The sequence below is a fragment of the Thermobia domestica genome, chromosome 17 (genome assembly GCF_964235325.1).
Source record: "Thermobia domestica chromosome 17, izTheDome1.hap1.1, whole genome shotgun sequence".
Lineage (NCBI taxonomy): Eukaryota > Metazoa > Arthropoda > Insecta > Zygentoma > Lepismatidae > Thermobia > Thermobia domestica.
In genome coordinates this window covers 1175314-1247402 of record NC_137470.1, presented here as the reverse complement: position 1 = coordinate 1247402, position 72089 = coordinate 1175314, and the positions used below count along the sequence as shown (strand labels likewise).

General features: G+C 35.7%; 2 protein-coding genes across 3 annotated transcripts; one reads left to right on the top strand and one right to left on the bottom strand.

The window, feature by feature from the left end:
• The first annotated feature begins 50443 nt into the window (after positions 1–50443).
• LOC145673841 (uncharacterized) lies at positions 50444–55935 on the top strand. The gene is made up of 3 exons (XM_081743611.1): positions 50444–50569; positions 53501–53697; positions 54992–55935. The coding sequence occupies exons 1-3, from the start codon at positions 50523–50525 to the stop codon at positions 55909–55911; spliced, it is 1164 nt and encodes a 387-aa protein (XP_081599737.1). The 5' UTR covers positions 50444–50522; the 3' UTR covers positions 55912–55935.
• A 7694-nt stretch (positions 55936–63629) lies between these two features.
• Positions 63630–71484, bottom strand: LOC145673811 (uncharacterized). 2 transcript variants are annotated; one of them, XM_081743577.1, is made up of 3 exons: positions 71120–71484; positions 68693–68912; positions 63630–66426 (listed from the first exon to the last, which is right to left on the bottom strand). In XM_081743577.1, exons 2-3 carry the CDS (start codon positions 68898–68900, stop codon positions 65165–65167), a joined length of 1470 nt encoding a protein of 489 aa, XP_081599703.1. In that variant the 5' UTR covers positions 68901–68912; positions 71120–71484; the 3' UTR covers positions 63630–65164. The 2 variants fall into 2 exon arrangements, with proteins under 2 accessions (XP_081599703.1, XP_081599701.1); XM_081743575.1 differs by lacking the exon at positions 71120–71484 and having other exon boundaries at positions 68693–69335.
• Positions 71485–72089: the final 605 nt, after the last annotated feature.

Sequence of the window (72089 nt, the reverse complement as noted above, 5' to 3'; positions counted from 1 at the left end):
GTAGTACCTCGTGTTTGACCCATTTCTGGGCCTGTCTGTACTGTATATTGACTCTAAACAAATTTCTTATTTGATGCATAGTTCTCTGGATATTGGCTTGTAACACTCAGTTGGAACACTGCGCTTTGTATCTGAATGGGGAACCATTTTCAGTGGTCAGTTTGAAACAGACTTGCCGGAAATCAAACAAATTTTGTAATAAGCTGTTTGGTTTTCCACGATCTATCAAAGAAGGTATCACTCGACCTATATTTCCATTTGAAAGTTTCAAGTTGGTCCCGGGGTCCCATGATGGGGGCTCTGGACACACCGGGACAACACCATTTCACGTTGTCTATGGCGTTTTTCTTTTTCATTTTTTGTTTCATATTTTTCTACTCAGCCGTTTCTGATTTAAAAGCACTGGAAATTCTTGGACTATTTGGGGGAGGGGATCTTGATAACGGTGCAACATATCAAAAATTGTTTCCTACAAAAATTTTTCCGTTTTCAAAGTTCTTTCTAACGGGGTTTCACTCTATCTATGTTCCCATTAGAGAATTTCACGTACACCAACGCCCCCTCAAAATGGCGGCGGGGGAACCTATTGTTTGACTCAGTTTTAGGCCCCTCTGTATTGCACATCGACTCTTAACATTGTTCTTATTTGATGTATAGTTCGCGAGATATTGGCTTGTAACACTTATTTTGATCACCCTGTATATATATATATATATATATATATATATATATATATATATATATATATATATATATATATATATGTGTGTGTGTGTGTGTGTATAAATCTCTATACCAAAATGGAGCCCGTCATGAAACCTTGCAACCGGTAGAACGGTGGAGTGTAAACATTTTCTTTTTCTTAAATATATCGTCTCTAGACATTGAGGATGATAACGTAGTCAAATTTTTTCACTCAAAATTGTTGTATTTCTACCTCTTTCCAAACTTGCATTCTTCTGGAGACATTTCACTCAGCCATCTCTTCGGAGTCCAGTATAGATGCCTTTTTGCGTATAGTTCGAGGCAATTTTTGCGCCCGTTCAATCAGAGGTACCAACGTTTGCTTGGGCGTCCAACTAGCCATATAATGAATCGTACTTCCGATAAAGCGATGTATAGATGTCTCACGCATCTCTAATTATGGTAAAAGATATGTGTGTATTGGTCTGATGGAGCGACGGGCTCTTTATTCTGTTCGTTTAGCTTTTTAATATACACAGGGTGTATCAGACCACCCATCCCAGGCGTTTTACTCGATTCGTATTGCACTTAGACATTTCAAACAAAAAAAAAAACTAAACACTAAATTTTATGTGGTGAATCAAATGGTGATGCTTAGATATCCAGTGGCGTACCGGTAATACTTCCATGAAGGGTCACATCCAAAATTTCAAACGGAGAGTGATATCAATTTCGATTTCTTTGCATGTATTATTGAAAAGAAACAACTTTTATAGGAAACATTTTTCGTTAAATTCCACCGTTTTTGCATCTATGTCTTATTTGTTGTTGAATTGCAACTACAGAAAATAGTTTTAGTTGACAATGACTCCAAAAGAACACCATATAGCACATGCTTTATTAAATAGTATTGTTGTTGAAAACTCTTTACAGCATTCAGTATCAAACGTTACGATATGTATCTATTGCATATATCAACAAACAAAAATGAAAATGAAATATTTAAGTTTTGCGTCCCACGGTTGTGCTGGTCAGACTAAAGGAGACAGTGATGATGAGAAATGAATGAAATGGTGGAATTAATGAAGTGAGAGGAGAGTGGAGGACCCCAAGAAGTCCACACGGCGAAAGCTGAGATCGAACCAGGGACCCCAAGCACCGGAGATGAACGCTCTAGAACTGAGACACCACGCCCACTACAAACGCAAATGATATTACAGAACAGTACGTAGTTTAAATTCCGGAATCGGAAACAATTTAAAACACGAAAAAACACTCTTTGGTTTTAAGTAAAACTACGTATGAAACAAATTTGAATTTAAAGTCCTTGCAATAAAACACCCAAGAAACCTAAAATTTCAACCTTATGAAATGCCGGGCTTCTTAACGGGCTATTTAACTTATGTAAACATTTTAATAGAAACCACTTTTCGGAACTCATTACACAAAATAATTGTTCAAGAATAATATAAATGACCGAACTAAAGATAACAAATAAAAGGAATAACGTGAACTGCCAATTCTGAATATTCTGACCAGAGGGGAAAGATGGCTACAGCAATACTTTCGGGTGCAGCATCAACCATCGGTCTCTCACTCATTCTCTGGCGCGGAAATACGAGCATGAAGAAGGGCGGTACAAACTGACCAGTAGCATTCATGCAGAGTATCAATGTTGTTTTACGACTTCCTTCGCCGGACGTGAACTTGCGCATAACTCGTTTCCCATTTTCACATATCACTTTCAGATTAACATGAATACACGATATACGAGTCTCATCCACGTTCAATATTCGTGATGGTGGAAAAGAATATTTCTCCATGAGTGTGCACTAATTTCTATAGAACTTGACAACTTGTTCCTTATTGAAAGTTGTTGTTCTCAATATACTTGTAGATACAGGTGTTCTAACAAACAAATTGGGATGTCACTGCATAAACTCGTAGTAAAAATCGTAGCAACACTCTGTTTAACTTTGTCGAACCTGTGATTGATATTTAGTTCTTCAGCTAAGTCAAACTTGCTTCAGGTATTCTTACTTCAAAAATGGCATTAGGCGATCAGCTAACTGTTTCATGTGGCATTTCAGTTCTTTTTCATGCATATCAGGGAAAGTATTTCAAATCTCCTAACTTACGTGCAACACGTAATTTCATTCTTTGGATTTGCTGTGTCAGTCTGTGTTGCAGAGAACTATTTGCGACTTCAAATCTAGTTTCTTGTTTGAAGTGTCTACCTGCACTACGAGCCGAGGAAAATGCCTGGGACTTGTGGTCAGATAGTAGCCATTTAATAAGAAATAACAGACGTAGATGGCAAACCACAGAATTTAACGAAAAGTGTTTCGTTTAAAAATTTCCTTTTTCAATAGTAGTTTCAAATTATTCAAAATTGATACTTTTTTCAATTTGTAATCTTATAGTTGACCCCCGTGGAAGTGTCCCAGCTACGCCACTGGATGTGAAAGCATCACCATTTGCTTCTTCTCATACGATTTGGTTATTCAATTTTGTATTTGAAGTGTCTACGTGCACTAGGAGCCGAGAAAATGCCTGGGACGCGTGGTCTTGTACACCCTGCATACATGTTACTTTAAAAGTTCTGCAAAATTCCTGAAATAAGCAACTGATGCTTGAAAACAATTCTTTCAGTTTCAAACGTAGTGTTCAGTTGTCTTAAAACGTTTAGTCTCATTTATATGTATAGATAACGTTTACTTTCATTTAAATGGGTGAATATGCAGTTGAGGTAAAATGTATGGCAGTTTTTTCTCCTTCTTCAATCGTTATCTTCTTTGTTCTGTAAAAATACAGCGTTGATTTTCATTTATATATCTACAGAATACTTCATAAGTGCTGCAATAAACAAGAAGTGGGTAAAATGAAATTTACGTTGAAAATTTTGTAAACAAAATTTGTAATTCGAACGAATGGGCCTTATGCAGAGTCGTTCTGACGCGTGGTTAGTGCCATACTAAAGGGTTCGACTAACATTTGTTTCCTGCAGTAGTCAGGCCTTTAGTATGACACTGATCATTCATCCAAACGACTCTGCATAAGGCGGATTATGTTCAATTCTGTACATTTTAAGTGCTTCCGATCTTTTCAAAATTGTTTTGCTGAGGTCAAAGTCCGGGATCATAGAAAAAATTGGTAAAAAATGCACCTCAGCTAAAAGTTATTAAGAGTAATAGTTCAGCAGTTTCACACGTAGTTTACAATTAAACCGGGTTGCAGGCGATTTTTAAATACCATATTGTGGCAGTATCCGTTTTTAAATCGAAAGATCATGTATAATAATTTTATTTTATCAATCAATGTTTATTTATTTTGCGAATATCGCGTTTTATAAAATAATGAGGTGAAGGTGAATAATAGTTACGAGTTGAGTTTAATGCAAGCTGAGGAAAAGTTATTATTTAATGGTCAGCGAAATTATGTAAATAAAATGTTTCATTGAGAGTCTGCCAATGCAGGAAGACAATGCATGCAATGCGTCAATTCCTACATAGACTAAATTCTGTAAATTATGAAAAGAGATTGTAAGCTTTTGTGAACATTTCACACATTCACGGATATCAGGAAATTGCTTAGAATCGGGAAATCGGAGTGTGTCGAGAGTTGCAGTTTTTGAGTCTTGACACAAGGAAAGAATTTGTTCTTCCAAGTGAAAGGAGGTCACACGTGCGGTCCAGCAGACGACAGGAGAAAATTCTAGAAGGACCAAGTTGAACAAAACCAGGAGACGGGAGGTCTTCAGGAGGAGTCTTCGAGATCAGTCTTTGAGATCAGTCTTCGGGATCAGTTAAAGTGATCAGTTGGAGCGACAGAGAGCGAGACAGTCAACTGACAGTCAACTTAGAATTCAATATTCTATCTACGGAGATCGTCGATTCGTCTTCAGCATTTGGGAGTAAACCAGACTCAATGCTCATCTACAGCAACCGTTCATAAGAAGTATCAACTTGGCGATACTGGATACAACACCTAGGTCATCAGCGAGCGTCATCTGAAGAGATAAGGTATGTGTTACTCCTATTCAGGGCTCAAATGCTCAATACTCGATAGGCGATACTCGACTGGCAAAGTTTCTGATTATCCGTAATCACATCACAACACTTACATTCAAATCTTTTATCTAAGAGAAATATAATTGTTATTGAATGATTGAAGTAAATGTTTATTACCAGAATTAATCCCCGATTGGTATGTGTAAATTCAGTTAACCTCTTGCACATGTATGTGAGATCATTCCCACTCATTCTAGATGGTGAGTGGAAGGCGCTCAGTATCACTCAATTAGCATCCCCAAATTAGGCACAGAGTGACTGGGTTGTCAATATATACGCGGTTCTAAGACGCCCTCAACTGCAAGACGCACCCTTGGCGAAAACGGAAAAAAACTGCATTGTATTAATTTTTAAGAATGAAACAAAGATAAATAAACATGGGGAAACAAACCATGAAAATTTTTTGTCTTCAGATTTCAATTTCTAATTTTCCAGTTTCCGGATAAAACAATTTCCCGTTTTTTTTCTTTTCTTAAAAACAGTGTGGGTATCCCTGGTTTACATATATTATTTACACAATAATGACTAACGGGAATAGCTATCTCCGGTAAAACTCAATCGTTTTCTGCTCTAATTTGAGTCTTACTAACAGTGCAAAATGTAGGCCTAAACTTGCATAACTTGAATTTGAGACGCATCTTCATTTTGGAGATGATTTTGTTTAAAGAAGTGCGTCTTAGGATCGCGTAAATAGGATATTAGAAAAGGAAGGGAGGACGGTAGGATAAGACAACACGCTCAGCCGTTCACAATATATCAAAGGAAAATTTCATCTATTTAAGCTACAGCTTTTAAATCCGATTCCCACGATCAAGAATACAAAATAGAATTATGTGCTCACTTCTTGAAGAATATGGATAAGAATGTTGCACTTTTTAGTGTAAAACTGCAATTTTGAAAAACAAAATGCTTGTCATGATGTAAACTAATTCAACTATCACTGAAAGAGTTAACATTTCTATGCCCTGACGTTGATATTAATCCAATCATACAAGAAGCTTGTCTTTTAGAAATTGTTGGACATTTGAAATGTCAGGTTTAATAAGAAAATTTAAAAAATTGCAAAAGGTTTTTTTTTTTTTTGATTTCAACATTACCTTCAAGATTCACTCTACACCTGACAAGTAAAAAAAAAAAAAAAAAAAAACACTCCCTAGAGGACAATAGAGAACCTTGAAGTCAGCGTAAGGTTTCAGAATAGAATAAGTCTCAGATGCTTTCTTGTCCAACCTGATAAGGGTTTTTATATGTCGTAGCTCTCTCTGTAATCAAAAATAATGAAACGAGAACAGGTGAAATCTACCGTTTATGTCTAATATAGGACTTGCCTGGCGAATACAATGAGGTGATCATAAGTTCGAAAAATACCGATTACTATAGCAAACATTTCGTCTGAGAACACCTTCCCTTTAAGTGTTGGTGATCCAAGAATTTTAATAAATTCAAGAAATCATTTTATAAAACAGAGATCATTTTAAAATACCGACATTTACGGTACATTTTTTTCAGTAACTATAGGTTACGTATCTGCATGCGAGTTTATTGATCGCCATGTTAAATTAAAAGTTCCCTGCTGCAGAAGTCAGAAGTTGCGCCTCCTTGTGTTACACTCTCGATGGATGAAGCTTACAATGCAAAACTACCAATCAAAGACTAACATTGAATCTTGCGATAAAAATTTTCCTTTAATTCCAGATGACAAAAAATCATTCTACGACATGTGATTTAGCTTACAACTTGTTACCACAAAATAGTAAGTCAGTGGATGAATGACTTAATTGTATCAGTTTCGTAGTAGTATAGAGATTCTGAAAACTCGATATAAACTCCTGAAAGCTTTATTCGATTCGTATCAACGATTCAATAATTATCAAACGTAGAGGCCTACTTTGAAAGATACTTTGTTGTGAAAGGTTATTTAGAAAATATGAAACAAACCAAGGGTTTTAGTCTAAAATTATTATAAGGCTCTCCAATTATTTGCAACGAAGACTAAGAAAAAAGGGAGCAGATTGCCTCGTAATTAGTGGTAATACTGTCACTGAAACGAATCGCACATAAAGGAGAGGATTCAGAGAGCTACGTGCATGGAAACACAGGCCTTCAGCTTTTTAAAACAGCTGTAAACAGCAAAAAACTATTTGACAACGTCAGGATGGTTGATACCGGAATTCGACATAATTAGAACATATAAAGCATGCATGGTTCATGCAAGTTGGTGCACTAGCACACTATGTCTAGGTCATATTAAACTACTTGAACACTAGATTTCTACTTTGCACTCTAACGCTTGTATTCTATCAGCTATTTTGATAGTTCCCTCATCGCATTTAAGTTCAACTGCTTCTATTTGTACCTGTACCTGTACTGCGAGGTTTTCCCTATTCTCGTTCCGTGCCTGTTGCTGCCTATCTAATATCTCTTTTATTACTGCAAAATTTTCCTTGTTTTCTTTCTGTGCCTGTTCTTGCCTATCTAATTTTTCTTCAGTTTTCTGAAAATGTTCTCCATTTTCAACTTGCATTTGTTCAAGCATCTTAAGTATGTGAACTTGTTGGTGAGCCATAATGAAAATACAATTACTAGTCGCAAATAATAAACGTAAATAGAATTCAAATAAAGTGCATATACTACAGAACACTATGGGCGGTATTAAGAGACAATTCGTTAATCGAAAGTTAGTAACCTACTAGTTAGTAACATACTAGCAGTCTACTAAGGAAAGTGAACTTTTTGGTATTCAGAGTCTACTTTCAGTACTGCAAAAAAGTTGATTTGGGTACGATTAACTAATATAACCCGAATACATCAGATGAGAAAAATAAACGTGGCAACTACGTAAAACTGGACGTGCGCATGCGTAGCTTCTAAAAATGTAAATATATGAAACACGAATTCCGAACCGAAATGTTTGTAAATATTTGAGAGATAGATAGAATTTTGCTGGGAATATGTAGAAGTCAATGTTAACGACAATGTTTGCTATTGGAATGCAGTCGGTTTAGTAGTTAAAACGTAGTTAATTTACCAGATAAGGTGGAAGGAATGAAAGAAAGTAAGATAGGTAATTAATTGTTTACTGGTTTATTTCTGGCGCATCAGTAGGAAGAATTGTTTTAAGATTTGCGTATAAATTGGCTTCCGGGTGTGTAGCATAAGAACTACAGTGCAAAGAAAAACAAGCTAATTTGTGCGACGTTTCCTGTAAAAAGCACGATTGCTACCTAACCGAGGTAGAGCAGTACCAAGCTTGTGTACTCGCGCAGAGGTGCGTCCGAAGGGATCAGGCGCATTAGTGATGATGGGTATGCGCATAAACGAGTGTAGTTAAAATAATAGGTTTTTCGCAGTGATACGAGTTTCAATAGCACTTTCATGGTTTCATCTAGTAACGCTCCACTTGTAAAGATAATATACAGAAATATACTACCAATGGAAGATACAATCTAATAGAGTCGTCTTTCCTATACGCTTAGTTATCCGTTGTAGAGCACTTGTAATGATTTTTACACTAATAACCCTATACTTGTAAACCTTAAATATATCTATTTTGTATTGCCTTTATTCGGAAGTTGGTCATCGCTCTCTAGTTTTTGGCCAAAAGGGTAATAAAGATTACGAAAATTTAAAAATCGCCAGTTTTTCAGCTTAACTTACTTGACCAAAGCTTAATTACCAATTATGCCGAGCGAGCGATAGCGAGTGAAGGCGGGTTAGTAGCCATGTTGGTTATGTTACTTGCCGTTACATTGAAATGTATACCTTTCTTCTCGTTTCTTTGCAGTTATTTGGATATCTTACTTTCTGCAATTTATTCTTAGGTACATTAAGCGATTACTTCAGCATACTGTCAATACATTTTTCTGATTATCACTGCATTGTTTCAGAAACTCTAAATTGACATCCAAGGGAACGTGTCTGTAAATCTGCACCCATGTGTAGAAGACAAATCCTTATTACTTTCTCACAATCCTACCATACAGTAACCTTGCGCCAAATTGTTCCATGTTTAGAACCACTTTTATACATAAATACAACCTTCGCTCTCTTTGTACATTAACGAGGACACAGACGAGCAAATTATACATTTCATTCCTATAAATTTTCAAAATTTTGCTAGGAACTGACGACCAACTTTGGAACTTAACCCCTTTGTATTTAATTCTGTCGCGCAGAAATATGTTACTTCTAAACATGTCTTTACATGCAAAATATCTTTACATGTAAATCTTCCAAAACGTGGTGCGCCAAAATTACACCAGCACCGTTAATTGCCTGTTTTTCCATAATGTAACTATTTCCACTAATTACAGTAATGTCAGACATTTATTTCAATTGAAAAATGATATTCAGACGCTCATAATGGGTTCACTCGAGCAGACGGCTCTACCAAAAACAGAATTTATACGTAAAATACGATGTCAAACACTTTTCGTAAAAGAAGAGGAGTGGGAATATAAGTAATTTCAGTCAGTGGATATCATATTGAAATATATTTTGAATGGTAATGAACGTATTCTAAGTGTAACTATTTACTGAGGCGGAAGAGTACAAGCGCGCGAAAAAGGTGGAAATAAACGGCGGAAATATTCTGTTCGTGTTAGCAATGGACATTTGCGATGCATATAATGCAATATATGATTCTATTACAAAGAATTGTGCGATAAAGAGCGTAATATTATCGTGGTTTATGCATTAGCTCCTCATTTAGTGCATGCTGTGCAAGAAGGAACCGGAAAATGCAATAGACGTGTGAAAATTTGGTAGAGCCGTCTGCTCGAGTAGTGCCTTCATAATTTTAAGTGCAATCTTTTATAAGGGTTGAGTTCCAATAAGCCCCGCTGGCCCAAACAAGTAAGTGGAAGGAATCAAATGATGCCTAACCTAAATTAACCTATTCATCAGTAAGTATTATCATGTTCATTAGTTGGCGACGCTTAGCGAAATAAATAGCTTTTGTAAGTTATGGGCTTAGTCTTTAACATGTAGTAGAACACGTGATAATGAAATGCTCGGAATTACTCTAAAATACTCACTCCACCTTTGTAAATATACCGGGCATGAAACTATAATTTGCTCGTCTCGTACAGAATCCTGCCTTTTATACAAAGGTATCAAATATTTATGATGAAGATTATTATTGTTGTTGGTTAAATTCCGAAGTTAATCGTTCGTTTCTAGCAAAATTTTGAAAATTTACCGGGAAAAATGGATAATTTGCTCGTTTGTGTGCTTCATAATATGTAAGAAGAGCTCAAGTTGTGCTTATGTTTTGTCAAAGTGGTTATGAGCATAGAATTACTTGTCGAGCGGAGAGAACTACTTGGTGCAAAGTTACTGAAAACTTAACTTGCGTAGTGAATATGTGATAAGTTACGCTTTATTATTTTCTGTTTATTGTTTATCGAACATCGAGAAAGTGAAATAAGTGAAGACTAGGGGAGGGGGAACGTCTTATCTAATAGGTAATAGTCTCCTGCGCCAAACAGGCATGAGTAGGCAAGCATAATGCATTATAGATGGGACACTTCATCTCAAAGTTAGGTAATATTCTTGAAAAAATGTAGGAAAACCCATAAACAGAAATGAGAACTGCTCATATATGTAAGTTTTCATCCGTGAACTCAAAATTGATAATTCGCAATATTAAATATATCTATATTTTGTGTCATGAGTGAGACTAAGGGTTGAATTTGCCACAAAAAGAAAAAGCGCACTTACAATAGGGTGTGCAAACGCCACACTCGTCCGGTGTACAGAGAAAAATGTAAGCTAGAATAAAAATGAATAAGGACACATTATAAAGAAAGAAAGAGTCTCATCGTGAAAACACTAAATCTGAAATATAAAACAACAAACATAACAAACATGTGTTTCCAGGAATGAGAACATTTCGAAATTAAATCAAATATCCTGGATGGTATCGCCAATTATAACATTCCTCTTTTCAGGAACGAGAGATTAATGAATACATATCAGGCAAATCCTGGATTGGATCGCCAATTATAACAAATCGTTTTGATTCATTGTGTTTTAACGCTGTAGCCAATTATAAACAACACCATCTCAGGGTATTGAAAAAAAAATTAAGGTTATATTAGACTTAATGTTCAGGTTGCATTAGCTTTAGCAAAAGAGAAGGAAGACACAACAACAAAGTTATTATTTATCATCAGAAGATTTCCAAATTCTTGTTTTGTGGCCAACCAAGAAATAAGAGTCAACATTGTTTAGTTTATAAAAAAATGAGCAATTAGAACTCTATAAGTTCAAGTTTATAGATTGTATTTGAAATCATAAAGTTAAATTTTCATGACTAGTTTATTCGTGCCATTTGTTAACAACTACATTATAACAGATTAAAAAAAATGTCATTAAACATTTGCCTCCATCGTGGTATCTCAAAGATACTTTATCAACATTTTATATGGAATTATGTTATCATAGTGGTTTAACATATTCAGATCATCAAACATGATTCTCAACGTTGATACATATAGGAAATTCTTAATACTAAAACAAAATTGGCGATCCATCCTCTCTACTCCTATATTTATAAATAAACATCTTAATTGAGCGTTCGTTCTTTATGGTATCCCTGTCGTATATCAAATAAAATACAAATATAGGCCGTATCATTACTACTACAACGTCATTTTTTTAACTTAGAGTGAATAAGTAGCATCATTACTTTACATTAACCTATTCATCATTATCATAATACATATAACGTAAAAGGCACTGCTATCAATGGAAAATGAAATATCTACAAGTGTATAGCGAGTGAAAGAAAAGAGAAGAAAAAAAATCACATCTATTCGACAGGTACAAATATTAGAACGCCTTTCAAACTATTACAACTTAACTTATTATTGTTTCTGTTCATAACTAGTTAAGCTCGGAGAGGGATGGATACGCATAAGAAATCATATTCTAATTGGGCGAAGCAAGTTGAGACATATTCCAACGTTATTAGTTTTCAATGAGGCAAAATACATGTTTAGTAAGTAGACACGTAACTATAATAATGGCATGTTCAAAGTAAACATCTACCTACTGAAAAAAAATCGCACGAAATGGTAATTTTAGAAATAATGATATTAAATCCGGAAGTATGTACAAAATAAAGTTTTACCGGATTAGCACAGACCGGTATCAACATCAAAGAACACACGTTATTATTTTCTTTTTAATTGTCCCTAACTTACAAGACTAAATATACGGTGCAAAACAATGTGACACGACATATGAAAGAGAATTTTAAATTACGAATATATTACGAGACATTATGAAAGAGCACATAACTGAATAATAAAACACGATCAAAGTACAAATTTTCCCGATTTCACACGTATTGCGCATGCAGAAATGTATTACAAATCAATATCGAAGAGTACACGATAAAATATGGAAAGCGCACATACAAAATATATTACGAAATAATATCAAAGGGACACACGGCAAAATATGGAAAAACACGTTCAAAGTACAATTATTACCGGCTCTACACGTACACCTTGTCTCAAAAAGGTTGAGCGCATTCTTTATTGGTGTTTTGAGGCAAAAATTTTCTAAGTCCAGCTTCGGGTATCTTCGGGAAAAGTAAGCCAGGTTCGAACCTCCAAGCCAGCCTTTGCAATCGGGAAAAAGTTTGCAGACGTGTTTTTCTTCTTTTAAATATAATAAGACTTGTTACCAAGTGTTTAAAAAAGCAACATTGATTGAAATACTTAATGATACAATATTTCGAAACCTTTTATTAATGTCACCATATGCTTGCTTATCATTTAGCTCTCCATACGTAATGGAACATTTAAATACGTTAAAGAATCTTTCCATATGTAAAAGAATGCTCAAAATTAAGAAATAGAACATAATTATCGCCTGAGTACTAAAATAAAAGTCAAAGTAGAACAGAAACAGCGTTTGTAATGGATATGAATGTCATAATTATCTTGAGATTCGTTATACAACGCTAGAAGCTTAGTTCTGGAAGTTCTTGTGTTAGCTCATTGGTAAGCTGTCGGGTTTCAAATCATAAGGTTGTGAGTTCGATCCCCCTCTGGGTCAATACTTTTTTTCAAAATTATATTTTCCGCAATGCATGAAAAATTATATAAAATAATTACATTAAAATACATAAGTTGTTTATATATAACATAATCATTGCAGAACATAGTAATTATTATGTTTAAAATATAACATCTGAGATAATTTTCACAGTAGGTCGGTATTATATATGAGGATGTAAATACAAGTTAAGAAACTCGTTCAATAGCAATAAATGAATCATGTAGTGTATTTATCTGCAGCTATTTGGCATATAGAGAGTAATTCTCAACATTCATAATGCAGAATGTCATTTATGTTCTTGAAAAGTTATTCGATGCATAAACAGAGGGTATAAACAGAGAATCCAAAGTCGGAACGCTCGCAAAAAAATTCATGAACCCCAAAGGTCACGTGAGCAGACTGGAATTGTCCTTATGAAGCATGCCACAGCAGAAAGTCTTTACATAGATTTTCAATTCAATTCCTGATATATGCTTTTGCAATGTGGAAGTAGTGATGCCTTGAGTCGCCCTCTCTCGCTCCCTCGCTCGCTCACTCTCTATTTATACAGAATATAAAAGTGGATTTATGTGTGTGTTTCAACATAATTCTGATATATCTAGAGCAATTTTAACTATATTTCTTACAGTCTGGAAAAAGAGTACTGTCGGGATACATATCAAAAATGCTAGAAACGGGTCGATATTAGTATCGAATCCATAGTTTCGTGGTCGCTTAGGTGAATAGCTCTACTTTCAATTCAAGTGCAATTAAGCTTCCATTAGCACCCAGGGTGGTTACGTAGCGACATAAAGATATCGAAATCAACCGATATTAGAATCGAATCGTAAGTTTTCAGCGCCGCTAACAGTGCAGCATTTCCCATTAGTCCACATTAGTCCCATTGCCTAGAGGGCAACATATTTGCAGAGTGCAAATTTTAAAACTTGAATAATATTTTAATTTTTTTCCGTATGAAAAAGTTAAAAATCATGAGCAAATATACTATTTCAGGAACAAACCTCTTTTACTATTCTAATATGTTTAATAATAGCGTAAGAAATGTAATAGTAATTCAGAACATGTTTCACAGTTGTTATTTTTTGTTACATAGTTGTAGCTGTAGCATGTAGTGAGTGGAATTTAGCTGTAATAAATTCACTAATTAACCATATTCGAATTAAGTTTTATTTTTAAGTTCGGAATGAAGGGGCGGAGAAATATGTAGTTATTGGGGGCACCGATCTTTTCTACATTTTACTTTCAAGATCTCCATTTTTCTTTTGTCATTTGTTCCTAATAAAAAAAGTTCAGTCACTTTTGGATTGTCATAGGATAGTAGGAGTTGGATTTTGGGATGCAGCCTGTGAGATTCTAGAGGAGCTAACTGCTTGAAAAAATATTTTTGAATCATCTGTAACATATGAAATAAGGATATGTATCATAAAAAATTGAAAGTAACTATGTCTGCGTAATCATCACGGTCAAATTGCAAAGTCAAATGAATTGACGTTTGGTATATAATCAGGCTCCAATCCCAACTGGGAAGTTATCATACGCGTGTCACTTTCATTATAATACATATCCTTAGGGGAAGTAGAAGTCCGAATTTTTGCGAAAAAGTTAGTATCTCACAAGCCATTCAACTGAGAGCTGAAATTCAGCATATAACTCTTTATTAAAAATAAAGAGAATATGCCCTGGCATTTTTTAAAATTGTCTTTTATGAGCGGGGGGACGGGGGTGCATTTTCTATATATTGGAAATTGGTAGTGGGTTGATTTGTAAAAATAATCGAAAACGATTGATATTAGTTGAGAAAAAAATTGAGTAATGCAAACTAAAGTTCTTTTTGAATTTTATACCCACTGCTTTCTATTTATAATTGCTGAAGCTGGTGTTTAATATATGGAGCGTTCCGAGCATAAGGCAATCAAGCCATAAAGTTAGAGAAAAATGGCCATAAAATTTGTATTCTAAACTTAATTACATGGGCATTTTCAATTAGTACGGCATGCTTAATTATATAGAAAATTAGTTTCTCTCTCTCTCTCTCTCTCTCTTTTTTTTTTTTTTTACGTTGGTTTACTTTTCCTTGATTCGAAACTTTTAAATTTCACCCTATTTTCTACTGAAATGTGTCTGTAAGGCAACAAAGAAATAATTACATATGATAAATTTAAATTCATTTTAATTCGGAAGATGAGAAACACTTTGCCATTATATATCGTAAAGGTCAGACCCACCAGTATTGTAACAAAGAGGTGCTTGAGCCAATGACGGTAGAAATTCAAACTCCGATAAGTGATAATTTCACAGTCTTGTTTTATTACAAGTGTAATCTCTTTAGTCAATGGAGAGGAGGACGTGGGTCATCGGTCAGAGTTGATGTCGGTGGGTTTTGGTGGGTCGGAGTTGGTCGCAATGGTTCAGAGTGGTTCATAGTTGGTGGTGGGTCAGAGTGGATCACGATGGTTGATGGGTCAGAGTGGGCCAATGGGTCATTTGGGCGGTGGGTGATAGTGGGTCATGGTGGGTCGTGGATCAAATTTTCATTGACCCACAGCATCTCTGGTTAAAATTGTACTAAAGATAAGAGGCACCGAAGATGCATGTCGGCTATTATGCTCAAATTTTGCGCATGGATAGTACTCCACCAGAAAGCAATAAATCTGAAACGGTTCACGGTATCACCTCCTAGAACTCGAGATGTAGGGGTTTGTCTGATTGGCTAAATTAAGACGTCAATGATTTATCCTTCAACAACCAAGCTTTTTATGATTGTTTCCGTGGGGAAGTCAGAAGAACACGTGCCTAGTAATCGTAATATTGATAGTTCGCGTCCACCCCGGGGTATTTGTTTTGTGTTTTTTTGATTCACCTAAATATAAACAAATCACACATATAGGCATTTTAACATATTTTGGGAGAGTAATTTTGTGGTTCGTTGGCGTTTCATCGCGTCTCTGCCGCTGGTAGTAAAGTTTTCAAAATGGAACTTGGGCCATCACGGATCGTCGCTGCGGGGCCACCAATTTCTGGCGAGAGGTTAATAGTTGACCATCTGTAGTCCACCGACGCTTACAGCTTAGGGTAATGAACGATGTCCTTGCCTTGTAGACTTCATGACTACCGACGTCGGCAGTCAACTAGCTTTTAGTATTCCTTTACTAACCATCTATCGTTCATGTTTGTACACGGTGTTGTCATATTATTATTATTATTATTATTATTATTATTATTATTATTATTATTATTATTATTATTATTATTATTATTATTATTTGTAGTAACAGTAGTACAATTGATGATAGAATAATTATTGTCTATGTATTGTCTAGGTAGGACTACACACAGGATTTGGCTCGTTTTGGTTCGACTCGACTCTAATCCGAGTCGAGTTGGAAGATATTTTTCGCGCCGAGTCCAAGAGTAGACCTCAAAGATGTCTGTTTCGAGTCGAGTCGAGTTTCAAAGAAAAGTCGTTCGTGCCCATCCCTACTAATGAGAGCTTAATCGGAGTTAAGCAAAATTGAAAGTCTCACTATTTATCTAAACGACCCCGAAAACTGAATCTAATATCTATCATTTTCTAGCAATCTTTTATATGTATCCCCCTCCCATTCACCATAGGTAACCCGACAGCTTTCTTTTTGAAACTATAAGAAATGTGGTTAAAATTACTCTAGGCCAGTGGTTCTCAATCTAATTCCTATCACGATCCCCTTTTATCACACGCTCTTGCCAGCGACCCTTTTATAATTTGTTTTATAATAAGCTTGTGTGGGATTTTTAACATACCTATTTCTATAATAGTAGAATCCATTTTTTTGTTTATAATGAACAGTGCCATGGAAAATCATTGCCCGGGGCGAGAGTATAGTACGATGTAACCGTATATATGAGTGACGTCGACAGACTAGCTACGAAGCGCCACCATGGTTGGCACGAAGCTCAATAACATTTTCAAAATAAACCCTACCTTTCCTTAATTTTGAGCACATTTTATTGCGTTTTTCCTTCTATTTTACACATGTGCACATGCACTTTCCTAACATGAGTAACACACTTCCTCCGAAATGTGGTCCCTTTTTTCGGCGCCCGGCACTGACAGTGGATACAGTAACTGTAATATCTATATTCCCAAAGACGAAGGTGCTGGTTCAAGATGGATGTTAAACTCTTCAATGATCGGAGTTTAACGTATCCGATCTAAGCCCACAACTTCTTCACCAAATAATAGAATGATCATGCGACAAGTCTTTGCAACTGGTTTTCTGTAACGAAGACTTGGACAAGTTCTGCCTGATGAGGAGAGAAGAATATCCTGGTCTGGTGATTGCTGCTTTAAAAGTAATAATTCCATTTGCTATATCGTACTTGTGCGAAAGTGTGTTTTTTTTTATGGTAAACATTAAAACAAAGATAAGAAATCGCTTATCAGTTGAAAATGGCTTGATAATGTTCGTCATGAAGATTGAACCGGGCATTGCTGCACTAGTGAAATTACACCATGCTTAGGTATTTCATTAGGTTTTAATTTTAATTGTATTTCAATGTGCAGGTTTTGTTTCATGTGTATTTTTCTAGTATTTTTATATACAGTTCTCATTAGTTTTATATCATACCTCTTTGATTTAAATTCATTTTTAAACAACTCTACTAACTAACTAACTCTATGGCCTATGGAACCCGGAGGTTCAATGCCGCGTTCACAAAAGCTCTACACTGACTTCTATCCTTAGCCAATTGGATCCAGTTTCTACTTTGTATTCTTATCTCAGCGAGATCCATCTTAATATTGTCCTCCCATCTGCGCCTAGGTCTTCCTAATGGTCGTTTTCCGTTTGGTCTTCCAGTCAAGACTTTGAAGGCGTTTCTACTTTCTTCCATTCTAGCTACATGACCTGCCCACCTAAGCCTCCTAGACTTGACGACCCTAACAATGTTGGGTACCCGTATAAATTATGTAGTTCCTCGTTATGAAGTTTCCGCCATTCCCCATTCCCGTTCCTCTTGGGTCCGAATATTCGTCTAAGGATCTTGTTCTCAAATACTTTCAGTCTATGTTCTTCCCTCAGAGTAAGCGACCATGTTTCGCAACCATACAGAACAACAGGCATGATTATCGTTTTGTATATTTTAAGCTTCAAATTTCTCGACAGAATTCGCGACGACAAGAGACTTTGAACCGAATAGTAACACGAATTCTACACCCTTTGAAAATGTTTAGTAGACTTATTTTTTATTGTTCTTTACAGTGTGTATAAAAAATAAAAGTATGCCTATCAGAACAAAATTAAAAATAATATTTAAAAATAATTTCTGGTTTTAGATTATAAGTATATTTATCTCTTCCGCCTATCTTCGCGATCCCCTAGGGGCCGCGACTCCCAGGTTGAGAAACCCTGCTCTAGGCATACATGAGCTATGATGGAACATACATACATACACTTTTATATGTATAAATGCAGATAAGAGAGAGTTGAGAGAGAGCGATTAAAGAATTACCGCTCTCAATGTCTTCACTTTACTTTTGCGATTCGTGAATTTCTTACGTGACAGTTTGGGGCTAGCTAGTTTTTTGTCTTGAACCACGATCCGATTTTCGATATGCTCTATCTAAATGCTGTAATGCGAATATTGAGAAGTTATCTGCGATGAAAGTAGCTGCAAACAAATACATTACATAACTTATTTATTGCTATTACACGATTTTTTAAATTTGTATTCAATATTCACACATAACACACCGACGTTCTGTGAATACCTCAGATGTTATATTTTAAAGATAAGAATTACTTATGTCGTGAAATGATATGAATATATATATTCAACTGATATATACAACTGATGATATGAATATATATATTCAACTCATATATACAACTGATGATATGAAAATATATATACAACTGATGAATTGTAATGTAACTATTTTACATAATTTTCATGCATTGAGGAAAGTAAAATATCATAAAAGAATCTCACCTGAACGGGTATCGAACTCACGATTTAAACGCTCGGTGGTGTACCACTTTTCGGAAGCTGCTTCTGAAATATAACTGAGCTCATACGTAAATGCTCTTTTCCGTATGGAAATCACAATGACGAAACGAGAGTGTGAATACATAGTCTCGAAATATTGTATCATTAAGTATTTCAATCAATGTTACTTTTTTCTACACTTAATACCATTTCAACATGTCTTATTATATTTAACAGAAGGAAAAACATATCTGTACATCTTTTCCCGATTACTAAGGTTGGCTTTGGAGGTTCGAACCAGCAGCTTTAGTTTACTGTTTTCCGAAGATACCCGAAGTTGGATTTCGAAAGTGTTCGTCTCGAAACAGCTATCATCATATCGCTCAATCTGTTTGGTATATGGTATATGTTTTTATACGTGTAAAGTCAGTATAACAATTCATTCTTTAAACAGCTTTTCGTATGTATTAATATTCCTTTATAAAAACTATTTTTAATATTATTATTACGGCGCACCATTTTCAGATTTCTTTCGCGAGTCGTTGACCAAGTCGTTCGCCACCAGCGTTGCCAGACTCACAGCTCGGAATTATTCCAAAACCTGATTGAACTTATGCTAGATTCGGTCAAATTATGCTAGATCCTCATAATTACTAATTCAGGAGTTAAAAAAAAAACGAAGTTGAGATACGATAACGTAACTTAAAATACACAGAGAGCAAGAATGCATGGATAGAACTCAATACTTCACGCACCAAAATTTTAACTCAACTAAATTACTGCAGTCGTTGCCAGACTCAATGGCGTATATATGGTATAAATGAATGCAAAGTTTTTGTTTACATATTTTGAAAGAAAATTACTTCGCAGCATAAGCGGAGTTGGGAATCGTCTGCTGGGGGGAGGGGGGCAGATTTTTGGTCGGTCTCGGAGCTGTCATTTCAGGTATAAATATGATCATAAAGTCAGAAATAAAGATGGTGAAGTTGTCAAAAGTTGTAGGGAGAATGGCCCCCATAGCTCCGCCCATGCCTCGGAGTTAAAGGATTAGAAAACCCTGGGTGGAGCCACAAAAGAAAAAAAAGCCCAAAGCCGTTCCGAACTTACTTCGGAAAATAAGACAGCCTGTATGGTTTACCGAGTGTATGAATCAATGGAAGAGGATACATTTCTGGGGAACCGGTCAAAACCCCCACAGCCAAAACCCCCAAACTCAAGAAATGTCAAAACGCCCACACAAACGTTCATAACCCCCACACAAATGGACAAATCTACCAAATACACGAACGGTCATAACCCCCACAGCCAAAACCCCCACACTGGTAGTCGGTCATAACCTCCAACGGTCATAACGCCCACATAAATGGACAAAACAGCCACACATAGCAACGGTCACAATCCCCACATAAATGGACAAAACCCCCACACAAATGGACAAAAGTCCCACATGCAGAAATAGTCACAATGCCACACAAATGGACAAAACGCCCACACAATCGGACAAATCTCCCACACTCTGAAATGATCCTGGTTGCATGTATTGCCCTTATAGTTTTTAATAATTTTTTTTATTCCAATTAAACTGATGTTGCAACTATTCTTCTTGGGCGTCATAAAGAGCCACAACAAAGACGTGGAATGAGGATCATTTCAGAGTGTGGGGGATTTGTCCGATTTAGTGGGGGTTTTGTCCATTTGTGTGGCAGTTGTGACAATTTCTGCATGTGGGAGTTTTGACCATTTGTGTGGGAGTTTTGTCCATTTATGTGGGGATTATGACCGTTGTTATGTGTGGCTGTTTTGTCCATTTGTGTGGGGGTTATGACCTATTGTGTGGGCGTTTTGACATTTCTTGAGTGTGGGGGTTTTGGCTGTGGGGGTTTTGACCGTTCGTGCGTTTGGGAGATTTGTCCATTTGTGTGGGGGTTATGACCGATCGTGTGGGCGTTTTGACATTTCTTGAGTGTGGGGGTTTTGACCGTTCGTTCGTTTGGGAGATTTGTCCATTTGTGTGGGGGTTATGACCGTTTGTGTGGGTGTTTTGACATTTCTTGAGTGTGGGGGTTTTGGCTGTGGGGGTTTTGACCTAGACCCCATTTCTGCCGTTCTTTTTCTTCCCACGACCAACTTCTTTCTCATCTCCAGGTTTTACGGCTTTTTGATAACTTGCTGAAATTGTGCTAGATTTGGGCAGGATGCTAAAAGCAAGATGCTAGATGCTAGAGACATGCAAATTATGCTAGATCTAGCATCATTATGCTAGATCTGGCAACGCTGTTCCCCACAATAGGCGTGTCGTGCAAGTAACCAATCACACGTCAGGTACTAGCTTTTACCTATTGCTTCCTTCTCACAGCTCAGAACATTGGTAACTATGGATAGACGTACAGCAGTAATTACTTTATGGGAGTTGGAAGGTTATTCTGCAACTGCAGCTAGCAGGCGAGTAGGTGTCCCGGCCTCTACAGGAAGGCGATGGATTCGGAAATATGGTGCTACAGGTCAGGCTGGTAATTTACGATCTCCTGGTCGTCCGCATGTGTCAACCGAAGCTCAAGATGCGAGATTAGTAAACTAAGCCCGGTTAGACCCACTAAGTACGTCTAGACAGCTAAGGGAAGCTTCTCTCTTTCCTGGTAGTAAGCATACAGCTCTGCGAAGGCTTAGTCATGCTGGGTTACGTGGCCGTGTTGCTGCCGTGAAGGAAAAAGTCTCAGACGACCACAAAATTTACCGTCTCGCGTTTGCACAGGCGAATGTGGGTCTCAATTGGGAAAACTTAGTTTTCTCAGATGAATCCATATTCACAACATCAAAGGAGGGACGCCGTTTTGTGTATCGTCCGAGAGGCACCCGAAATGACCATGGATATGTGGCTGCTTGCAATCGCAGTGGCCATGTATCTATTTTATGTGACATTATCAGTAATATCATGGTGCCATCTGTACGAGTATTTCAGCCTGATGGTGTAATTCAGTTCCAGCAATACCAGTCGCCAATACATACTTCCCATGTGGTTCAGGAATGGTTCGCAGGGCACCCTGAGATTGATTTAATCGACTGGCCGCCTCGTGGAGCAGACCTCAATCTCATGGAAAATATGTGGGCAGAAGTGAAGCGTACTCTAAGGGAAAGTTGGCCTGAGGCAGATCCACCAAGAACTCAGGATGACCTGTGGCATCTTGTTTCCGAAGCATGGCTGGAGGTAGGGGAAGGAGATAGATTTGTCACCCATGTAATAGATTCCATGCCCAGAAGAATGGAGCGTGTAATAAATTCAGAAGGGTCTTGGACACAATATTAATGCCCCCGCCTTAACTCCCGAAAACAGCCCTTTTCAGGGCTACCTAAACGCTTCTGAAAATATTTGTAGAAGTAAACCACTCCTTGTATCCGATTTCTGTGCAATCCTACTAACAAAAAATGATAATTAGCTGTAGGCTTTGAACTCAAGACCTCTTCAGTGGCAAGTCCGTACTCTACCAGTGAGCTAACATGAACTCGCAAACCCAACCTGAAGAAACACGACTTTCAATTTCTGGTATTCGATGACAATGATGCTCATATACTTTGCAAATGTTGTATTCAACTTAAGATATTCCGCAACACACACACACACATAAACAAAGCGAAAGAGAGAGAGAGAGAGAGAGAGAGAGAGAGAGAGAGATGAATACACAAAAGCATATTCAACGTATTCGAATAAGACTCTAAGTAACGACATTCCGTTCTAAAGAGAATTTGTGTTTCTTCCCGTGACGTTAAGGGGATCGGGAAAAGTTATGTGTCTTGAAGCAGGATACGACTTTGGATACTATGTTTATACATTTTCTATATCAGTAGGAATATACTGCATTTCACGAATATAAATAACATACTGTAATGAGAATATTGACAAGTTAAATCTGTATGACAAATAGCTGCAAATAAATACACTACATAACTTATTTATTGCTATTAAACGATTTTCCTAACTTGTATTTAACATTCTCATATATAATACCGACCTACTGTGAAAATTCTCTCAGATGTTATATTTTAAACATAATAATTACTATGTTCTGCAATGATTATGTTATATATAAACAACTTATGTATTTTAATGTAATTATTTTATATAATTTTTCATGCATTGCGGAAAATATAATTTAAAAAAAAGTATTGACCCAGAGGGGGATCGAACTCACAACCTTATGATTTGAAATCCGACAGCTTACCAATGAGCTAACACAAGAACTTCCAGAACTAAGCTTCTAGCGTTGTATAACGAATCTCAAGATAATTATGACATTCATATCCATTACAAACGCTGTTTCTGTTCTACTTTGACTTTTATTTTAGTACTCAGGCGATAATTATGTTCTATTTCTTAATTTTGAGCATTCTTTTACATATGGAAAGATTCTTTAACGTATTTAAATGTTCCATTACGTATGGAGAGCTAAATGATAAGCAAGCATATGGTGACATTAATAAAAGGTTTCGAAATATTGTATCATTAAGTATTTCAATCAATGTTGCTTTTTTAAACACTTGGTAACAAGTCTTATTATATTTAAAAGAAGAAAAACACATCTGCAAACTTTTTCCCGATTGCAAAGGCTGGCTTGGAGGTTCGAACCTGGCTTATTTTTTCCCGAAGATACCCGAAGCTGGACTTAGAAAATTTTTGCCTCAAAACACCAATAAAGAATGCGCTCAACCTTTTTGAGACAAGGTGTACAATATACTTCTCCCTAACCTACACAAATGTATTTTAAAATGACACAGTGGTATATATATATATATATATGAAAACACTCTCAAAGAAATTTCATCATCATTAACACTTACCAATGACATACGTTACGGAGCATTTAACATTCTAACATAAACCGTCAAGTGATCACGAGTGCGTCCAAAGTAAAGTTCACCCCGGCAAAACAAAATATATCACACGACAAAACAAAAGGCACATATTAGATTTGACATCACGGACAAAATTAATTTCTCTAACCTAACCGAAGCACGGACAAAATTAAATTTCCTAACCTAACCGACATAAATATTATGGTTCACACATTCAAATTTTTTACCTAACCTAAACCTACAGCAAATATTTCACAAAACAAAACATCATCATGGGACATGTGTTTAACTAAGCCTACCTAACCTAAACATTCAGAAATCTCAAAGTACATTACTATGGGAAGAGTGCGTACAAAGTAAAGTTTTACCGTATCAACACATAAAATTTTCAGGTTCACGTATCAAGTACATAAGATTTAATACTTCGAGCATACATGCTTATGGCACGCAATTATAAGTACATGAGTGGACGATGACAATGAGCTTGAAGACGCGTAACGCTTTTCGATTTAATTACACATAGTAATCTCGAGGAACTTCATGACTGAACAAGAAAAACAAAGAAAAGATATTACCATTTAGGAAGGTTCCACAGGTTATGCAAGTCCAACCTTTCAGTTCACAAGGTGGGTTTCGTCTACCCGCTTCTTAAACTTCAAAATTGATGCCACCGGATCACCAATTCGATACCCTACAGTCGTAGGAGACCGTCCGTGTAGCCCGTCGTCGTCAACTTTGAAAACCTACATCCCATGCCATCACTATACCTCACCAGTGATGGCGGAGATGGTATTTGGCGGCCTTGGGCCTAAAGGTATTTAGAATTAATTTCGAAGTCAGGCTCCTCGGTTGCTTTCTTCACTTTCCAATTGCTTAGGTTGACCAAAAGGTTAAAATTCAGACAAGGTTAATTTCCCAAGAATCTACTTTAGTTATCAAATTTCCAAATTTAGAGGAGCCTAACTCAGACCGCCTTCTGTATCCTTTACCTCATGGTGGTAAACTACGTAATTTCTCTCACAATACCAGACCTTTATAAACGTGTTTTCGATATAAGATATTCGATTACGAATGAAATAATATTTATAGTCATTATACATCCGTACCGATACTTAGCTTCCGGAGCAAACTAATTTAGATATTAAATTTAATATTCTGATCCTATACACTTTATATATGATAAAATTTTGTGACTCACCTACACAAGCCAGGCATTCTTGTTTCGTTTCCACGGTAATTTGTCGACTCTAACACACCCCAGGTCGCCATCTTCTTTGATAGCGACCCAAATGCCCTCTTGTGAGAATAGCCTGAATGATCGTTCTGCTCTTGACAAAAGAACGGCGCAAGGCAGCGAAAACAGGTTGCACGGGCCATCAGAAGAATGAATCAAGGCAACAGAAACCGGTTGCAAGGGCCATCGCATCAAAGTTGGATTTCCAGATCAAAGTTAAGTACATCAGTCAGATAAGGTGAATTTCAAATTAAGTTTACATATATTAAACTCGTTTTAAAAGTAACACATATAATAGTAATGAAGTTACTGATATAATTTGATATAAATCTATGATAACTAAATTTTGAGGAAATGTTCAAATCTTCATGTAAAATTTCTAGGTGTGTTTACATGTTTATATCATATTAAAATTCGAGTACATTTATACTTCTGTGCCAGTTCTTTTACTAACAATAAGAAACGAATTAACATTAAATTAGTGTAAACTTACACGTAACAAAACTGGGCACAATAATAATATGCGGGAACCACTTCAACGTCAACCGGTAAGCATTACAATACGGACCCAATGTAAACAGCCGGTAATCCGTCTGTTACACAAACAGCTTACTGTGTGGAATGGTGTAGTCTTTTCTTGTGACTTACGAAATAATTACAAGCCTACATAAAACGAATAAACCGAGAGCCAAATCTAGGTCTCCGCTTTACCGTACTATGCTATGCTATCTAATTTGCTCCTTGAACGACTACACATTCCGTCATGTTTGAAGTTTGTGCTCAGCCTGGATTGTACAATTGATGCTCTTTGACAACCCTGTTTCCACATTTTGAAGACCTCTGACGGTTGAGTTCATATTACGTGTCATAAATTGACGAAACAATCAATAATATCTTACCCATATAGGTGAAAATTAAATTAAGTAGAAAGTAAAGCAATGAACAGCTAAACAGAATCGAGCCCGGTCTCCGACTTTCCATGTTCTTGAGTTAATCGTTATGCTACCTGAATACCTATACATTCCTTCACTTGAGATCAGAGCACATGGAAAGTTTCCCGGTCCATTTTTTCGCTCGTTGTATATAATTACATTTTCACCTACAGAAGACGATTATCTAAAGTTGGTTGTTTCGTCTATACATCACATATAATATTTGCATATGCACTCTTGATAAGACATACAAACTTTAAGCCTACAGGATACTTTTTTTTATATAAAACAAGAAAGTCTTTCTTTTAATATATAACTTTTATTTCATCTTTTCGAAATGATATTGCTGACTTCATACACGTGTTTGTTTTGGCTTAATATCCACAATTAAACATCGAGACTAAGATGATGGTAATAATCAGATGGATGATAATAGAAAAATGACGAGTGGTAGTAAATGGAAATGGGAAAACCTCGAGAAAACTCACGCATGATATTTGTCCACCACAAAATTCACTTGACAGAAGCTGGGATGAAACCAGGCTCTCAGGTGCCAGAAATGGGCGTTCTACGACTGAGTCACCACTGTTTCTGTATACAATTTAGAAATTGCAATAAGACAAACGGCATGCCAACTTGTTTTTGCCTTCAGTGGATGTAAATGTTTATATAACTGTTCAATATTTAACATTGAGAAGCAAAGTAATATAAGAGATAATAATATTAATTTAAAATAATACTGTAACAGTCATTAATAAAATTAGATCTGATACAAGGGAAGAAAAGAATCACTTTAATGTATACTGTATTTTAAAAATATCTTAACATTATCCATTTTTGCATGGAACAAATCATTGGAGTATAATTGAAACTTTTCTGTTATGACGTGTCAAGGTTGTGTTTTACTGCCGGTAGAATTCTGCGTAAGAGGTGAAAAGTTATGAAAACAGTGTTTGCATAGCTTCTATTATTCCAAACATAAACGAATATTAATAATAATAATAATGTTTTAAAAATGTAGTTTGTTTTTCCAAATGAATATGAAAATCTTTGTGTAAAAGTGACTGCCTCACCTACACATCAATACGAGTAAGACTTGGGGTGTAAGGGGTGCTCCATTGTGGGTGCCCAAATGCCAACCTCACTTCCTCGTAGTGCACCCTGGAAACTGCATTCATTGTAATGCAGGCTAACGAGGCTCTGGCGACTGGTGACACAAGGATAAACATGTTATAATCTAATGGGTTGTGGGTGTTGTTTTCTAGGTACGTTTTGTTTATGGCCGTTAATGTTCGTGTAGCTGTGTTTGTCATGACGGGGAACGGTGGCCTCGATGTCCCAGTCCCCAATATAACATAATAAAAGTGCAACAAAAGTAAATTGCAGTAAAAGATTATTATTTTATTCCGCCTTCTTGCTTTTCACTGTTATATGTATTCTTCATTCTCAATATTGATCGTATTTCTTTTTACTGTTCTGTTTTTTTCTTTGTTGTTATTGTTGAATATTTATTTTTAGTTCCTCATGTACCCTGTTTGTTATTATTGTTCCACGTTGTCCATTTGTTGTTATATTTTCTTCTTTATTGTTATTTTCTTCTATTTATTGTTGTCTATTTTCTATTTTGCGGCAGTCCGTGTTTGGAGGAATCCAGTTGATTGGAACGGGGACAAATAGCCACGATGCTACATCCGCACTAAACCTTAATCAATCAACAAATAAGACTCGAAAAAAAATTGAAACATTACATGAAGGATGGGAATGGAACAAAACTAAATTTTACTGCGACGAAACATTGATCTTTTGCGTGTTAGCCTATTGCAAAACAAAGTTGATTAGAAAGCTAAAATGGTTTTCAATAATTGTGTTACGGACGGCTACTACCACTTTACCTCCCATCATTAGACTCCGCTTGCGAAACCACTAACTGCTTCCATTGTAGTATTCAATTGTTTCTTCAAAGCTAGGCCAACAGCAGGAAATCTCTTCTCCCACACCTCGTACATAAATTATATTGCATCTTGTGCTCTTAATGAGAGAGTTCCTACTTGCTTGGCGAGCACTAATTTCCTGACTTTTCAAGGTCACGATTTACAGTTTTCCAGAGCTATACTGTGTGTGTAGGTAGAGAAGTTTTTTCAAATCAAACTAATTTGTTTTCTAAAATATCCCATACTAATATACCAAATAGCCGGGTAAGGCAAATAGAGAAATAAGTTCTGAGAAAGAAATTCCCTGAAAATTCTAGATTTTTAAGCTTGTCATGAAATTCTCTGACTTTTCCAGGACTTTTTACGAGAAAGCTAATTCAGCTTTCCGCGTTTTCAGATCGTTGAGAATCCTGTATGAGCACTATTACTTCTATGTAGCGCTTCTCCATCAGATAGGATTTCAAATATTAGTCATTTACACCTCAAAGAACATAGCCCTCTCGGATTCGACAACTAACGAAAAGCATATCTTCTTATAATTTTAAAAAATTGTGCTTTCTTGATTGTTCAATTCTAAAACTTCGCGACGTGCTTTGTGGGACTGCGCAACCTACTGCTTGGAAATCACTGGACTAGAGTAGTCCCGGGTTCTATTCCCGGTGGGGGCACTCTGTCGAAAAAGTGGAAAACGCTTTTTCAGGCCAGTCACCCTAAACGAGTTTTCCTTATTTACACCAGGCAAATGCCGGGGTGGTACCTAACTTATAGGTCCCAGGTCGTTTCCTTCTTTCCCTTTCCCTGGATAGTGTGCTCGCCGAGGGACGTCATCCCTCAAAACGTGAAGGGCTAAATGGCCTTAGATGCCGAAAGCCCAGAAATCTAAATCCTAACCTGGATTAGAGTACAGGGCTTTCCAAAGAGTCGGTAATTCACAGGACTTTGAACAAGACTACTTTTATTTAATGTGTACAATTATTTAGCTATCATTTCATTTTCATACAAGTAACAGAAGTGATTAATGGAATTGTAATAAAGATCAAATTAATGTACAATTGGGGCTTTGACTTACTCTTCGGTGAACATGGATGATGATATTATTTTGTGCTGTTCTGTGTGAAGTGTGTTGCTGAAAGAGATAGAATGAAAAATCATTTTTACTAGTGCTGAATCCCATAGATTAACATTCCAAAGAAATAAACAACTGTAATATTTTGTTGTATCCACATATAAGTATAAACAGGGTGTCCCAAAGTCCCCTGACATAGGGTAACTCGTACAACAAAATGTAAGAGGGAAAATCGTCTCCAAATATGACGTTTTCAATCTAAAGTAAAGGATTTTTTTTTAAATCGTACGAGCCGTTTGGGATGTACACTTTATGCGCTCAATGTTAAATGAAAATGCAACGTTGCCATTTACCTGGTCCCACAACAGAAGTGAATTTAGTTACTCTCTTTTACGTTAATATGACGATGGTCAGTCCTCATTTCAAACAGTAACTTCATTCACATATGTTGTGAGTCCAAGTAAATTGCAACATTGCATTTTCATTTAACATTGGGCACATAAAGAGTGTACAGCACAAGCGGCTCGTCCGATTTAAAAACTTCCTTGGCTTTAGATTGAAAAAAAATCTTTCAGTTTTACTTCCCACGGTTATGCCGGCTAGGCTAAATGAGACGGTGATAATAAGAAATGAATGAAATGGTGGAATGAAGAGGGAGGAAACGAGAGAACCGAGAGAAACCCACGCACACGGTGTTTGTCCACCACATAGTTCACTTGCTTTAGATTGGAAACATCAAGTTTGGAGACTGTTTTCTTTCTTACATATTGTTTTAACTCTGATAATAACAGAGTTACCCTATGTTAGAGGACTTTTGAGACACCTTGTATGTTTATTCAGAATGTCAACAATTTAAAAGTATATTTTATGCGAGAAGATATAAGAGGGATATATAACCAAAAAAAAAAGAAAATGTTAAAATAGTTTATTAAAAAGAATCCACAGAAATAAAGCAAATTATTACAGCTTTACTTGACAGAAAATACAGTTCTAAACATTTTACTCAACAGCTTAATACAATAATGCATGTACCCAATATTATAGTACAATATTTTTCAATATTTTCTGGAAGGTACCGAGGAATATTAACACTTCACGGATTTAAGAAATAGAAATAAACAAACAAACAAAGGCGTATGTTACTTCAGAAACAAAATCAGTATTATCCACTTTCTAAAATTTGAGTGTTAATTGACAAGCAAGGCAACATACGACATGGACCTATAGCTTATATATTAAGTCAGAATAATTTGTACTCCTAGGAACAGAATCTGGGTTTTCCATACTGACCTCTAGAACACTATCCATTTTTAACATTGAACAAGCACATTGCTTTTGTTTGATGCCAAGCGTATTCACACACAACATGGATATAAAGATTACCATTAAATAGTATTTAATGCTATAATGCTATATCTGAAATGCCATGTTCACATGCTAGTGTCATCCAAAAAGTTAAAGCTAAGGGTACATATTGATACGAGAGCTTTTGATCCACTGGTCGCTTGAAGTTTAAAGATTGAGAATTGCTGTTCTGGCATGATAAGAATGAAGTAATAAGAATACTCAAATTTGAAGTAGTAACTCTATAACTGATGGATGCATTAGAGTAATAAGATTTAAGATACAACCTGTTCCTCAGAACCGGAATCCATACCAAAAAGCCATTACTCGCTATACCTTACTGTTTTTGTTCAATGGCGACAAATGTTGAAATCGGAAATTATAAATCTGAAACACTTCCGCTTTGAACCGAAAGTTAACGGAAAAGATTGAACCTATTCCAGGTAAGCTGAAACAATTGAAAAAATCCACATATCGATCTCTTACCGTTTTTCTGTGTGTAAATCAGTATTAAAACCGGACCTAGTAGTAAATTTCAACTTCCGGTTTTAGTAGTGTTCCGGGTTGTGATGATACATTGTCTTGGAGGCCCTGACCCAATTGCAGAACACCGTTTTTCACTTTCTACTATACTTTTTCTCTTGCGATGAATGTTGAAACCGGAAATGGTTAATGGTTAAGAACCACTTCCAGTTTAATAGTTGGTTAATGGAGGAGACAGACACTATTCATGAGAAGCTGAATCTATTGTATAAAACAGCATCTTCATATCTGTTACCGTTTTTGTTCTATCGGAAGTAATAGTAAATTATAACTACTTCTGGTTTTGGTAGAGTATTGTTGATAATCATGTTACATTGAGATGTTGAATCGTTGGCATAAACTGCTTCTCGCTGTCTTTTACAGTTTTCGATCTATGATTAATGTTGAAACCATCCTCCAATTTTTCTTTGATACCTGTCGATAGACGGACGAACGAACAAAGACATTCTATAAGACTTGCGACCTTATACATAGCATAGTTTGGAAGACTAATAATATAGCAATAAATGTTAAATAACAAAAAATTAAATATTAAATAACAAAAACATTACCAATAACATATCTACCAAAAATAAAATGATATAATACAGTCATGAATATTATAGCAACAAATATGGACAAATACATTTTACAAAATACCAAGTTGTTCAACATGTATGCATGTCTTAGTATCAGCTCTGAGCGCTATGCTGTTGAGCTACAGTGCCAATCAGCATAATAAAATAATTTGTAATTTATATATCAATATGGAGGCAGTAAAGAAACATTGTGAACAATAGATTTTAACTGAAGTTTCGTAAACTTTGCACTGGTAAATAAACATCTCTTTGTCATTTCAAAAGTTCTTGCCTCAAAATCGATGACAATAACAAAGCAAAGCAAAAGATCCTAGGAGATGATGCTGTTTTAATAATAGCATCATCTGAAAGGATTTCCAACTGGCTTAGTGTTCTTCGAGAAGCAGTGGCGACAATCTCTCAACTTGTGCAAAACAGCACTCATCCTACTTTGCACACAGGCCGAATCCAAACTCTGTGTTCCGTCACCATAACCTTCCAAGGAACTGCAGCAGCTTTCGCCTGGTGAGCAATTCAATATTCCACTGAACATGATGCAGAATTTTGCATGCTTCAAATTCCAGCTAGTTGTAGACTGTTTTGGATACCAAGAGTAGTATTAGGCATAACAACATTCTCTGCTTTACTAGATGTACATGTACAATTCTTTAAATTTCAGTGGTATACGTTATCTAAACAAATTACTATTTGCCATGGAACGTAAACGACAAAATTAAGACTTTAAAATTACAAAAATTGTCTCTTAAATTCCAAAGAAGCTGTATATTTTAAAAGCAATGAAATATATAATATATATGTATATTACTATATGTATATATATAATATATATGAATCTTACAAGAAATATATAATATATATATGAGTGACAATAAATACAGTAGAGCATCGATCACCAAAACAACGGCTAACTGAAAGCATTCCAGTGTAGTGCCTTCACATTTATTCGAATTTTAACAATCCTTTTTCAGTCGCCAAATTCACTGCCTTGAGACGGCTATGAAGTTGTTGGAAACAAGAAGAATATGATGCTGTCTTTAAAACACGTATGAGATTTAGCGAGGAAAAAATAAATAGAAGAGTGTCAGCTATGAAGCACACAAAGTTTCAACTCCCTTTACTAAACTACTTCATGTAAAGTTGTGTTTTTTGGTTCCCTCTTTCTTCTATGACAATGATACAAGTTTTTTCGTAAACGATTGGTTATCCGAACACCACTAGTCTCCAATTGTTTTTGATAATCGATGCTTTATGTATATAATTAAACAAAAAACAGCTGTCTATCACATTATTCTCACCCAGTATTAATAATAACAAACATATAATTTGGAAATACATCAAACATATCAACAGTAACGAAATTAACAATCAAATAATATGTCAACAAATATTACATAACGAAAAATAAATATCAGAAGTAAAATAAAATATGATCATAAATACTACAGCAGCAAATATAAATAGACCTATACATTTAAAAAAAATAGCAAATCACTGTACACTTATATGTCTTAATACCACATCTGTGCGCTCTACCACTGAGCTACAGTGGCCCCCTAAGCATAAGAAAACAATCTGTAATCCATATAAAATTATTGAATCTTACAAAAAATAATAATAATAAATAAATAAAAAACATCTCGCTGTGATATCGAAGATCTCTGCCTCCAACGATGACGAAAACAACAAAGTACAGCAAGAAACCCTAAAAGATGGTGCATTTTCTATTAATAGCAGCTCAAAAAGGATTCCCAACTGACTTCGTTCTTCGAGAAGCAGCGACGACAATCATTACAGAACTTATCCAAAAATTAAATACACATCCGAAGTCGGATCCTCACTCCGTTTTCCGTCACTACGATCTCCCAATGAAGTTGAAACAAAAACATGTTTTCCTCCTTAACGATGATAATGATAACAAGTAACACAACAATCGATAAAAGATGAACAAAATAACTAGAAAATTACAAGAAATTTATGAATGATAATAATACCAAACGTGAGCAAAAACAAATTGAGATGATGCACTGATCTATATTAAAGTAATTACCCATTCTTACCAGTATTTAATTCATAATTTGGCGAACATCATTACGTTACAAATTGCAGCAGGTTTTGTATACAAAGTGATACAACATTCCATTGAACAGGATCTGAATGCCAAAGTTCTTTCTGCATGATAGTAAGAATTACATTTTCTTTTTGAAAAAATGAAATGAAACATTTGAGTTTTACGTCCCACGATTATGCCGGTTAGGCTAAAGGAGACGGTCATGATGAATGACATGGTGGAATGAAGAGTGGGACAAAACGGGAGAACCCCGAGAAAACCCACGCACACGGTGTTTGTCCACCACAAAGTTCACTTGGCGGGGGCTGGGAACGAACCCGGGACCCCAAGCACCAGTGATGAACGCTCTACCACTGAGCCACCGAAGCCCCGACATTTTCTTTTAATTAAATGCTCATAAAAGATATACATGGCCTTATGCAGAGTCCTTTTGACGTATAATTAGCGTCATACTAAATGCCTGACTACTGCAGGCAACATGTTAGTCGAACGCTTTAGTATTGCACTAATCACGCGTCAAAATGACTCTGCATAAGGCCCACAGATTCTCTATCTATATCTAACACGTGTAAGGTTACACATATTCTGCCTTAAGAAAAGAACTCGTTATAGTGTTTTGTATTGAATCAGATGGGTCATTTTATATAAATATCTATGCAAATAAACTAAAAGCAAATTTCATATGAATAAATCCTCGAAAGCAAACTAAATTGTAATTATTTCAATATTACCTCAGGACGCTCGCGTCAGCACTAAAGTAATCACTTTCTTTCCTTCCTTTCTGACTCTCTCTCTTCGCAAACGACGAGCAATTTGTTTCTTTAATAGCTGGGCCAGAAATTCGATCCTAGAAAAAATATTTTTAAAAAAAGCAGCATTTACACTTAAGTAAAAGTTTTCTGAAGTAACTAACCTATTCTAACATATGAAATTGTAGTAAAGACATTATCAACTAAACAGAAAAATCCCGGCGGGAGCTCATGTGGTCCGGATTCCACGTTAATCAGTAGGTCCCGTTGTGACATGTAGGGTTCGATTCTCGTTTGTCCCTGTTCGGGAAGACATTATTGTGAACCGCGTGGGTCCGTATCTTGTTCGGTACGCCTTTTATTATTATAGTACTGGGTTCGATCCTCAGGTGTGCGTTGTCGCAATGAAGTGTTTGATTCAATACATAGGTCCTACAAATCCCTAGGTGGGCTCGGACGTCTACCATGGTCTGGGATTCGATCCTTTTTCACTAATATATCTCCTTGAATATGTAATAACAATTGCATCATTCATTTCAGCCTACCATATATCCACTGGACCCACAACTTAGGAGTTCGAACCAGAACGTTTTAGTGAACCAACATAAAATAAATTCTAATTGTACATTTAGCGCTGATGCAATTTATTAATACGCGTATTATTAAGTTGCATAGGCGCTAATCACTCGTGCTGTAAAGAAAAATGAATTAAGTTGTTCCTTAAAATTAACATATATGAATTTAGATCATGATTGTTATTTTGAAAGGATACTCAACCTTTGGATTTTTGCTTTTAATTCACAACACTAAAACTTTACGAACATATAATACATCACTTTTATGAAACTGCAAATGAATAACTGATCACTGTGATATATATGTATATATTGATTTAATTTTAATTTGGGCCCGTTGATTATCGAAGACGCGGTTGACGCGGTCGCCACGAATTATTGGTTATGTTTCGTTACATTGCTGATTATACACCTTCACTAGCACTGTTCACTTACTTTGACACTGAAGGGGAACTGTATTGGATATTCAGGGGTGATGTCCTGCAGGTTGCGGGTTGCTCTCATCTCACCTTCCTTGCGGTGAATTGAATTGTATGCCGTTCTCCAGCTCCATACTGCCAAAACCACTTTATTCACGCATGTTAAAATATTATCTAACGTTGCTCATGCACTTTAATTGTTCGTTTTGGTTTTTAAGTAAGAGTTTACTGAACGTATGTGTCAAATACTTCATTATTGCTGTATATGCGTACCAGCTACTCCATTCATGGTTGCCTCCTATCAAAGTCGTCGTCAGACTACTGCACCCTTTCTTTCCGTCTCGTCTTGTTGCTAAGCAACAGTTCGTCTTGCCACGCAGTTAGGTGATGTCAAAAGCTAAAAATAACTATGACAAACCATACATTGGCATTTTTAGAGACGACGTTTGTCCATTGTGCTGGATTTTAGCTCCTTATATGGGAAGGAGAGAGGAACTCTTGCGATCTCCGTCGCAGACAAAATGTACATACATATATGCACATTCGTTTGTTGGCTGAGAGAAAAATTCTTGTGAGCACTTTTATGCGAGATTCATTTGAAAAGTTAAAAATTTCTTCTTAAAAATTGACTGAGCTGAACTGTATGGTTACAAAGGCGCTCGACAGGACGTTTGTTTTTGATCGAAGAGGAAAAACAAACAGAACCCTGCAACACTGATCACTTCACTGGTGTCACCAAATTTCATCCATTGGTCTTCAAAGGGTTAACATCACAACTCTTCTCGTGACGATATAACGAAAAATTTTCAAAGTTCATTCGGAAGTACGATAACGAACACGTGGGCCATACGAAACGAATTTCGGATTACGGTTGGGCCATAATTCAAATGAAGTCCATCAATGTCTTTTATTATTTCAATATTTGTCGTTTTAAAATATTTAAGTGCCACAATTTCAAACACATCAAAATATAAACAAAGTTATTGTTATTTTCCTTTAAAATAACATATTTAATAATTGAACAACTAATTACTGGCATTGTTTACCATTAAACACAAAATATTATCTTTACAAATATATTTAATAATTATTGTAACCTAAAATGTTTACTAATGTAGTGCCTTGTACTCCTATATATAACATAAATTTATTTTCTTACTATTTTCAAAAACCTTCATTTTCAATATTTACTTTTATTAAAAACAACTTCCAACATTCTTGAAAATTAACACAATAAATATATATTCATTTTCATATATTTTTATTAGTAGTAGTCTTATTTCAATTCTCATTGCTACTATGAACTAAATATATGACACACAAATTAAATTCTAGTATGAACACACGTAAATATTTTTCAAAATATTGGTTAAAGTATGAAAACCTTTACTTAATTCTACAACAATACTAATTTATCATAATATTTTACATTTATTACATTCTGGTTAAAACTTGACCAAGAATGGACTGAGCAGTGGATGGTTTGTCAAACCATTACACTTTTTGAAGTGTCTGCTCTCCGAAATTTTGAAGATACCTACCCACATCAAAATGTCATTTATTTCCATCCCCGAAGCAAAGTGAAAAGATAGGATATTTGAGTAAAATTTAAAAATAATATAGAGGGGACTAATAAGAAAATTGCCTACTCCGGGCATTACATAATATGGATAACCCATAATATTTAAGGAACCTTTGCTTCCATGTTTTCAAGTTAAGACTTGAAATGTTTTCGTATTCAACGAAAAGATTAATACAAAGTAAATGCAACAATAGTTGCTAACAATTATCACATACACAACTTACTTGGTATTCATTTATAATAAGATGTCTCATTATATATTCGTTTCATCTGAACGACGCGTCATGAAGGTGGGTACAGATAACGACCATAACTTACCACACCAAACTTCAAGTATCCTCAGCTGATTACTAATCCCAGAGGCATACTGCTTGATTAAAACAAATAAATTGACATAACACATCGTAAGTATACATTACTATTAATTGACGCACAGTTATAATTTAGAAATTGAGAAATTTCACTAATTAGTTTCAAATATGATCATTCAGATTTATTACCGAATGGTTTCTCACCAAAATATTTAAATTTGTGATTCAAAACATTTTAATTTTGAAATATTGCAACACTGTGATGGAATACCCACTAGAAATTTTCCACATCTTCACTACGCAAATTTATTTCTTTTCACTATATTTGATAATTTTCATTACGGAAATGCACTCTTGCACTTCAAAAAGAAACACTATATTTTCTATGATTCAAAAACTAAGACTTTGTTGTGAATGCGTTAACAAAAAAAATATGCAATTACAAGTGATTTCATATTATGTATATCTCAAATATCAAAATTTTAAAAATGGTATCTCTAATCCAACCTTTTTTTTGTTAAAATATCAAAGCCATTGCAAGTGTCGGTTTCATGCAATACATGCAGTCCGGCTTAACGAAGTTTCGTTTATCCTACACCTACTCGAGGCTTTTTCAACACAAAAACAATTTTCAAAGGTTTCATTTGCCAATAAACAAATAGCGTGAATGGTTTCTCAACATGTATGACTGCTGCATAGCACAAGAAATTGACTAACTTATCACTACTTGAGTAGCAATTACTTTTCTTTTGTGATAATTTTCGATGTGCACCAATTTTACTATATTTAGGTTGAACACTAGATTGCTTTTTTCTTTTCACTAGGTTTTTCCATTTACCTGTATGCTTAGCTTTTGTTATGACGTCACGATCAGCTGATAGCACATCACTGACAACAATTGGCGATCGACATTTAATTTTCCTATTACGTTCACTTTCAAATCGCTTGTGCGTAAAAGATTTATTCACCCGATTACCACATTCTTCCTGAAAAGGTTCGTGATATTTGTTTGTAGGTGATGAGTGGTCAGCACCTGATCTATTTACTACGCCATGGATCGCTAAGTTACTAGTGTAATTCAATTTTAAACTTCGGTCACTCGTCTGAGCATTGGTGCGACTGTTACATTTATTCCTCAAAGAACCTTTATGAACATACTTGGAAAATTTTGAAAAACAATACAGCATACGTTTAACTCTTTTTAGTTTCCGTCTAACTTTACGTACTTTCTTTTTATGTTGCCGGTGCTTTTTGCCATATTGAACCTGTGAACTATATTTTCTTGCCCTTTGACAAACAACATTTCGTAACCCACTAAAATTATCTTGACAGGTTTTCAATTTCTTTCCCCACGTTATTGAGTTATGTTCATTACCATTAGGCCTACAAGACACAAAGCCATTTTTACTTCCTTCTAAATACACAATTTGAATGCAAGTGACAATGCAAAAGATGACATAATTCATTTGTTCCATCTGTATGTTTTTAACTTTCAACTCGCAGCTTAAAGAACTACTCTTCTCTTGACAAATCTCTACAACCCTAACATGCACAAAAAATAAACAAGTTTTGTGAAACGGAACGCATTCCAATCTACTGGTTAGCAAGGTGCCATAAAAACAATTTTCCTCTAAGAAATACATCACACTACAAGGTTGCGCATATGGGCTACTTTCATTCCCCTTTTCAACGCAATTTATTATAACTCTAGTAAACCTTTCTGTAGTGACGCACGCATTGCCTCTGTGAATGGCAATTGTCCCTTTACAAAACAAACAAATAGTGGCAACAGCTGGCTGTTCATTCACACACACAGCTACACTAGACGTGACCAACTCGATGGTTGGTAGGAGTTGCAAAGCAGCTGGGTTGAGCTTGTTATTCTTTTTTCTCTCTGTTTCTTTTCTTTCTAGACTGCTATTCGAGAGAGACAAAACAAATTCTTTGGCTTGGCCTAACTCAATGTTAACGTGACTGACAACAGAAATGCTTTCATTTTCTACCTTTAATTCACTGTCAGATATTTCTTCAACCTGTTCAAATTCATTGTCAAGAAATTCAATATTAGCTTGATTTACTACAATAGATGGTGACTGAGACTTAACACATGGCAAAATAGTACAACTTTCAACACATTCATTTTTCACTGTTCGTGCGTATGCTTTCTGAGCTACGGGGGCAATGTCCCACAAAGTACCTACGGACTCATATTCAACAAATTCTAAACTATTTTTAGCAAATTTTCTTTCTAATGGTGCTGTTTTCCTTCTACAACTTTCGTAATTTTGAACATTTTCTAACTTATTAACATTTACAGGAGAATCAGCAAACCTAACCCATTTTTGTGATGTTGTTTTACAGTTTACCGTCTTTTCATCGCTGGAATCCTTATTACAACTAATCTTATGATGCCTTAAGTACTTTTTATATATCCTTTCGGCTACCCTTTCTTTCGCAATACGTACTATCTCTGAAATTTCAAAGTCAATGTTTAACTTACGTTTGATGTCTGACAAAGTAACAGATTTTGATTTATAGACACATTCATTTTTAACTCTTCGATAAAGCTCAGATTCGCGTATTTCATGCATTTGAGACACAATTTTATCTTCAACTCCTGCTCTATATTTTATATTGCTTTCTAAAAGAAATTTTGCAGCTTCCTGTTTAGCTCTTTTACGAATTTTAGATTCTTCCTGATCTACCTTCAAAGCATTTTCAACATCTCGCAATGTAAATGGTTCTATTCTATATCTAAATTGCATTTCTACCATTACATACTCTCTTTCTTTTAGAAATTTTCGCATTTCCTTCATGACAGGTACCATTTCTCCGTTCACATACATGATGACTGATTTACGAAATCCAAACAACAAAATGAAAAAGTACTAAAAAGGCACTACAATTTACCTTGATCAAAAATACAATTAGCGTCACTTTTATGTGGTTTTATCAAACGTTCCAGTACATAAATTACTAGTTTCGATTTAGCGGTTCAGGAGTTCTGTCTCTGTTTGGGAGCGCCATTTTGTGACCTGTAGGGTTCGATTCCTGTTTGTCCCTGTTCGGGCGCCATTATTGTGACATGTAGGGTTCGATTCTCGTTTGTCCCTGTTCGGGAAGACATTATTGTGAACCGCGTGGGTCCGTATCTTGTTCGGTACGCCTTTTATTATTATAGTACTGGGTTCGATCCTCAGGTGTGCGTTGTCGCAATGAAGTGTTTGATTCAATACATAGGTCCTACAAATCCCTAGGTGGGCTCGGACGTCTACCATGGTCTGGGATTCGATCCTTTTTCACTAATATATCTCCTTGAATATGTAATAACAATTGCATCATTCATTTCAGCCTACCATATATCCACTGGACCCACAACTTAGGAGTTCGAACCAGAACGTTTTAGTGAACCAACATAAAATAAATTCTAATTGTACATTTAGCGCTGATGCAATTTATTAATACGCGTATTATTAAGTTGCATAGGCGCTAATCACTCGTGCTGTAAAGAAAAATGAATTAAGTTGTTCCTTAAAATTAACATATATGAATTTAGATCATGATTGTTATTTTGAAAGGATACTCAACCTTTGGATTTTTGCTTTTAATTCACAACACTAAAACTTTACGAACATATAATACATCACTTTTATGAAACTGCAAATGAATAACTGATCACTGTGATATATATGTATATATTGATTTAATTTTAATTTGGGCCCGTTGATTATCGAAGACGCGGTTGACGCGGACGCCACGAATTATTGGTTATGTTTCGTTACATTGCTGATTATACACCTTCACTAGCACTGTTCACTTACTTTGACACTGAAGGGGAACTGTATTGGATATTCAGGGGTGATGTCCTGCAGGTTGCGGGTTGCTCTCATCTCACCTTCCTTGCGGTGAATTGAATTGTATGCCGTTCTCCAGCTCCATACTGCCAAAACCACTTTATTCACGCATGTTAAAATATTATCTAACGTTGCTCATGCACTTTAATTGTTCGTTTTGGTTTTTAAGTAAGAGTTTACTGAACGTATGTGTCAAATACTTCATTATTGCTGTATATGCGTACCAGCTACTCCATTCATGGTTGCCTCCTATCAAAGTCGTCGTCAGACTACTGCACCCTTTCTTTCCGTCTCGTCTTGTTGCTAAGCAACAGTTCGTCTTGCCACGCAGTTAGGTGATGTCAAAAGCTAAAAATAACTATGACAAACCATACATTGGCATTTTTAGAGACGACGTTTGTCCATTGTGCTGGATTTTAGCTCCTTATATGGGAAGGAGAGAGGAACTCTTGCGATCTCCGTCGCAGACAAAATGTACATACATATATGCACATTCGTTTGTTGGCTGAGAGAAAAATTCTTGTGAGCACTTTTATGCGAGATTCATTTGAAAAATTAAAAAATTCTTCTTAAAAATTGACTGAGCTGAACTGTATGGTTACACCGTCTCATAAAGCCTCGCTGCAGGAAGGAACGTTAAGTTCAAAATCAATTCAACTCAAGAAAACAAAGAAAATAAATCCCTTCATATCAAAATCTACCTTCTATCTCTACGTATATAGTTAATTTTAAACTTCACAGGATAGTAAAATTATCATTTCTACCTATGACTGTATTTCGTGTATTACTCAGGTACAGTTTTGCAGAAAATACTTATCAAGTAAAATTTACTGCAATATAAAAACTTAAATAGAACTCTATACCTATATATACTGGCCTTCCTGTCCTGTTTTCCTTCTCGAATTCGCATATGCATCTTCTGAGAACGAGCCCACTCATTTCATAAAAATCTTCCTTCCTACAGGATTCACGAAACTACTCGAATGAAATACCTATTTAGCAACAACTTTTAATTGTCTTATTGACTAACGTCACATGAATTGTTAAAAACCTCTCTACTTCTTAATCAAAAATAGTAATTTGCGGATGTTGTCTTTAACGCGCTTGTTATTAATGCCAAGTAATTGGTGCAATTACAAATTAAATTTAATGAAGCTAATTTATGACATCCCATAATATGTATCTTGATTCAACGTTTTTAATTTGTGTAAAAGTTTCTTCTGTTGTATGCCAGCACAGGTAGAATAAAATGTAATTATTTTATTACCCGTCCAATTTTATTACCTAAGATTTCAAATAATATTTAAATAAAATTAATATTTATAGATTAACTACTACCTTCCTTATCGGGTAATTAGATAATAATTTTAATAAAAATAAAACGAATAGTACATCTCATTCTGGCGTGTGAAACTATACAAACAAGAAATAATAGGCACAAGTGTACAAAATACAACTTTTTCTTGTAACGCTTCTGCACTGTAAAATGTGACAACTGGATAACCAATAGAAAAAAAAAGTACTCTCTCCTTTTAACCTTATGCTTACATGTGCTAACCATGTTTCTAATGCCGGTATTGAATTCTTTAGTTAGTGACATACTGGGTACCAGTATCATACCGATATGAAAAATGGAGTGCATTGCCTCAGTATTTATTACTTACAGCAGCGTGCAGGTTAAATATATGCACACCACTCGAAATAAATGTTGAAACGTTATAATTATTTCAGAAATTTTCTTGGGTTAACTTTACAATGCCCGCTTCAACTTGTATACTCACTCAGAATCGAGAAATTACACTATTAATTTTATGAAAATGAATCCAAACTCCACTAACCTTAAGCTAACCCGTTCATTATCCCCCTACTCTACTTATCAATATCTTAGTCTAATCTACCCTACCCTACACCACCACACCTTTTTAAAGTGGTCCTACTAATCGGTTCGCATCTGGAGTGTGTATTGTCCTAAGATTTGCTTTAGCTTACATGACAATACCCCACTCACTATTTTAGATGAACTACAAGTGAGCCGCTAAATGTAATTGTTAAAAATTACAATTCTTTCACGATTTGCATATAAATACAGCGTCCGATCGACTCAAGGCAGAGCGATTATGCTGCACTCCCGTGAAAGCGCTGGAGTGCTTCGTACGGGGCAAACGTGTCAGCGATGATGAGTATGCGCACAAGCGTAGATAGTGAAAACACGAGGGTTTTCTCAGTGGCAGTTTCTGTGACGCTTCTAGTGGTTTGACACTAAGTAACGCTCACTTGTAAAATAAAACTACAGCTATTGTATACTGTGCAAAAGTACTACATTGTCAAAAAATAATGCTTAATACAATCCTCGAGAAGATGGTTCCCTCGAGAAGACGGTTCTGCCAAATTAATGTTTAAAACACAATGTGAACCTTTTTTTTTAAAAAAGGAATGGGGCTGTGAACATAAGTAAATACTGTCTGTGCACAGCATATTGAAATTAATTTTGAGTGCTAGTGAAAGTGTCATATGGGTGTGTTCTTCCACCATCCTCGTTTATGCCTATCCTCTCATCGCTGACGTGCCTCCTCCCTATGGGCGCACCACCTCACTAACGCTTGGCCCCCGTGCTGCGCTTCTGCTCTGACTCGGTTAGATACTATTCGTGGTTGGTAAGAGTGGACTCTGTGTAGAGCAAGTTATTTTGGATATCTAGTTTCTCTCCCAATCTTGCAAATATAAGATCACAAGTACTGCTTACTTCAGAAAACATAGCTGAGCGAAAGCCCCGTAGAGCTCTTTAACCGGTAAGTACACGCACCCTTTTTTGTGACAGCAGTACTCTCTCGGGGGTTCAATAGACCCCATAATTAAGACAATGTAGCATAACTCTAGACACGTTTTCAAAAGTATTTGCTACAATTGGATTTTTTATTCTCGTTTTGAGACATTTTGTTCAATTCTTCCATCAGTGGAAAGCCGCAGTGGCTCACTGGTAGAGCGTTCACCTTGGTGCATGGGGTAACTGGCTCCATCCCAACTCCTGCCAAGTGAACTTTGTGGTGGACAAACACCGTGTGCGTGGTGAGTTTCCTCGGGGTTCTCCAATTTCCTTCCACTTTCTTCATTTCTCACAATTACCGCCTCCTTTAGCTTAGCCGTCATAAACGTGGGACGTAAAAATTAAAATTATCATTATCATTATTGTTTAATTTTTCTGAACCAGTGGTTAAATGGTTTCATTCTTACCTTCACGAACGTAAACAAAGAGTAGTGATCAATCAGGATCATATATCGACATGGTATTGTATCAAGAGTGGAGTGCCGCAGGGTAGCGTACTAGGTCCCCTTCTCTTTGCCCTTTATATTAATGATTTCCCTAAAATTCTCACCTATTATAAATACCATATTTACGCTGATGATTTTCAGTTATATGCTTCGTTTCCCCAACAAGATGAAATTCCGGCTGAGTTAATTTTAGCTGGAGGCGAAAAATTGTGGAACAAGATACACAAACTCATTCTCCTTATCTGGAACAAGGAAGAATTGCCACAAGAGTGGAAAGAATCAATCATTGTTCCAATTCACAAGAAAGGCGACAAAACTGACTGTAATAATTATCGAGGCATTTCTCTTCTGTCAACATCCTATAAAATCCTTTCAAATATTCTGCTAGCAAGATTGACCCCATACGCAGATGAAATTATTGGAGATTATCAGTGCGGATTTAGACGAAATCGATCAACTATCGACCAAATATTTACCATTCGCCAAATACTCGAAAAGAAGAGGGAATACAATACCCCGGTACATCAACTATTTATTGATTTTAGAAAGGCTTACAACTCGGTTAGGAGAGAAACATTATACAACGTTCTTACAGAACTTGGAATACCGAGAAAGCTAATTAGATTAATTAAGATATGTTTAAGTGAATCCCAAAGTAAAGTCCGGGTAGGAAAATTTTTGTCCACGAGCTTCCACGTCGAAAATGGCCTGAAACAAGGAGATGCGTTGTCGCCATTATTATTTAACTTTGTGCTGGAATACGCCATAAGGAAAATCAAAGATAGCAACCAGGGCCTAGAGTTGAACGGCATTCACCAGGTTATGGCATATGCTGATGATGTCAATTTAATAGGGGATGATAGGAGAACAGTAGAAATAAATGCAGAGATCTCATTAAACGCTTGCAGGGACATGGGTTTAGAAGTAAATGCAGAGAAAACTAAATACATGGAAGTGCGTCGGGACCGTAATACGGCAAATTGTGGAGGCGTTAAAATATTAAATAATTCTTTTGATAAAGTGGATACTTTCAAATATTTAGGATTAATATTAACAGACGAAAATCATATTCACGAAGAAATTAAATGTCGACTAAAAGCAGGGAATTCGTGTTACTATTCGGTTCAAAATCTCTTGTCGTCGCGAATTCTGTCGATGAATTTGAAGCTTAAAATATATAAAACGATAATCATGCTTGTTGTTCTGTATGGTTGTGAAACATGGTCGCTTACTCTGAGGGAAGAACATAGACTGAAAGTATTTGAGAACAGGATCCTGAGAAGAATATTCGGACCCAAGAGGAACGAGAATGGGGAATGGCGGAAGCTTCATAACGAGGAACTACATAGTTTATACGGTTTACCCAACATTGTTAGGGTCGTCAAGTCTAGGAGGCTTAGGTGGGCAGGTCATGTAGCTAGAATGGAAGAAAGTAGAAACGCTTTCAAAGTCTTGACTGGTAGAACCATAGGAAAACGACCATTAGGAAGACCTAGGCGCAGATGGGAGGACAATATTAAGATGGATCTCGCAGAGATAGAAATACAAAATAGAAACTGGATGCAATTAGCTAAGGATAGAAGTCAGTGGAGAGCTTTTGTGAACGCGGCACTGAACCTCCGGGTTCCATACGCCATAGAGTTAGTTAGTTAGTTAGATAGATATTGATAATGCGATTGGGAAAATAAATACTGAATTAAGCAAAATCAGCGACTGGTCTACGGCTCATGGGTTAAAATTAAACGCAACAAAATCGCAGTGCATCTTAATTGGCTCCTCAAGAATTCTCTCTTTTATTAATATCTATCAGCTCCCAAATATAAAATTGTCCAATACTGTTATTCCATTCTCCACAACTGTCAAAAATTTGGGAGTCATACTAAATCAAAATCTCTTCTGGTCAGATCAAATAAATGGAGTTTGTAAGAGAGCATTTGGTGCTCTGCATACGTTAAATCGACTAAGAAGTTTCTTACCAATATCTCTGAAGATCAAACTTGTCAAAGTACTGGTGTTTTCACATCTTGACTATTGCGACTCAGTCTATTCTGATCTAACAGAAAATCAATGAAAGCGATTGCAAAGAGTGCAAAATGCCTGCATTAGATTTATTTTCAATATAACTTACAGGGAACATCTAACATCCTTTTATAAAAAACTGTCATGGCTGACGGTAGCTGGAAGAAGAAATTTACATAATCTTACCCTATTGTACAAAATACTTACTACGTCAGAACCATCGTATCTAGCCCATAGATTTTTATATTTATCAGACTTTCATACTAGAAGCACAAGATCACAAGATAATTTCTTGCTCTCCATACCCAGTCACAATTTCTGATTCATACTCAAAATCCTTCACAGTAAGTACTACACGCCTCTGGAACAGTCTACCTCAATTCATACACAACGTTTTCACAGTTGCCAAATTAAAAAAAAAAAATCTGTAAATTCCTTTCTAATAAGTAAACATAAGGATACTGGTAGTTCATGAGTCATCTTCGTTTTACAAGATTATTAATAACCCACATATGAACACACAACTAATAGGTAACCTATGTTAATTTGTACAGCTTATATATTTATAGTTCTGGTACCGCTATATGCAATATGCAATTTCAGTTTCTCCATGTTATTTTGTTTCCTATATTGTATATTATTTTCAATTTTTGATTTTGAAGTGTTTAACTATTTTTTTACTTAAGTAGTATATTCTTTTTTATGTGGTTTAATACTTTTCTTTTGTAATTGTTAATATTTTCTACATATTGGTGCTCTTTTCTTTTTAAAAAAATAATGTATCACGTGATTAAGTGCTCGGAAAAGGCTGCAGAGCCTTAACTTCGCCACGTAAAAGAAGTCATAAATAAATAAATATCCGAATTATCGATATTATTCGGATAACGGTTCATATCCTAATGGCAAATAACGAATTATGTCCGGATAATGAATTATTTCTAAATTACGGATAACGGAGATATTTGTGCGACGAATAAGAAGATAATTATTGTGATTATCTGGAAGTTAATTACTTGTGTATTAGTGACTATAAAATAATTGCAAGATAGCTTTATTCGGGTTTTTACAATTGGTTATTAAATGCAATTTGTTTATTACAAGAAATATAAGATAATAAGTAACAGAATAATATATACAGGGTGGCCCATTTTAATATTTCCACAGAAATATCTCGGAAACGCTTGAACATAAATCAACTAAACAAAAACTCAAATAGAAAATAATATCTGGCAAATCGAATGGTGATATCGCAATACCCCACAGGGCCGTTCTTCAATGGAACCCAGGCCGGAATTTTAAAATTTCAAATGGAAATTTGGGGCGCGTGACACCTCGTTCTATAGATCTTTATAAACTGAAAAGTGATGTGACAAAAAATTTACATATCGGTCACCGTATTCAAAATGGCCGCCAAGATAGTTACTTGTATCAGATAATCGTCCAGTAGCACTAATATGAAAACGATTGAACATAAATGAGCCAAACAACAACTGAAATAGGAAGGCCATGGGGAAACCAAATGATGTCACGGTGCCCCCCATGGCCACCTTTGATGGGAGCCCAGGTCAAACTTAGAAATTTTAAACGATAATATGGGTTATGTGATACCTCGCTCAATAGATCTTCATACACTAAACCGCGTTGTGGCAAAATATTTTTCATATGGGTCACCGTTTTCAAAATGGAAGCCAAGACATTGTGCCTGTATCGGAACGAGGTATAGCTTGACCCATACTTTCGTTTAAAATTTATAAGTTGAGCCGTGGCCCCCATGAAAGGCGACCTTGCAGGTCACCGCAAAAACATCGTTCGATCTGTCCCATGGGTTTCATATTTTAGTTTTTGTTTCGTTTATTTATGTTCAACCGTTTTCATATAAGTGCTACTGGATGTTTATTTGATACAAGTAACTATCTTGGCGGCCATTTTGAATACGTTGACCGATATGAAAAACCTTTTGCCACATCACTTTTTAGTTTATAAAGATCTATCGAACGAGGTGTCGCACGCCCCATGTTTTTATTTAAAATTTTAAAGCTGGGCTCCGGGCATCATTGAAAAGCGACCCTGGGGGCACTGAGCCATCACCACTCGATTTGCTCTATGGTATTTCCTATTTCAGTTGTTGTTCAGTTCATTTATGTTCAACCGTTTCTAAGATATTTTCGTGGAAAGATTAAAATGGGCCACCCTGTATATATTGCATATATGCATTTTAAACACATAATTGTTGTAGGAAAAAAGGTAAAAAAATATGTATTTAATCAATGGACATTTCCTTTTTAACCAACAACGTATGTTTATTGCTTTATTTATGTAAAACTAGCTTTGAATATTGTCTATGCTAAATATTTCAGCGAATTATTTTCTAGTTACGGAGTAAAATCACTTTAAACAGCACTCAAAATCGCTATTGACGTCACAGCAAAGGTAACGTTTTCTGATTGGTTAACGTCATCAGTTCGTAAACACTTCCTTTGAATGTCTGCTAAGGTATGTTGATGAGTTGATACAAAACTAATATTTTGTTTGAAGACGCATAGAAAAGGAAAATGACTGATTTAGGATTTATTAAAGCCAACCCCAACAACCTTCCATATGTTGATTAATTTATGATTGCTTCATTTTTTGCTAATAATGAAGACTACAGTATAGCTGAAATAAGAGGCGTGAAAACAGCGCGAAATGTTGAAACTTATTTTTAGTGTTATTTTTCTGTAATGATTACATTTTAAACCATATGTTGTTATATTTAAACCATATGTTGTAATTTAATGTTTAAACGATATCTACATAGCAAATGTAACACAATACTAAGATGATAAAAAGCGAGAAGCTATTTGAAAAACTTGGAAAAATGATTTTTTTACGATAGAAGCATATTGGAATGGACGTAAACTATAACACGAGTGGTTCGTGTTCGTGTTCGGGAAGGTCATTTTTATAACATGGTGGGGTTCGATTCCCACTTGTCCCCTTTCGGGAAAACATTCTCATGACCTTCTGAGTTCGAATCTTGTTCGGTACGCCTTACTAATAATGGTATTAGTGGTTAGAATTCGTATGATGAACTGCACCAGATTGCAACTTGATATGAGTCAGAACCAAACTTGTATATGCGCGTACCCACCTTCAGTGACACGCCTGCAGGACCACATAACACTCCTTTGTCCGATACACAGGAAGTTCAAGTCACCATTCACAGTACTGCCAACTCCTTGAAAAGGATAAAACTAACAAAGTTTGCGTCGACGTATAATCCATGGAGCCTTATTCCACTTCAGCCAAGAGAAACTGGGAAAATTAAAATGGAATGGGAGTGAGGAGGGCCACACGCTCACAAAACAACCTTGTTAAACTACAAATATAAAGTAAAATCGTGTATAATTTTGCGCTGTTTAATGAGCCCAATGAAAAAAAATGAATAACCTTATGTAAAGAAGTTCAAGTTGCACGAACGAAGTTGCTTATAGTAATAACAACACGACATTAATTTGCATGTTATCCAAATTTACGAATCCGTACATGAATTCATGTAAATGACTCTTTTCATTAGTAAATGCAGTTCTTCTATGTCATGAATTTTTTCTTCTGGTTAAGTTGCATTCCGGGTCAGATTTACATTGGGAGAACTCCATCGGGCTACCGGTTTGCTTTTAGGGACCATATTTTAAGCGTTTTTTTTCTTTTTTAGCGATATTCAATTCACATTCGGTTAGGTTAGGTTAATAACATTTAATTCAGACAGTATTGCCAAGCAAGCGTTAGGGAGTGAGGGCGGGTTACAGCCCCTCAGGACTAGTGATGGGCAGTGGGATTATTCCCGGTGGGAAGGAATTTAAAAAATGGGAATATTCCCGGGTTTTTTCTCTGGCCTATAAATTCCCGGGAAGGAATTTATTTCCATTTCTTTACTTTATCTTCCAAATTATAAGAATCAAATGACTAATTACTTTATTTTAGTATATTATGATTTACTTCTAGGTTTTAAAGAATTTGGATAGAAAACAACGTGCATTGGAGAGCTCTAACCCGCCTTCATTCGCTAACGCTCGCTCTGCAATGCTGTCTGAATTTAATGTTAGTAACGTAATTTAACGTATGAAAAAATAAAACAACCGAATCGGAATAGAATATCGCTAAAACTTAGGTGCAAAAGCTGGCCCCCAATGCTAAAGAACAACCAAAATTAGCAAAGTACTAATTTACAAATGATGAAAAGGAACCATTTTGTAAAGTAATTTAGAATTATGTAGAAATAGAGATTAAGTGCAATTAATAAACCCTGAACCACCATTAGTAATAGACGTCTGTCTGTCTCCTCTCTCTGACTCGAATTTCTGAAGAGGTACTCGGACTTCTTCTACATGTGAATTAACGTATAGAATTTCGAGAAATAGATAGAATGAAAGGCCCTGTATGGCAATGTTACCTGTTAAAATATAAAGACAAGTAAGTATCTTGAAAATTTTGTGAACATAGAATAGAATAGAATAGAATATTTTATTGTCATTGAGCTTTACAAGCAATAGACAACGTCCGAATGAGATATACATTTAGATACAGAAATATATAAAAAAAATAATCATTTCATACAGACAATCAAATATTGATTAATTTTATAATGAACAACCTAATAATATTTGAAATAAAGTGCCACTGCAAATTAGGACACAATGTCTTGACATTCACTAAACTCTTGAATCGAGAAAAATGGATTCGTTACTAACCAATCATATAACTTTTTCATATAGACCATAAATATGTATGCGCAAATGTTGTTAAATTGGTGAGACATGTATCTTCTAGCATTTACCCAATCTAATTGGTTTATAACATTTATAAATTTAATGTGTTTATAATATCAGTGATAGAGTCAAGTTGAGCAAATCCACTTACATATAGCCTAAATTAAAACTGTTACTTTATAATTTACTGTATAATTTTTTCACACATATTTAATTGATATAACATGTTGTAAATAAATATACATTTATGCGTACTCTCTAAATATAATAAAGTGTTAATAAAGTAACATAGTACCGTTCAAAATATACATTTTAAAGAATCCTCTGTGGACAACAGTAATAATATGCTTTGATATAAAAATTAATTCCACTTTGAAATCATAATATAGTAATAGAATGCAATTTTCTTTCTGTTTGTACATAAATTCCCGGATAAATTCCCATTTTGGGAATCTTCCCGGGAATATTCCCGAAAAATATCTTCCCGGGAATTTACCCATCACTACTCAGGGCACGTTGTTTTCTGTCTTCGTTAGTGTTGGCCCCCATTACTAAACAATTACCCTCCATCGTTACGGATATAAATACTGCATCCGATATATACCATAAAAAATATAGTGAAAAAAATACGGCTGATACTTAGTTTCTCCCTCAATTTTGCACATATAGAATCTCCACTTTTACTTATTTCACAAAATATAGCTGAGCGAGCGAAGGGGTTAGAAGCCACGCAGGGCTCGTAGTTTTCCACCTTTATCACAATCTAGACAGAAGCAAGGTACTCGGTTTTCGAGCCATGAAACTAGTCGGAGGAGATACTAAATGCCGTACAAAAATACTAATCAATCTAATCTAGGTGGCCAGTAAAAGCAAGAACTGTTTAACCGAGTCAGAATAGGGCAAAGCTGATGAGCAGCTGTGTCAACTACAGTCAATATAGACGTAGGAAAGGATACACTGTGTTCCTCATGTTAGTCGTTCGGTTCGTGACTTAACACATTCATGGAAACAAATTAATTTCATCGTGTCTTCCTTATAGCCTATAACGTGCTTAGAAGCCTACACTTTATATTACGTTTCTCAACATTATAAGTGATATTAGAGGTAAAATTGCAATACTTTTTCGAGTATTAGTTTGTTTCTCCCCCAAATCACCTGGTAGTGACTGTGGCTGAAGTACCGGCTCAGTATACTTGTACCAGTTGATGGAGGTGTGGACTGGCATTTGTGTGTAGATTCATTTTAGGAGGACTTAAATGTATGTACGCGATAAAAGCTATTGTGCAAAACGTATTAACCAATTGTGCTAGGAGGCCACTAAAAAGCATGAATGCCGCCTAACTGGCTTAGAGCAGGCGTATCAGCGACGGTGGGTATACACTAACGAGGATACCACAAAACCGTATATGGCATAAAACACCTTATGTGTAGATTTTGGGGAAGATACTAAATGCCACCCTACTTTTTGTTTAATTATATATTATTCTGCAAATATTACCGATATATGGATCTGTAAACGGGGTCGGTTACAATAACAACTTACTTTGTCGCGTGTTTCTTCAATATTGAAGCTAGATTAGGTCCGGTGTTGTTTTAAGGCACAGTAGATTTGTAAAATTTAATAGGGTCATATAATTAATCAAACTATATGAGGATTTACCTCTTACACCCCCCCCCCTTTTTCAAGTAATCGGAATGCTTTCAAACACGTAGTTCTCTGTAAGGAAACTGTGGTGAACTAAATTCGTATGTCAATGCAGTGTATTAAATCACGATTAATAACGATAAAGCTGGCCTACAGGTACGGCATTTAGTAACATAGTGTTTCCGCTATATTCGCGTACTCGTGTATGTCCACCGTCGCTGACGCACCTACTTCCTACGGACGCATCCGTGGCAATCCACTAGCTTCGCCCTACCTTTACACGGGTTAGATATCTTTCGTGCTTTTAAGCGGCCACTTAGCACAGGTTGTTTATGTTTATATCAATATCGATTTTATGATGCATGTCCATATGTATTTATACCCATAATGGTTAAGGTCTCCTGCAGCGGATTTGTATCCATAAATGCAACGTTTCCTGTCAGAAACAATTTATGCAATACTACTAGTATATTTTGTGAAGAAATAACTAACCCATAAATTCATGTATGGTTGCGTAATTAGAGATGCACTTAAATTTCTTGCATAACGAATAATATTAATATGTGCATATGAGATTATTCGATTCCTTTTGTTAATAAAATAATAAATTACTAGCTGACCCTGCGCTCTCTACACAGCGCATCATTCTCATATGACCATGACTCTCCTTATCATTCCTCAAAACATCTGTGCATGTCCTTTTACAGACACAAGTGAAAGACATCTTGATAAAAATTCGCAATGTGTATCATAATTAGGAGATAATTTTCGATAATGTTTTTTCAAAATCTCGCATCGTTTGCAAGATTTAAGCCCAGTTCCGGTTGGAGTTAGAATTGTCGGAGGTATAATAAATTTGATATATGAATGTATCGTAATGAAAATCGACAAAATGGTATCATAAAGTGGAGAGTTTATTAGTTATTTTTTGAATATCTCGCGCCGTTTGCGAGATATGATTCTTAATAAATTATTTTCTTAATGTTTCAGATCAGAAAGGACCTCATATGGAGATGAAGCTGTAGGATACGTCCAGCTTAAGAGAGAAAATGATCGCTGCATTATTAAAGGCCGCGTAACGCCAGAACACAAGGTTAAAAATAAAAATTACACCGTTTGTGTAATCATAAATGAAAAAGAAGAAAAGGTAGAAGTGGCCAAATGTGAAGATTGTGCAGCTGCAGCAGGTTAGTTAAAGTTTATGACCTTAAAGAATATATTTACGCTGTAGGAATTTAACAGTCGCGGATGCACTTTAATTTGGTTAGTTGGTTTAATTGACCAGAGTTTATCAATTAAACCAACCTTTCAGCATCAAAGCTATATGAGACGTGGACCAGCTTAACATGGAAACCGAACCACATGAGCTTTCATTGACTCGGGTCTCCCGCTCTAAGGTTGGGTATGTTAGAATGGAATTTGTGTCAGTGAAATGAGGATAGAATATTTACGAATTTCTATGAGAATCAATTGCTTTATGTTCGACAATCTAACGACAATACAATAAGTTCAGATTTTCACGTGAGTTGCTTTGGTTGCTCGGCAAACGTCAAGGAAGTGTTGAATCTTTCTAAAGTATTACAGACTTGCAGGCAGCAGTATTTCTTGTAATAAGTCATCTAATCCTAACACCGGTGTGTGGTATACAACGTACGCTTAAAAAAAAATCGGGCTAGCTTCTGGGGTCGTACAATAGGGCCTCTCTTTAGGGAATGGTTATCCAGGAAATCTGATATTACGGGAGTAATACGGCAGGGATCTGTGTAGTTAGCGTATGTATCAATGTGGTACATCATCGTGGAATCTGAAGTTGTTTACTCATATTCCTGACTGGTTCGCCTGAGTTTTGCTGAAAAGCTTCCCGAACTGCTTTAACTTTCTCTTCATCCATCAGTTTCTTGTCACTGCCTTTCTTCCTCAACACTGAAAGTTTCCAGCAATTCTTTTAGGTCACCGAACAATGTAACGATGGTCTTGTGGTTCTGTTTCCTTAATTTCCCTGTACGATCACAAGCAACTTGAGTTCAGCAAACCGCAAACAACACTCAATTTTTTGACGCACAGTAAACGACGCAATTTCCAACACTTTTAAATCATCATCAAAAGGATGCGCTCCACTAATATTGTTTGCGATCTTCCGTGTGCTGAAGATAAAACTTGTCCAAAAATTTAAACCGCGCAACTCTTTCATTGTTAACTGCCAGATACTTACATTTCTTATTGGTGTATTTCCAGCTGATACACTGCATTTAAATTTACTTAATCGTAATGACAGGTGTGCATTACCGTGTTCGTAGCTGCTGGTGCTAAAAGATAAGAATGTTGTAAAGTAGGATAAATGAGACTCAGTCATGTTATTAGGTAAAATACAAATAATGTTATATCAATGTGTCGTAAATATATGTTAATATGCAATAAAATCTTTTATACTTATTTCGTTTTAAAGAAAAGTCTTATTATTTACTTATTTATTTTTTGCAGGCGGCTGTAAACACGCTGTAGCATTTTTAATGTGGATACATAGACGGAGTGAAGAGCCAGCAACCACGTCCACTACATGCTACTGGAAAAAGTCTGTTCTGTCATGTGTTGGTGGGGCAAGAAAATTTGTTTGTAGTAGTGCATTGGTTTCTTCAAACGTTAATGTACCATTCGTTCCCGCTAGAACAGACCTTTTGTCAGCAGTGATTGAAGAAGGTAAAAGAAGAGGGCGACAGAACTTGTTAATTAGTCATTCTACTCCAGTTACACCAATAGATGAACTATCGCTGCATAACTTATGTTGCTGGTTTTCTTTCACTGGAAAGAATACTCTTGATGAGTTTCAAGAGTTCTGCAGCAGTGTGATGAAGGATTTCGCTTGTATTGAAGCTTCAGAACTGACGTCATCTCAAAGTGAGTCCGAGCTATGGCATAAACTTCGCTTTGGAAGGATTACTGCTTCAAGAATTTATGAAGCTAGTCGCTGTCATACTACTGACGGTAGTCTTGTGGAAACCATATTGGGTTCTCGCAGTGTAGAAACTCAAGTTATGGTACGCGGATGCAAACTTGAATCTTCAGTTCTTCACAGGGTCGAAGAACTGACTGGTAGGAAATTTTCCAGGCGCGGACTAGTTTTGAAGCCAGATTTGCCTTTCTTTGGTGCATCACCTGATGCTGTGGACGATAATTGTGTTGTGGAAATAAAGTGTCCCCAGAACACTAAATCTGTAAAAAAATATATACTCAATACAGGCTCTCCGGCTTCAAAATATCTAGCACAGATTCAATTTCAGATGCATATTGCAGGTAAGAGAGAAGGACTGTTGTGCATTGCAGATCCACAATTCGAAAAAACAAAGAATGTTGATATTCATCTTATTATACACAGTTACAAAGAGAATTTTCTCCAGTCATAATATGGAATATCTAAATTTCTTGCTTTCTCACGAGTCTTGGAATGGCATATATAATACGTCTAACACTGAATATAAGTTTAAATACTTCTTTGAAACTTTCTTACATTACTTCAATATGGCGTTTCCAAAAGTTACTCGTAAAATCCGGACGTCGTCCACTAAATCGTGGTTAACTAAAGGCATTAAAATTTCTAAAAGTAACCTATTTAGATATAATAGATTACTCAAAATAAATACATCACTTCCTCACAGTTTTCGAAATTATATTTTTAAGTACAGGAAAATATACAGAAGAGTAATTAAAACAGCTAAATTACTATCAAATAGCTCCACAATACTTAATTCTACTAATAAAGCTAAAACTATGTGGAAAATCTTAAATGGTAGAACAAACAACAAAAAGAGCGACTTTGAGTATGTTAAAGTTGGGGACGAAATTATTAAAGAACCTAAGCGGATTGCAGATGTCTTCAATGATTATTTTCTAGATAGTGTACCATTTCCTGACCCCATACAAGCGAGTTATGACGACTCGATGAAATTTCCAATGCATTCACATACGATCTTTTTAATTCCAGCAACAGTAGAGGAGTTATGGAAAATATTGAGTAAGATGTCTAATTCGGGATCTTCAGGTTTTGATGAAGTTCCAGTGACTGTTATTAAATTTTGTTTTCCTTTCATTGTAAATCATCTCTGTTATTTAGTTAACCTATCTCTTGAGAAAGGATGTTTTCCATCAGTGTTAAAAGTGGCAAAAGTAATTCCTCTCCATAAAAAGGGGAGTATGCATGATGTAAGAAATTATCGCCCAGACTTCATTCTTTCCACGTTTTCAAAAATTTTTGAATATGTGATGAAGTCACGACTCTGCAATTTTTTGAAGTCATGTAACTTACTATCACCATCACAACATGGCTTCCAAAATAAGAAAAGTATTGAAACAGCCTTGTTTGATTACATGTCCAATATAGCTCTTGAATTAAAAAACAGTAAATATGTTGTTGGCCTATTCATCGACTTATCCAAAGCTTTTGATACAATTGATCATCCTATTCTTTTAAGCAAGTTGTATGCTTATGGTATTAGAGGAGTAGCTCACAACTGGTTTCTCTCTTATTTATCCAGTAGGCAACAAGCGGTACAAATATCAAAATTAGCTGCAAATGGGTTTCAAACAACTTGTTCGTCTTTATCAACTATAGTCAGAGGTGTTCCTCAAGGTTCCATTTTGGGTCCTATTCTCTTCCTGATATATATAAATGACTTGTTAGAATTTATGCATCCAGCGAAATGTATTCTATATGCTGATGACATCAGTATGATAATATCAGGAAAATCAATAGACGAAGTTGAGAGGAAATCTGACATTTTTACGGACAAATTAGTAAAATGGCTAACAGCGAATAGGTTAATTATAAATCATGATAAATCGATTCTCTTACATTTTCATTTTCCAGGAAAACCGCGTATATCACCTAGAATAAAAATATCTTCTAACTTACTCCAATATTCTTGCATAACAAAGCTTTTAGGTGTAATCATAAGTGATGATCTTTCATGGTCTGCCCATATCTCCACTTTAAACAAGAAACTAAGTAGCGTGTGTTTTGCCTTATACAAACTTCAAGGTACTGTATCGGGAGAAGCACTTCTTAGCTTTTACTACGCCAAGTTTAATTCATTAATTAACTTCGGCATAATACACTGGGGATCGGCTGAAAATAGTTTAAGCACTTTCCGATTGCAAAAGAAAGCAATTAGGATAATTTTTGGGTTACCCACAAAATCGTCATGTAAAAAGGTTTTCAGAGAAGCAAAAATTTTAACACTCTCCAGCTTATACATATATAAATCTATTCTTTTTACTGTGAAAAACAAGCATCTTTTTATCTTTAATAAAAATGTTCATAGCCATAATACAAGACAAGGTAGTGACATATTTGTGATGCATCAAAAATATGCTAATATAAGCAAAACCGTGTACATGAATTGTGTCAGATTGTATAATAAACTTCCTCTGTACTTGAAAAATATGACCAATGTTTCCATTCTTGGTAAGACTTTATATAATCTACTCACTGAAAAGTGCTATTACACAATTAAAGAATATTTAAATGACTCATTAACTGAAGAGTTGGAAACAAATACTTACCCGTGAGTACATGCCTGGTGTGGTACAAACAGTTACCTAATTATGTGGTTTTGTATTTTTAGAAAGATTGCATTATGTATACTTCTGGTACTTGACAATATTGTATGTTTTTTTCTTTTCTTTTTGACAACTGTAATGCTTACATGAGAATTTCTCATGTTTTGTAAGCTAATGAAACAGGCTAATAAATGAATGAATGAATGAATGAATGAATGAATGAATTAAATACAATGAGGCTTTCATTGCAGAAGTTATTTTCCAATCAAAAAAATTCTGGGAGGTTGCTATATTTCCGAAAATATTGCATCGTTAATAAGCTTTTTCTTAAAAAAAAAAAAAAAAAGAAAGAAAGAAATACAGGATGGCCCAAAATAGGTATTCAGTAAATACTAATCAGCTCAATGCATTCTGTATCATATCTTATTTTTATCCATCAGGTAGACTTAATTTCTTTATTATTTGTTCTTAATGTCCTTTTATCTACATCTTAAGCTCGGAAGAGCCGAAGCAAATAAACCCATAGACTAGAATGTTATACTTGATCAATGAGGGGTGTAAAACTACTTTTGGGCCACCCTGTATTCTCTTATTTCTCTGGTGTCAGTTTCAATTTGCAAGAAAGATGTAACTACTGATGATTGTTTTATTCGTTACTTTAATTAAGTGTATTTAATCATGTATCAAGAAAAATGTCGGTAGAAAATTGTTTCTCTCACTTTTACACGAAAAGAAAAACGATTGTGGATAATTGAAAATAACAATTAAGAGATAATAATAAAACTAAGAATATTAAGGATGTTATAGGTTACATATTGAAAAGTGAAGACACTCTTTGTATTTCATTACATGTAGCTTCCATTTATATTCCAACACACCCTGGTATCTTTCTCAATACACATGCATCGTTGAGTGCATGCAAGAATGTGTGCATATTGAGGAAGACACCAGCGTGTATTGAAATATATACCAAAGTACATTTAATTGGGTACGAAGTCTTATTTTCGTGAAACCAAAAAATCAAGTACTATAACAATTATATTCAGAATCAACTTTGATTCAGTTCGTTGGAAATGTATTTTATATTCTCTTTTTACTTTACAAAATTTATTTTGTTGAAGATACTATGTACTATTGTATTCTACAATGGTGAATATTGTATAAAATGTAACTGTTTATTTACTACTAATAGAATATGTCATAAAACATTCCTTTGAACTAAACATTAAGCATTCTAGATTTAAGTTATGAGTTCAATTGTCTATTATCTGTATAAATTTTGGTGTAAATACACGGGGAGATTCTTTCGGTACTAGCCCCAAAAATGCAAATATTTCAAGTCCGAAGCGTATAATTATGAAGCATGCATCAAACAAATATAGGTCCTTGGGAAAGATGGGGAAAGAGTCCTTATGTCGTCGAGACAACTGGCACCGTATTACGCATTGCCGTATTTACAATATGAACACTGACCTGATATTGTGTTGGTGCTGGCAAAGGGCAACGATGTACACAACAAAGGCGTGATTTTATAGTTCGTAACTACAGCGATAGGTTCCTTTAAGCAGTAGCATGTCGAATGTTTGAATAAATATGACGGAAAGTTACATCAAAGCTAACCATTGCAGATGTCGCGAAAAGATTAGAGAAGACGTAACCCCAAATATGACGTGTTGCGTTGAACTGTGCTTCGACAGTAGTGACAAACGTTACCAGCATCATCTCTAGTAACGACATGCTTGCAAGGCGTGTGTTACGTATGCATATTTAGAATGTACTGAATAGTCTTGGAGATAATGGCAATTACTTGAGTCTAGTAGCGAAATAATCACTCTGTATGTCTTTGTTATAAAATTAGTTCTATTACTGGTTAACATGTGATTTGAGTCATATTTCATGTTACCTTCTTATGTTTTAGATGTGAAATTGGGTCCTGTTTATAATAGCAGTAATGTAAATAATGTTTAGAATGTTCAGTTCTAAATATAAAATGTTTGTTTTTTCAGATTTGTTTCCTTTTCCTCAAATTACTAATTATATAAAGTAGTTCATGGTTATTATACTTAATGAAGGATTTATCCATAACTAGCATATACACGTGTATCATCGCACTAAGCAATAATCTGTGGTTAGTATTGAATTTATGGCAGCAGTCTTTTTCCAAGATCGGACTCATTTTTCACATAGATTCTCACAAAACCAATGTGAAACACTGACTGGTTGGTGTGCACAAGGATTGAACAACCAAGTAATTATTCACTGCCACGGTAAGCCGGACACCAGATTTTAATTTTGACCCAGAAAAATGTTTTGAGTTCAAAATGAGGCGAAATTGATTATCTTCTTTATTTTCCTAGTGGTGTGTTGGATGGTCTAAAACTCGTGCCCGTGCTTAGTGTGGAGAGGGGGTGATGATAAATATAAAATGAAGATTAAAACATAATATGATTTTATTTCGGCGGTAGAGCTCGGTAAAGATATGATGTGACAAGACCGCATAAAGCAAGTGTGTATAAAAAAAAAAAATACCACTGTATCGTGAAGTGAGGGTTACGTGTATGGCAGGGAACCAGGTGGTTCATTGTTTGCGTGCACTTTCCTTTGCAATATTTTGCCTTGGAAAAAAGAAGGTCGAACCCGTTGTAGTATTTCAACACGGATCGCTAGTTGCAAGTCATACATGTTACCCATAATCCATGTCAAATAGTGATAAGTTTTTTGTCAGACACTTTGGTGCAAGCGGCCTTGGGTTCGATTTCCGGTAGAGGCACTGTGCGAAAAGGTATAACAACTTTTTCGGCCACTCATCCTTAGTGAAGTTTTTCCTGGTTTTACTCATTCACAGTATAGTACCTAACATACACGTTCCAGTCAACTTCCTTCCCCCTTTCCCGGATAGTGTGCTGCTCGTCATTCCTCAGACATGACGGGTTTATGGCCATGGAGTCAGTAATGTGCAGAAGTATGTGAAAAGAAAATACATTTAGGGATGTTGGAATTTTCCCCAGCTTTCTTTTTTATTTTTATTTATTTATCACACGAAAACCCTACCTGAAAAAATATGCTCCAGATCTTGGATTGAAATAATAAGCATAACGTGAATATAATTACCTTCTTCAATCGTGTTTCTCAATATACTCCTAGTTTCAGAGTTGGGTGAAAATATGTATTCAAGAGAACTTGAGCAGAAAATAATCGAAAAAATATAGCTTTGTGAATCATACATAACTAATTTTGTTTGCGTTTGATCAAATTCGCTTTAGGTGTTAAGCTGAAATTTACTATGTAAAAATGAAAACGATTTTATGATTGGATCACGAGAAAACGGCTAAGCCGTATGAAGTGAATTTTTGAATGTAGTTACCACGTACCTCAAAGAGGGTGTGTATTATGTTCCTCTTACTGAAATGCGTATTCTAACGGGGAAACGGAGGGTCAAAATCTATGCAAAAATTTAGTACCTCACCATGCTTTCTCGAGGTCGAATTGTGTCAATGGTGCAAAATGTGTTCCACGAAACGTGTGTGTTAAATGTATGTGCAAATTTAAAAGCTCAATTTTCATCAACAAAACCCATTAGACTAGTTTAAAAAAATGGTTTTCATAGCCACTATACCATCGTCCCTTGCTGAAGATCCATTATATAGTGATTGTTATTAATGTTTTAGAAATTCTACAAATGCAATAGCAATCCAGTGACTGGATAGAGCTCCATCGTAATTAAATGGTTAGCGTTCTCGCCTTGGGCGTGGAAGATGTAATTTCGATTTCTAGTGGTAGCTTATATGGTTATCATCTATCTCTGAGATATACGGTGCTGTCCTCCGGCATTATGGTATGTTCAGCTATGTTCCAGACTTTTTTTTTTACTTCTCTCTCTATACATTTTGGTCTAAAGGAGATAGCTGATTAATGAAAAAAAAATGTGCTTTCTCGGCGGATATCGAACACGGGATTAGGTGCACACAAAAGGCATATGCGCTAGCTAGTGGCAACGGTGAGGGCTCGCAAAATAGTTATAGACGTCTTTTCAAGCATAACTATTCTGCGACATGGCTGCACACACACACAATAGCCGAGGGAAGCATGGTGTGTCTCAGAGAGGTATAGCATCATTGTCGACAAAAACCTGCACAAGTGACATGCAGCAGAACAAGCAAGCCTCTTCCTCCAATACGATAACATCCATCCCATGTTTTATAATTAATCCAAATTGCTCTGAAGAACATCTGTTGGGTTGTCAGTTTTCAAAATATGGCTGAACAAATGTTACGTACATTGAACATCGTACCTCAACAATACCGTAACTCAATACATATAAAATAGAATCTAAAATTATATAAAAGCACATGTTGGTTAATTTTAATACTGTTTAAGTCAGGACCCTTTATACCTAAACTGAAATGGTATATTATACTAATAGAAATCATTTCTGCAGTTTCATCACCATCTTCTTTCAAAATTGGTACCTTATTAGAAAAGAAACTGTACTTACCCTTAGTAAGAGATCCCTGATTAGACGCCACGTCATGTGAGGTTTGTATAAGGAAAGGCAAGGAAGTTCTTACATTCATTGATAAAGATAAGGTTCCGCAATTTGGTCCACGGATGCGCCCTTCTCTACCTATTCACTCGTATTACTTACATTTTACATCTATCGATAAATCTGTAATACCACCTGCGGAGTTGAGGAAACCTGTCATTGTACAGATCTTTACATTGCTAGCACATCTTTATCATGATGAGGGCCTACGCTGGTGGTGGGCATCTTTTTTTTTTTCCTGTTTTCGCATACTATCAATATCATTCGCTGAATTATTCGTTTCTCGCTTCATGGCTTAATGTTCTCATGCAATAACAATAATACCATTTTTAAAAATACTTTTTTTCTATAAATTGATAAGCATTGCAGCTGTAAATTTAAAATAATATTTTTACTTCAATTCATATTACTTTAGGTTCTAGTTTTACTTCCATTTATTCTGTTGACAAAAATAATTTTAAAATATTCTGTTTATCGCTTACGCTCTTTACACGAGGAATAGTTATGCTAAATGCCAATAGATGTTCATTAGAAAATTTGTGAAATTAATAGTTTAGCAAAAACTATCTTGAATTTACATTTTCTCTTATTGACACAAAATGAGAAAAAAAAACATTAAGAAAGAATAGCTTACAACAATTTTTATATAGTAGTTCCAAGTTAAAATTTAATATTTAAATTCTTTCATACTTTTTTTTTTCTTTCTGTGTAATTAGTGAAGAATCAGATCAAACGTTTGCACACAGTTATCGTATTCAACAAAACATATTTGATAAGTAAACATAACATTAACACTGGTCAAGATCGGTATTTTTATTACAGATAAATTTGACGTTTTACTTTGTATTCTTCGTAACACTTCTTGTACACTATTAAAGTTATTGTAAACATTTACGAAGTTTTAATGGAAATAAGTGAACAACGCAGATTCTGAAACCAAGTTTGTATAGGTTTGGTATTTAAAAAAAAAAAAAAACTACCTGTTTTAAAACAAAACTTTATTTTCAAATCAATATATCACTACTCTGAAACATGTTTTTATATTTATATACAAATCTGTGAAAAGTATAACTAATTCAATACTTAAAGTAGATTTGCTCCTTTTAACAAAATACATCGGTTTCAACGTTTAAAAAAAAATCTGAATAAGATTAGGAGAAAAACATAGTAAAAGTCACATAATCGATTTACAACAAATGCAAAATTACAAATGCTTAAGAAATAAAGTTAATAAAATACTTCTGAGTATTGTGAGTTGGAACACCTGGACAAAAGAACACATAATAGTCACCCAATCATAACAGTTAAGTTTAATCATCCCGATCGTATAATTAAATTATGAGTTTCTAAATTCAAACATTTATAAAAAATAGCATTTATGTACTTTTTTAAATAGATATATATAAGCAAAGTAAGCTAAATTAGACACTTTATACATACACTTGTAATTTTTTGATTATATACATATACACCAGAAAATGTATTGATCTCAGACGAGTTTGTAAACATATACAAGATGTGACTGAAAGTAATGAAATTGACTGCATAAAATTCATTGAGATATGCTTACATTCAGTAAAATTCTTCGAAATTACATTATTGAACATAACTATATCCTTGCCACCGGTTCTGCCATACGTCGTACTTTGCCTGGAAGCCTTTCAAAGGATCTTTACAGCCTTCGTCACAGCGACTTGCATATTATATAACTGCTAAAAAGTGTATCCTTTTGAGCTAAGTTCGAGCAAGGGAAACAAGTAGTAGTATGATTAAGCACCCAGGTGTTGGCGATCTGCGGGCGGAAATCATGTCTATGTTTTGCATCCACTTAAGCACTTCTACGTAATACAACACTGATCGTTTGCCAAGTAAAAACCATAAAAGACAATTTATTGTCGACGCTTTTTCCTCATTCTCCGAACATTTTGTGCTACACTCTTGTGATTTCGGTAGAGTATCCTTCCCGTAGGCATTCTGTATTTGCATCTCGCTGTTGGATTTTTAAAGTTTAACCCAAAATCGACAGTCCTGTATTTTGACCGTTACGCGACGCTCAAACAGCTATCCACTTCGCAAGCTATCCATGTTCAGTTAAACTCCGCAGACAACTGACGAGAAATCGATCGTTTATCTAACATTTTCCACCAAGTATCACGCCATGAAACTTAGTCATCCCGCCCTTGTGAGTAGCCCAAGAAAATCAATATGATTACTGTCTGGACAGACTTTATATGTATAGAAATTATGATTTTTGTAACATGTAGACAATCCTTAATAAATATGTTATATATCATAAGTATTTACAAGCGAAATAAGCACAAGCAAAGCAGAGTTTTATATACTCAATATGAATATACTATACAGTAGTTACTTTAATTTCTGTGGGTTTTTAAATTTTCGGGAAAGTCAGCAGAGATGTGTGGGGATTGCAAATAAAAATAATAACTAATCTCATTTGGAAATCACTGTAGCTATTCGATATATTTCGATTAGTTTTTGTTGGGGTTTTCACTTTGCCCAGGAACATCAAAAACACAGAGAAATTTAAAACAGTTCATTTAAAGTGTGACCTTTGGGGATGGCAGATACATGAGTGTATTACATATGCAGTGCCCCTGCATATTGCATAACCCAGCAGCTACATATACGCAATTATCAATATTCCCCAACGAGCGTATTTGTAAGCACGAATGGGGAGTTAGTAACTTAAAATCTCTCAGACGACGAATAACTCGTTCAATGTTTATTCTTAAGCTTGCAATTCTTTTAGTTTCCTTACAATTTTCTTTAGTAAAAACGTTGTTAGCTGGAAGACTTGGAGGCCGTACAAGTTTGCAATTTTTTTGAGCTAGTAAGGTTTCAATATGCTTGAAGCCTCTATCAGCCATTACGGTTGTCCCATTTCTTACATGGTTTAAGTACCCACTTTCTTCTAGAAGAATGGTATCTGATATTCTTCCACCATAATCTTTAGATACAAAATTGATTAACCCGTCCAGAATTGCTGATATTAAATACTTTAAAGTATTACACTTCTTATATTCAGACCAAGTCAATGCTTGATGTACTGGATCTGATGGTTTTTCTATCTCGATTTCGAAGCAATCTATTATACTTTCCACATTTATGTATCGAGCCAGAAAAGAATGTGGAAGTTGTCGTTTTATCATTTCTGATGGCGGCCATATGATTAATTGTTTGAAATTATGTGCAACAACTGGCAAGTATTTTCTAAATAGAAAGTTTGCATATGAACGCGACACTCCAAAATCATCAGCCAATACTGTGAACGTATCACTTAATCGTATTTTTTTAAGAACAAGAAAGACAATATCTTTAGGAGATAATCTACGACTAACATTTCCAATATCTTGGGCTAATAAATCCACAACATATAAGTCTTTTTGTGAAATCCCTATATACTGCATTGGATTTCTCGTGAAAAGGGTGCGAGCTCTATTCAAACTGATTTCTCTCATATTTTGGTCTTGTTCTTCTTCACTGTTTTCGTAGTCCATTGATAAGTTATCATCCTTTTCCCATTCAGAACACACATCATTCTCATGTAATTCACTAGAGCTGGAAGTGTAAACATCATCTACGTCTAAAACTGCGAACTTGTCTGGAGACGAACTAGTATCTCTTAGCGGCTGCTTTATCGGTGAACATTTCACACTGTTTACTGTACCCAATGTTGCAGGTGTACACATTGTGCTTTTACTCAAATAACGAACAGGCTTGGCTTGCACAGCAATGTGACGAATATTCAGTTGGTTTATGGAAGCATCCTCTTTCTGTGTTTCTCGCGTTTCAAGAACATCTGCAAAATAGAAACAGATGAGTATTAGTAGGTCAATAATATCAGCAAATAAATAGCTACTGAGGAAATGTGGAAACTAAGAACAAATTTGGAAACTCCGAAATGAAACCAGAGAACTCTACTAGAAAGTATACAGAAGGCTGTTTCATCCTTATGGTAGCAATTTGCAGTCACCACCAGAGGCGTTAGTTTCGTGTCAGCATGGTGACGCACGCAGTACGGAGAAGCCAGACACTTGTGTACAAGCCGTGCAGAGGAGAGACGCGTGTGATCAGAATGCCGCCGAAAATCGACTTTTTTTTGGGGAGGGCTACATCATAGCACTTTCTGATATTGGCTACAGCTATAGCGAATAAGAACACTACAAAAAGAAAGGTTTCACAGTGTCTGATAAGGGAATTAATGCAGCCATCCATCGCAATGCAAACCCAGAGCAAACCATTGCCATGCGTCGTCAAAAGGAGCAAAAGAAGCAACCGGCTCCACAACGCAGTCAAGACGTCATTGCCAAGATTTGCCAGTTTGTGACCAAGGAGAATTCACCCACTCAACGTGCCATAGCGAGGCGTGTTGGACGGTCAACTGCAACTGTACACCGAATCATACGATAATTTGGGACTCAGAAGTGCACACAAGCGGCGGGCCCATGTTCTGAAGCCAACGCACATCGCAGAACGGCGGGTGGCATGCAAAAGGCTGTATGAAGGTTACCTGGCAGGTGACAAATGGCGTTATGTCATCACCTTCAATGAAGCATAGGTCTACTTGACGGGATCCCAGCAGATGCGTGCAATTTACTACCGCCGCAATGATGGAACCGATCATGCAAAGTGGGTTCGCTCCTGCAAGGAGAGTTTTCCAAAGGGATTTATGGTAGTGACTTGTTTCTGTGTAAAAGGAAAGCTTCCGATACACCGGGTGTCATCAAATGTCAAGGTGAATGCAGCGTATTATATCGAGCATGTACTGGAACCCATCTATCGCCAACATGCCCCGGCTTTGTATGGCAATGACACTGACAGAGTGTTCATCCACCAGGACAAGGCCAGCAGCCATACTGCCAAACGAACGGTGGCCTACATGACACGTATGGAACAGAAGACAGGTGTAAAGGCTATCCCATTTCGAGACCTCCCCGTCAAGCCACCAGCATCCATTATGGACTTCTGTGCTTTCGGCCTCCTCAAACGGAACATCAATAAGCGTCGTCCGACCACACTTGGTGGCCTTTGAAAAGTGTGCAAGGAGGAGTGGGCGAAATTGGATCAGGCAGTGCTTAATAGAGGTCTCCTTCAGTGGAAACTACGTGGCGTGCAACCGTTCACCAACGGGGCTCTCACATCGCACATGATCGCTGGTGGAAACGGGCTTTTACGCCCTAGGGCACGGGTTTGTACTTCACTGCCATAAGGCTGAACCAGCCTTCTGTACATGTCAACCACATTACTAAGTAAGAACGCTATTAAGTAAAGTGGGTTTGAATAAGCACCGTCTTGTTCCTATGAATATATTTTCAAAGTGAACTTAGAATACTTCTTTATCTTACTTAAGAATGAGCTGCTCAACAACACACTGTCTTGAAGTGGGTACCTCAGCCTGTTCCTGAACAAGTACGAAGTCTGTAACGTCATACACCTTGCTTCATCCATGTTGCATTACAGAGGAAAGCTGAAGTTGCCCACCAGACGTAAAGTCGGACATTTCAATGCAGCAATGATTTTTGAATCATCGAAATATAGTATCTTTTTTTTACTTATTTGCCTGTTTTGCATACAAATGAGAATATTCTCGAGTACGCATACAGTTGTCAAAATTACAAAATAATTACATATATGTTATTAAAAAACTTACAATAGAGTAACACATACATAACTATGGCTATTATAGGCTTACACATTCATAACATAATTAACAAAAAAACACTTATACATTGCCTTTATACCGAGTAGAAACACTTATCTACTAAAAACTCGTGAAGATCAGATTTAAACACAGAATATGTTTTGTTTTGCTTAAGAAAGTCAGGTAACTTATTGACAATTTTTGTACAGTTAATATATACGCTTTTTTGGAAAAAAAAAACAGAGAAATTTTGGGGGGATAACATGCAAATTATTAACGAACCGAGTATTGTATTTATGGACGTTACTGTTTTCAATAAATAAGTGTTGAATTGAATTCATTACCGTGTATGTGAGTATGGTAAATAAATACATCAAAGTGGTAAATAAATACGCGAAATTAATTAATATTCATAGCTTCCTACCTTGATCGTTATCATTGGTGGTTAATTCTACTTCACTAGATAAAGCTTCTTCAACAAGTCTAATTCTTTGCCTCTTTAATGACGCTCCTCTAGGTTGTAGAGAAAAGAGTGGTGTCCTGGGCTGGCAATCGAATATATGAGGCACAACATCACTTCTCATTTTAATAATCACATGTTTCATTAACTTATATCGTACGTAATTTTCCATATCTTCTTCCAACTGAAACAAAAAAATCGAAAACTTACAATCTACAATTTTATTGAAAAACGTGTAAATATAAGTTTTATACCAATATCCCATTTTCTACCCCGATCGGGAACAGCAAACTGAAAATGCATATGGCAAGCAGACGAATTTTGAAATATGGTGAGTATCAGTTTCCGATTTTCAAGAAACATAAGTTGCAGAATAAGCTACAGAATCAATTCTTAGTATCTTTCATTCAGAGTTATTAACTTACATTAAAAGATTGGTGAAAATTAAATTTGATCTCTACGCATTATTATATTAATACTGTACCAACTCGTTACGGTTAATGAAGAGGTTGAGGCTGATTTAAATGTATCATTACACTAACTTAGATTTTTTTTTTACATACTACTCAAAATGACACATTTCAGGTTTAATATTGTTTGGAAACTGAACCGATAGTCCACAAAATATTATGAACTTTTCTTTATATATATATATACGACGTCTGAATCTTTGTTAAGAATATAAAAAAGTTATTCTCCATTGAGAGTAAATAAAACGTTAGGTGATAAAACATAAAAAGGAAATTCTTTATTACATAGATAGGTAGTTCTAATAGTACCTCACTAAATATTTATTAATCTGCAATATAAATATGTTGGGTTGGTTACTTTTGAACTATTTAGCTACACTAAACTCATACCGAATCTTAACCGGATTAACTATATAATTATGAATATCACACTTATTTTCTTTGGAGCGAGAGACTTGGTTCGATTTCCCGGTGGAAGCTCTTTTATTTTGGATTCTACGTTAAGCTGTGACGCAACGTCTCATTCAGCCTTTGCTCCTGAAAGGAACGATAACTTACATCAAACCAAATCAAAATAAGTATACATTTCCAATTTGAAAGCGTGTAGCTTCTAACTTTCTTAGAAATGTCATCGATATATAAACTTTGTGGTGGGCAGTTTAAAATGAAGTTGTATAAATCCTTAACAAATGTGAAAAATTTACTTTATTGTGTTACATACTATACTATACATAGTCCTAACAGGCCCGTATCCAGGGGTGTCTAGGGGGCGGCCCCCCCCCTAAATTTTTGGTGGCCCTCAAATTTTTACAGTAGGCTTGCAAAAGAAGTATAATATGGTGATGAACTATCATATGGTTGGATCGCCCCCCCCCCCTAAGTTTTGGGACTGGCTACGGGCCTGAGTCCTAATAATGATTAAAGAAAAGTGAGGTAAACTTTCTTAATATTACTAATTACCCAATAAACTACTGTACACGATTTTCTTCTTGAAATTTCATAAGTTTAAAAGCCTCAGTTTTGAAAGTAAGTGACTTCTAACTCAACGGCAATATATTTCTGCACAGTATACAGAAGCTGTATTTTATGGTTACAAGTGAAGCGTTGCTAGTATGAAACCATGATAAGTGGTATTAAAATTTGTAAGATTGCCAAAAGCCACATGTTTTCACTACCCTCTCTTATGCATATACCCACCGTCGTCAAAGCGCCTGCTCTCTTTGGATGCGCATTCACTAGCTTCGCCCAGCTTGACTCCGTTAGATGGCGTTCGTGCTTTTTAGTGGTCACCTAGTACAGGTTGGTTTGTGTTTTTACACTAGTCTTTACGTTACATTAGGTTAGGGGCACATAATCTAATTCAACCAAATATAATCAAATGCATTACATTTTGGTACTTCTTTTCGATTTTCAAATTGATTCGGCGATATAGCACTAATGCCTGGCAACCCGTAAGGGGGAGTTCTCGTAAAGAGAAACTGCACCTATGAATGCAACTCGTAACCTAGAATTAAATCTAAGGCACTGCAAGTAAATTCTATGGTGAAATAATTGCAGCACGTCATTAGCAGCCATAATATTAATCTGTTCAAATATTTGGTCATGCGCTAGGATATAACGTCCAGAAAGCTATAGGAAATAATTCGAAAAGCAAGACACAGACCAGAACGCTGGAGGGAATCGTTTAAAGCAAGAACATTTATTTATTTATTTTTAATTTGACAGGCTACCCTTAATCCTAAGCTATCACACATTATTTAAGTTTATTTCTGCCGCCTGTACAATGATCCTTATAAATACGTTGTAAGTTGCCATATACTCAATTTCCTTGTAAATGTTCGAAATTGTGGTGCATTTGAAATTAATCTACTACTACGAAATTATATTTTAATAATTGAATAAATACTATAACTATACTTACATTGAAATGATCTTCACAAACAAAACACACGGTCCTTTTTCCGATGCTGTTTACATCACGTCCAACAGCTTTTATCCATGCTTGCCTTCGCTTTTCATCTTTTGGAACGGTGATGAAAAGTTTTTCCGGTGTTCTTATGGAGGTGTTCGTACACAATGGTACTATACCCACTTATAGGATGTTTTTGATGTTTCCATGTTCTCTTCTCGTTTTCACTGCGATGGCATAAACATTTAAATCCAATCAGCAATAAATACAATGACCAAACAAACCATATGTTATTTTATATACCTTGCAAACAAACCACTCAGTGAAAACTATATAACCTTCTTCTTCTACTACCGACTACAAACGTCATCAACATGGACGTCGTTGTCTTGAGCGCACGAGATAGAGCCCAAACTTTAATCGCTATTTTGGGTTATTTAGCATGCTCGGAGAGACGTAAGGAAGTGTTTTCCGTGATCAGCAATTGTAATAGTATTTTTCAGTGTGATAAAAAAAAATAAGTGGAAATGTTCATTGTAAGTAGAAAATGAAATATATCTATTTACAAGTCACTGTTATGCCGTGTAGCCTGTACCGTAAAACATTAATAATGAAAGTGAATGATTGTGAAATGATTTAATGGAATAAAAACGGAACATTTTGAGATAATCCGTGGATACGACATTGACCAGACAAGCTAACATGGTCTGGTAACAAGAGATCCCTTCCAGTAGTCTACCACTGAGTCATTTTGTCTCCATTCTTTGAGTTTAAATAATATAGTCATTTCGCAACCAAGTCAATTCATGGCCCGACTTATACAGTATTTTCACTTATACATGCTATTTACTGCCTGAATCTGATCACTTTAATAAATTAAATAGTCAATAGTGTTGCCCACGATACATAAAATATTTTGTCTCGTCTCGAAAATGAGACGGATAACGTGAGGAGACGTAGAGTTTCAAACTTGAGATGGGAC

What these genes read in the sequence shown, in the direction of transcription:
- LOC145673841 (XM_081743611.1), top strand. Translation starts at nt 50,523, where the DNA reads ATGAAAGGCCCTGTATGGCAATGTTACCTGTTAAAATATAAAGACAA. An exon ending in CTGTTAAAATATAAAGACAA is followed by an intron (nt 50,570 to 53,500) that starts GTAAGTATCTTG and finishes TTAATGTTTCAG; the next exon opens with ATCAGAAAGGACCTCATATG. An exon ending in AGATTGTGCAGCTGCAGCAG is followed by an intron (nt 53,698 to 54,991) that starts GTTAGTTAAAGT and finishes TATTTTTTGCAG; the next exon opens with GCGGCTGTAAACACGCTGTA.
- LOC145673811 (XM_081743575.1), bottom strand. Translation starts at nt 68,993, where the DNA reads ATGGGATATTGGTATAAAACTTATATTTACACGTTTTTCAATAAAATT. An exon ending in CACCAATGATAACGATCAAG is followed by an intron (nt 66,427 to 68,692) that starts GTAGGAAGCTAT and finishes TCTATTTTGCAG; the next exon opens with ATGTTCTTGAAACGCGAGAA.